The sequence below is a fragment of the Carcharodon carcharias genome, chromosome 15 (genome assembly GCF_017639515.1).
Source record: "Carcharodon carcharias isolate sCarCar2 chromosome 15, sCarCar2.pri, whole genome shotgun sequence".
Taxonomy (NCBI): Eukaryota; Metazoa; Chordata; class Chondrichthyes; order Lamniformes; family Lamnidae; genus Carcharodon; species Carcharodon carcharias.
The window spans coordinates 12,685,313-12,757,401 of record NC_054481.1 but is presented as its reverse complement, the minus strand read 5'-3'; positions in this window follow the sequence as shown (position 1 = coordinate 12,757,401).

Below are 72,089 nucleotides of genomic sequence, written 5' to 3'. Positions count from 1 at the left end.
ACCTGCTGACTTCAATAATACCCACTAACTTCAATAATACCTGCTGACTTCAATAATTCCCGTTGACTTCAATAATACCTGCTGACTCAATAATACCTGCTGACTTCTATAATACCGGCTGACTTCAATAATACATGCTCTCTTCAATAATACCCACTGACTTCAATAATACCCGCTGATTTCAATAATACCTGCTGACTACAATATTACATTCTGACTACAATAATTTCTGCTGACTTCAATAATACCCACTGACTTCAATAATACCTGCTGACTTCAATAATACCTGCTGACTACAATAATACATGGCGACTACAATAATACCTGCGGACTTCATTAATTCCCGCTGACGTCAATAATAACTGCTGTCTTCAATAATAAATGCTGACTACAATAATACATGCTGACTACAATAATACGTGCTGTCTACAATAATACCTGCTGACTACAATAATACCTGCTGACTACAATAATACCTGCTGACTTCAATAATACTCGCGGACTACAATAATACCTGCTGACTACAATACTACATGCTGACTTCGAAAATACCTGCTGACTACAATAATACATGCTGACTTCAATAATACCTGCTGAATTCAATAATACATGCTGACTTCAATAATACCTGCTGACTTCAATAATACCTGCTGACTACAATAGTACATTCTGACTTCAATAATACCTGCTGACTTCAATAATACATGCTGACTACAATAATACCCGCTGACTTCAATAATACCCGCTGACGTCAATAATCCCTGCTGACTTCAATAATCCCTGCTGACTGCAATAATACCTGCTGACTACAATAACACATGCTGACTTCAATAATACCTGCTGACTTCAATAATACCTGCTGACTACAATAATACATGCTGACTACAATAATACCCGTCGACTTCAATAATAGCCGCTGACTTCAATAATACCCGCTGACTACAATAATACCCGCTGACTTCAATAATACAGGCTGACTACAATAATACCCGCTGACTTCAATAATTCCCGCTGACTTCAATAATACCTGCTGACTTTAATAACTCCTGCTGACTTCAATAATACCTGCTGACTTCAACAATAACCACTGACTTCAATAATTCCCGCTGATTTCAATAATACCTCCTGACTGCTATAATACATGCTGACTGCAATAATACCTGCTGACTTCAATAATACCTGCTGACTACAATAATACATGCTGTTTGCAATAATACCTGCTGACTTCAATAAATCCCGCTGACTGCAAAAATACCCACTGACTTCAATAATTCCCGCTGACTGCAATAATACCCGCTGACTTCATATAATACCTGCTGACTTCAATAATACCTGCTGACTACAATAATACATGCTGACTACAATAATACCCGCTGACTTCAATAATACCCGCTGACGTCAATAATCCCAGCTGACTTCAATAATACTTGCAGACTGCAATAATACCTGCTGACTACAATAACACATGCTGACTTCAATAATACCAGCTGACTTCAATAATACCTGCGGACTACAATAATAAATGCTGACTATAATGATAACCGTTGACTTCACTAATACCCGGTGACATCAATAATACATGCTGACTTCAATAATACCTGCTGACTTCAATAATACAGGCTGACTACAATAATTCCCGCTGACTTCAATAATTCCCGCTGACTTCAATAATACCTGCTGACTTCAATAACACCTGCTGACTTCAATAATACCTGCTGATTTCAACAATACCCACTGACTTCAATAATTCCCGCTGATTTCAATAAAACCTCCTGACTGCTATATTACATGCTGACTGCAATAATACCTGCTGACTTCAATAATACCTGCTGACTAAAATAATACATGCTGTCTACAATAATACCTGCTGACTTCAATAATTCCCGCTGACTGCAATAATACCCACTGACTTCAATAATTCCCGCTGACTGCAATAACACCCGCTGACTTCAATAATACATGCTGACTACAATAATACCTGCTGACTTCAATAATTCCCGCTGACTTCAATAATACCCACTGACTTCAATAATACCCACTGACTTCAATAATACCTGCTGACTTCAATAATACCTGCTGACTTCAATAATTTCCGCTGACTTCAATAATACCCTCTGACTTCAATAATACCTGCTGACTTCAATAATACCTGCTGACTGCAATAATATCTGCTGACTTCAATAATATCTGCTGACTTCAATAATACCCGCTGACTACAATAATAACCACTGACTGCAATAACACCCTCTGATTGCAATAGTACCCACTGACTACAATAATACCTGCTGACTACAATAATACCTGCTTACTGCAATAATACCTGCTGACTTCAATAATACCTGCTGACTTCAATAATACCTGCTGACTTCAATAATATCTGCTGACTTCAATAATACCCACTGACTACAATAATACCCACTGACTGCAATAACACCCTCTGATTGCAATAGTACCCAGTGACCACAATAATACCTGCTGACTACAATAATACCCGCTGCCTTCAATAGTACCCACTGATCACAATAATACCCGCTGATTTCAATAATAACCACAGACTGCAATAATACTCGTTGACTACAATAATACCTGATGACTACAATAATAACTGCTGACTACAATAATACCCACTGCCTGCAAGAACACCCACTGATTGCAATAGTACCCACTGACTCTAGTAATACCTGCTGACTACAATAATACGTGCTGACCTCAATAATATCTGCTGACTTCAATAATACCCACTGACTACAATAATACCTGCTGACTACTATAATACCCACTGACTGCAATAACACCCACTGATTGCAATAGTACCCACTGACTACAATAATACCTGCTGACTACAATAATACCTGTTGACTTCAATTATACCCACTGACTTCAATAATAACTGCTGACTACAATAATACCCACTGACTTCAATAATATGTGCTGACTACAATAATACCTGCTGACTTCAATAATACCCACTGACATCAATAATACCCACTGACTTCAATAATACCCACTGACTTCAATAATACCTGCTGACTTCAATAATACCTGCTGACTTCAATAATACCCACTAACTTCAATAATACATGCTGACTTCAATAATACCTGCTGACTACAATAATACATGCTGACTACAATAATACCTGCTGTCTACAATAATACCTGCTGTCTACAATAATACCCACTGACGTCAATAATACCAGCTGACTACAATAATACCTGCTGACTTCAATAATACCCGCTGACTTCAATAATACCCACTGACTTCAATAATACCTGCTGACTACAATAATACCCACTGACTTTAATAATACCTGCGGACTACAATAATACCTGCGGACTACAATAATACCTGCTGACTTCAATAATACCTCCTGACTACAATAATACATGCTGACTACTATAATACCTGCTGACTTCAATTATACCTGCTGACTTCAATAATACCTGCTGTCTACAATAATACATGCTGACTACAATAATTCCTGCTCACTACAATAATACCTGCTGACTTCAATAGTACCCGCGGACAACAATAATACATGCTGACTACAATACTACCTGCTGACTTCGATAATAGCTGCTGACTACAATAATACATGCTGACTTCAATAATACCTGCTGACTTCAATAATACCTGCTGACTTCAATAATACCCACTAACTTCAATAATACCTGCTGACTTCAATAATTCCCGTTGACTTCAATAATACCTGCTGACTCAATAATACCTGCTGACTTCTATAATACCGGCTGACTTCAATAATACATGCTCTCTTCAATAATACCCACTGACTTCAATAATACCCGCTGATTTCAATAATACCTGCTGACTACAATATTACATTCTGACTACAATAATTTCTGCTGACTTCAATAATACCCACTGACTTCAATAATACCTGCTGACTTCAATAATACCTGCTGACTACAATAATACATGGCGACTACAATAATACCTGCGGACTTCATTAATTCCCGCTGACGTCAATAATAACTGCTGTCTTCAATAATAAATGCTGACTACAATAATACATGCTGACTACAATAATACGTGCTGTCTATAATAATACCTGCTGACTACAATAATACCTGCTGACTTCAATAATACCTGCTGACTTCAACAATACTCGCGGACTACAATAATACCTGCTGACTACAATACTACATGCTGACTTCGAAAATACCTGCTGACTACAATAATACATGCTGACTTCAATAATACCTGCTGAATTCAATAATACATGCTGACTTCAATAATACCTGCTGACTTCAATAATACCTGCTGACTACAATAATACATTCTGACTTCAATAATACCTGCTGACTTCAATAATACATGCTGACTTCAATAATACCCACTGACTTCAATTATACCCACTGACTTCAATAATACCTGCTGACTTCAATAATACCCACTAACATCAATAATACCTGCTGACTTCAATAATTCCCGTTGACTTCAATAATACCTGCTGACTCAATAATACCTGCTGACTTCTATAATACCGGCTGACTTCAATAATACATGCTCTCTTCAATAATACCCACTGACTTCAATAATACCCGCTGATTTCAATAATACCTGCTGACTACAATATTACATTCTGACTACAATAATTTCTGCTGACTTCAATAATACCCACTGACTTCAATAATACCTGCTGACTTCAATAATACCTGCTGACTACAATAATACATGGCGACTACAATAATACCTGCGGACTTCATTAATTCCCGCTGACGTCAATAATAACTGCTGTCTTCAATAATAAATGCTGACTACAATAATACCTGCTGACTACAATAATACCTGCTGACTACAATAATACCTGCTGACTTCAATAATACCTGCTGACTTCAATAATACTCGCGGACTACAATAATACCTGCTGACTACAATACTACATGCTGACTTCGAAAATACCTGCTGACTACAATAATACATGCTGACTTCAATAATACCTGCTGAATTCAATAATACATGCTGACTTCAATAATACCTGCTGACTTCAATAATACCTGCTGACTACAATAATACATTCTGACTTCAATAATACCTGCTGACTTCAATAATACATGCTGACTACAATAATACCCGCTGACTTCAATAATACCCGCTGACGTCAATAATCCCTGCTGACGTCAATAATCCCTGCTGACTGCAATAATACCTGCTGACTACAATAACACATGCTGACTTCAATAATACCTGCTGACTTCAATAATACCTGCTGACTACAATAATACATGCTGACTACAATAATACCCGTCGACTTCAATAATAGCCGCTGACTTCAATAATAGCCGCTGACTTCAATAATACCCGCTGACTTCAATAATACAGGCTGACTACAATAATACCCGCTGACTTCAATAATTCCCGCTGACTTCAATAATACCTGCTGACTTTAATAACTCCTGCTGACTTCAATAATACCTGCTGACTTCAACAATACCCACTGACTTCAATAATTCCCGCTGATTTCAATAATACCTCCTGACTGCTATAATACATGCTGACTGCAATAATACCGGCTGACTTCAATAATACCTGCTGACTACAATAATACATGCTGTTTGCAATAATACCTGCTGACTTCAATAAATCCCGCTGACTGCAAAAATACCCACTGACTTCAATAATTCCCGCTGACTGCAATAATACCCGCCTACTTCATATAATACCTGCTGACTTCAATAATACCTGCTGACTACAATAATACATGCTGACTACAATAATACCCGCTGACTTCAATAATACCCGCTGACGTCAATAATCCCAGCTGACTTCAATAATACTTGCAGACTGCAATAATACCTGCTGACTACAATAACACATGCTGACTTCAATAATACCAGCTGACTTCAATAATACCTGCGGACTACAATAATAAATGCTAACTATAATGATAACCGTTGACTTCACTAATACCCGCTGACATCAATAATACATGCTGACTTCAATAATACCTGCTGACTTCAATAATACAGGCTGACTACAATAATTCCCGCTGACTTCAATAATTCCCGCTGACTTCAATAATACCTGCTGACTTCAATAACACCTGCTAACTTCAATAATACCTGCTGATTTCAACAATACCCACTGACTTCAATAATTCCCGCTGATTTCAATAATACCTCCTGACTGCTATATTACATGCTGACTGCAATAATACCTGCTGACTTCAATAATACCTGCTGACTAAAATAATACATGCTGTCTACAATAATACCTGCTGACTTCAATAATTCCCGCTGACTGCAATAATACCCACTGACTTCAATAATTCCCGCTGACTGCAATAACACCCGCTGACTTCAATAATACATGCTGACTACAATAATACCTGCTGACTTCAATAATTCCCGCTGACTTCAATAATACCCACTGACTTCAATAATACCCACTGACTTCAATAATACCTGCTGACTTCAATAATACCTGCTGACTTCAATAATACCTGCTGACTTCAATAATAACTGCTGACTTCAATAATTCCCGCTGACTTCAATAATACCCTCTGACTTCAATAATACCTGCTGACTTCAATAATACTTGCTGTCTTCAATGATACCTTCCTCCTTCAATAATTCCCGCTGACTTCAATAATACCTGCTGACTTCAATAATTCCCGCTGACTTCAATAATACCTGATGACTTCAATAATACCTGCTGTCTTCAATAATACTTGCTGCCTTCAATAATACCTGCTGACTTCAATAATACCTGCTGACTTCAATAATACCTTCTGCCTTCAATAATACCTGCCGACTTCAAGAATACATGCTGTGTTCAATAATACCTGCTGACTTCAATAATACCTGCTGACTACAATAATACCTGCTGACTTCAATAATACCCACTGAATACAATAATACCTGCTGACTACAATAATACCTGCTGACTGCAATAATACCTGCTGACTGCAATAATTCCTGCTGACTTCAATAATACCCAATGACTGCAATAATACCTGCTGACTGCAATAATACCTGCTGACTTCAATAATGCCCACTGACTACAATAATACCTGCTGAGTTCAATAATACCTGCTGACTACAATAATACCTGCTGACTACTATAATTCCCACTGACTGCAATCATACTTGCTGACTACAATAATACGTGCTGACTTCAATAATATCTGCTAACTTCAATAATACCACTGACTACAATAATACCTGCTGACTACTATAATACCCACTGACTGCAATAATACCTGCTGACTACAATAATACATGCTGACTTCAATAATACCACTGACTGCAATAATACCCACTGACTACAATAATACCTGCTGACTGCAATAATTCCTGCTGACTGCAATAATACCTGCTGACTTCAATAATATCTGCTGACTTCAATAATACCCACTGACTACAATAATAACCACTGACTGCAATAACACCCTCTGATTGCAATAGTACCCACTGACTACAATAATACCTGCTGACTGCAATAATACCTGCTTACTGCAATAATACCTGCTGACTTCAATAATACCTGCTGACTTCAATAATACCTGCTTACTGCAATAATACCTGCTGACTTCAATAATACCTCCTGACTTCAATAATATCTGCTGACTTCAATAATACCCGCTGACTACAATAATACCCACTGACTGCAATAACACCCTCTGATTGCAATAGTACCCAGTGACCACAATAATACCTGCTGACTACAATAATACCCGCTGCCTTCAATAGTACTCGCTGATTACAATAATACCTGCTGATTTCAATAATACCCACAGACTGCAATAATACTTGTTGACTACAATAATACCTGATGACTACAATAATAACTGCAGACTACGATAATTCCCGCTGACGACAATAATACCTGCTGACTACAATAATACCCACTGACTGCAATAACACCCACTGATTGCAATAGTACCCACTGATTGCAATAATACCTGCTGACTACAATAATACCCGCTGACTTCAATGATACCCGCTGACTACAATAATACCCGCTGATTTCGATAATACGCACAGATTGCAATAATACTCGCTGACCACAATAATACCTGCTGACTTCAATAATACCTGCTGACTACAATAATACCCACTGACTACATTAATACCTGCTGACTACATTAATACCTGTTGACTTCAATAATTCCTGCTGACTGCAATAATACCCCCTGACTGCAATAATACCTCCTGACTTCAATAATACCCGCTGACAACAAAAATATCTGCTGACTTCAATAATACCCACTGACTTCAATAATACCCACTGACTTCAATAATACCTGCTGACTTCAATAATACCCACAGACTTCAATAATACCCACTGACTTCAATAATACCCACTGACTTCAATATTACCCACTGACTTCAATATTACCCACTGACTTCAATAATACTGCTGACTACAATAATACCTACTGACTTCAATAATACCCACTGACTTCAATAATATCTGCTGACTTCAGTAATACCCACTGACTTCAATAATACCTGCTGACTTCAATAATACCCAAATACTTCAATAATAACTGCTGACTTCAATAATACCCAATCACTTCAATAATACCTGCTGACTTCAATAATACCCAATGACTTCAATAATACCTGCTGACTTCAATAATACCCACTCACTTCAATAATACCTGCTGACTTCAATAATACCCACTAACTTCAAAAATACCTGCTGACTACAATAATACCTGCTGACTTCAATAATACCCACTGACTTCAATAATACCTGCTGACTACAATAATACCCGCTGACTTCAATAATACAGGCTGAATACAATAATACCCGCTGACTTCAATAATTCCCGCTGACTTCAATAATACCTGCTGACTTCAATAACTCCTGCTGACTTCAATAACTCCTGCTGACTTCAATAATACCTGCTGACTTCAACAATACCCACTGACTTCAATAATTCCCGCTGATTTCAATAATACCTCCTGACTGCTATAATACTTGCTGACTGCAATAATACCTGCTGAGTTCAATAATTCCAGCTGACTTCAATAATACCTGCTGACTTCAATAATGCCTGCTGACTTCAATAATACCGGCTGACTTCAATAATACATGCTCTCTTCAATAATACCCACTGACTTCAATAATACCAGCTGATTTCAATAATGCCTGCTGACTACAATATTACATTCTGACTACAATAATTTCTGCTGACTTCAATAAAACCCACTGACTTCAATAATACCTGCTGACTTCAATAATACCTGCTGACTACAATAATACATGCTGACTACAATAATACCTGCTGACTTCATTAATTCCCGCTGACGTCAATAATAACTGCTGTCTTCAATAATAAATGCTGACTACAATAATACATGCTGACTTCAATAATACCTGCTGACTTCAATAATACCTGCTGACTTCAATAATTCCTGCTGTCTACAATAATACCTGCTGACTACAATAATACCTGCTGACTACAATAATACCTCCTGACTTCAATAATACCCGCGGACTACAATAATACATGCTGACTACAATACTACCTGCTGACTTCGATAATACCTGCTGACTACAATAATACATGCTGACTTCAATAATACCTGCTGACTTCAATTTTACCTGCTGACTTCAATTTTACCTGCTGACTTCAATAATACCTGCTGACTACAATAATACATTCTGACTTCAATAATACCTACTGGCTTCAATAATACCTGCTGACTACAATAATACATGCTGTCTATAATAATACCCGCTGACTTCAATAATACCCGCTGACGTCAAAAATCCCTGCTGAGTTCAATAATACTTGTAGACTGCAATAATACCTGCTGACTACAATAACACATGCTGACTTCAATAATACCTGCTGACTTCAATAATACCTGCTGACTACAATAATACATGCTGACTACAATAATACCCGTTGACTTCAATAATACCCGCTGACTTCAAAAATACATGCTGACTACAATAATACCCGCTGACTTCAATAATACAGGCTCACTACAATAATACCCGCTGACTTCAATAATTCCCGCTGACTTCAATAACTCCTGCTGACTTCAAGAATACCTGCTGACTTCAACAATACCCACTGACTTCAATAATTCCCGCTGATTTCAATAATACCTCCTGACTGCTATAATACATGCTGACTGCAATAATACCTGCTGACTTCAATAATACCTGCTGACAACAATAATACATGCTGTCTACAATAATACCTGCTGACTTCAATAATTCCCGCTGACTGCAAAAATACCCACTGACTTCAATAATTCCCGCTGACTGCAATAATACCCACTGACTTCAATAATACATGCTGACTACAATAATACCTGCTGACTTCAATAATTCCCGCTGACTTCAATAATACCCACTGACTTCAATAATACCTGCTGACTTCAATAATACCTGCTGACTTCAATAATTCCCGCTGACTTCAATAATACCCACTGACTTCAATAATACCCACTGACTTCAATAATTCCCGCTGACTTCAATAATACCCTCTGACTTCAATAATACCTGCTGACTTCAATAATACTTGCTGACTTCAATGATACCTTCCTCCTTCAATAATTCCCGCTGACTTCAATAGTACCTGCTGACTGCAATAATAACTGCTGTCTTCAATAATACATGCTGACTTCCATAATTCCCGCTGACTTCAATAATACCTGATGACTTCAATAATACCTGCTGTCTTCAATAATACCTGCTGGCTTCAATTATACCTGCTGACTTCAATAATACCTGCTGTCTTCAATAATACCTGATGACTTCAATAATACCTGCTGACTACAATAATACCTGCTGACTTAAATAATACCCACTGACTACAATAATACCTGCTGACTACAATAATACCTGCTGACTGCAATCATACCTGCTGACTTCAATAATACCCACTGACTACAATAATACCTGCTGACTTCAATAATACCTGCTGACTTCAACAATTCCCGCTGACTGCAATAATACCTGCTGACTTCAATAATACCCACTGACTACAATAATACCTGCTGACTTCAATAATACATGCTCTCTTCAATAATACCCACTGACTTCAAAAATACCCGCTGACGTCAATAATCCCTGCTGACTTCAATAATACTTGCAGACTGCAATAATACCTGCTGACTACAATAACACATGCTGACTTCAATAATACCCGTTGACTTCAATAATACATGCTGACTACAATAATACCCGCTGACTTCAATAATACAGGCTGACTACAATAATACACACTGACTTCAATAATTCCCGCTGACTTCAATAATACCTGCTGACTTCAATAACTCCTGCTGACTTCAATAATACCTGCTGACTTCAACAATACCCACTGACTTCAATAATTCCCGCTGATTTCAATAATACCTCCTGACTGCTATAATACTTGCTGACTGAAATAATACCTGCTGACTTCAATAATTCCCGCTGACTTCAATAATACCTGCTGACTTCAATAATGCCTGCTGACTTCAATAATACCGGCTGACTTCAATAATACATGCTCTCTTCAATAATGCCCACTGACTTCAATAATACCAGCTGATTTCAATAATGCCTGCTGACTACAATATTACATTCTGACTACAATAATTTCTGCTGACTTCAATAATACCCACTGACTTCAATAATACCTGCTGACTTCAATAATACCTGCTGACTACAATAATACATGCTGACTACAATAATACCTGCTGACTTCATTAATTCCCGCTGACGTCAATAATAACTGATGTCTTCAATAATAAATGCTGACTACAATAATACATGCTGACTACAATAATACGTGCTGACTCCTATAACACCTGCTGACTTCAATAATACTTGCTGACTTCAATGATACCTTCCTCCTTCAATAATTCCCGCTGACTTCAGTAATACCTGCTGACTGCAATAATAACTGCTGTCTTCAATAATACATGCTGACTTCCATAATTCCCGCTGACTTCAATAATACCTGATGACTTCAATAATACCTGCTGTCTTCAATAATACCTGCTGTCTTCAATAATACCTGCTGGCTTCAATTATACCTGCTGACATCAATAATACCTGCTGTCTTCTATAATACCTGCTGACTTCAATAATACATGCTGTCTTCAATAATACCTGATGACTTCAATAATACCTGCTGACTTCAATAATACATTCTGAGTTCAATAATACCTACTGGCTTCAATAATACCTGCTGACTACAATAATACATGCTGTCTATAATAATTCCCGCTGACTTCAATAATAACTGCTGACTTCAATAATACCCACTGATTACAATAATACCTGCTGACTTCAATAATACCTGCTGACTTCAACAATTCCCGCTGACTGCAATAATACCTGCTGACTGCAATAATACCTGCTGACTTCAATAATACCTGCTGACTACAATAATACCTGCTGACTTCAACAATACCTGCTGACTACAATAATACCTGCTGACTACTATAATTCCCACTGACTGCAATAATACTTGCTGACTACAATAATACCTGCTAACTTCAAGAATATCTGCTAACTTCAATAATACCCACTGACTACAATAATACCTGCTGACTACTATAATACCCACTGACTGCAATAATACCTGCTGACTACAATAATACATGCTGACTTCAATAATACCCACTGACTACAATAATACCTGCTGACTGCAATAATACCTGCTGACTGCAATAATACCTGCTGACTTCAATAATATCTGCTGACTTCAATAATATCTGCTGACTTCAATAATATCTGCTGACTTCAATAATATCTGCTGACTTCAATAATACCCACTGACTACAATAATAACCACTGATTGCAATAGTACCCACTGACTACAATAATACCTGCTTACTGCAATAATACCTGCTGACTTCAATAATACCTGCTTACTGCAATAATACCTGCTGATTTCAATAATACCTGCTGACTTCAATAATACCTGCTGACTTCAACAATACCTGCTGACTTCAACAATATCTGCTGTCTTCAATAATACTCACTGACTACAATAATACCCACTGACTGCAATAACACCCTCTGATTGCAATAGTACCCAGTGACCACAATAATACCTGCTGACTACAATAATACCCGCTGCCTTCAATAGTACCCGCTGATTACAATAATACCCGCTGATTTCAATAATACCCACAGACTGCAATAATACTCGTTGACTACAATAATACCTGATGACTACAATAATAACTGCTGACTACGATAATTCCCGCTGACGACAATAATACCCACTGACTGGAATAACACCCACTGATTACAATAGTACCCACTGACTACAATAATACCTGCTGACTACAATAATACCCGCTGACTTCAATGGTACCCGCTGACTACAATAATACTCGCTGACTACAATAATACCCACTGACTGCAATAGCACCCACTGATTGCAATAGTACCCACTGACTACTATAATACACGCTGACTACAATAATACCCGCTGATTTCAATAATACGCACAGACTGCAATAATACTCGCTGACTACAATAATACCTGCTGACTTCAATAATACCTGCTGACTACAATAATACCCTCTGACTACATTAATACCTGCTGACGACAATAATACCTGTTGACTTCAATTATTCCTGCTGACTGCAATAATACCCACTGACTGCAATAATACCTCCTGACTTCAATAATACCCGCTGACTACAAAAATATCTGCTGACTTCAATAATACCCACTGACTTCAATAATACCTGCTTACTTCAATAATACCCACAGACTTCAAAAATACCCACTGACTTCAATAATACCCACTGACTTCACTAATACCTGCTGACTACAATAATACCTGCTGACTTCAATAATACCCACTGACTTCAATAATACCTGCTGACTTCAATAATACCCACTGACTTCAATAATACCTGCTGACTTCAATAATACCCAATGACTTCAATAATACCTGCTGACTTCAATAATACCCACTCACTTCAATAATACCTGCTGACTTCAGTAATACCCACTGACTTCAAAAATACCTGCTGACTACAATAATATCTGCTGACTTCAATAATACCAACTGACTTCAATAATACCTGCTGACTACAATAATACCTGCTGACTACAATAATACCCACTGACTTCAATAATACCTGCTGACTTCAATAATACCCACTGACTTCAATAATACCTGCTGACTTCAATAACTCCTGCTGACTTCAATAATATCTGCTGACTTCAACAATACCCACTGACTTCAATAATACCCACTGACTACAATAATACCTCCTGACTGCTATAATACATGCTGACTGCAATAATACCTGCTGACTTCAATAATACCTGCTGACTACAATAATACATGCTGTCTACAATAATACCTGCTGAATTCAATAATTCTCGCTGACTGCAATAATACCCGCTGACTTCATATAATACCTGCTGACTTCAATAATACCTGCTGACTACAATAATACATGCTGACTACAATAATACCCGCTGACTTCAATAATACCCGCTGACGTCAATATTCCCTGCTGACTTCAATAATACTTGCAGACTGCAATGATACCTGCTGGCTACAATAACACATGCTGAATTCAATAATACCTGCTGACTTCAATAATACCTGCTGACTACAATAATAAATGCTGACTATAATAATACCCGTTGACTTCAATAATACCCGCTGACTTCAATAACTCCTGCTGACTTCAATAATACCTGCTGAATTCAACAATACCCACTGACTTCAATAATTCCCGCTGATTTCAATAATACCTCCTGACTGCTATAATACATGCTGACTGCAATAATACCTGCTGACTTCAATAATACCTGCTGACTGCAATAATATCCACTGACTTCAATAATTCCCGCTGACTGCAATAACACCCGCTGACTTCAATAATACATGCTGACTACAATAATACCTGCTGACTTCAATAATTCCCGCTGACTTCAATAATACCCACTGACTTCAATAATACCTGCTGACTTCAATAATACCTGCTGACTTCAATAATAACTGCTGACTTCAATAATTCACGCTGACTTCAATAATACCCACTGACTTCAATAATTCCCGCTGACTTCAATAATACCCGCTCACTTCAATAATACCTGCTGACTTCAATAATACCTGCTGTCTTCAATGATACCTTCCTCCTTCAATAATTCCCGCTGACTTCAATAATACCTGCTGACTTCAATAATTCCCGATGACTTCAATAATACCTGATGACTTCAAAAATACCTGCTGTCTTCAATAATACCTGCTGTCTTCAATAATACCTGCTGGCTTCAATAATACTTGCTGTCTTCAATAATACCTGCTGACTTCAATAATACCTGCTGACTTCAATAATACCTGCTGTCTTCAATAATACCTGCTGACTTCAAGAATACATGCTGTCTGTCTTCAATAATACCTGCTGACTTCAATAATACCTGCTGACTACAATAATACCTGCTGACTACAATAATACCTGCTGACTTCAATAATACCCACTGAATACAATAATACCTGCTGACTACAATAATACCTGCTGACTGCAATAATACCTGCTGACTTCAATAATACCCACTGACTACAATAATACCTGCTGACTTCAATAATACCCAATGACTGCAATAATACCTGCTGACTGCAATAATACCTGCTGATTTCAAAAATACCCGCTGACTTCAATAATACCTGCTGACTTCAATGGTACCCGCTGACTACAATAATACCCTCTGATTTCAATAATACCCAAAGACTGCAATAATAATCGCAGACTACAATAATACCTGCTGACTTCAATAATACCTGCTGACTACAATAATACCCACTGACTACATTAATACCTGCTGACGACAATAATACCTGTTGACTTCAATTATTCCTGCTGACTGCAATAATACCCACTGACTGCAATAATACCTCCTGACTTCAATAATACCCGCTGACTACAAAAATATCTGCTGACTTCAATAATACCCACTGACTTCAATAATACCTGCTGACTTCAATAATACCCACAGACTTCAATAATACCCACAGACTTCAATAATACCCACAGACTTCAATAATACCCACTGACTTCAATAATACCCACTGACTTCAATAATACTGCTGACTACAATAATACCTGCTGACTTCAATAATACCCACTGACTTCAATAATACCTGCTGACTTCAATAATACCCACTGACTTCAATAATACCTGCTGACTTCAATAATACCCAATGACTTCAATAATACCCAATGACTTCAATAATACCCACTCACTTCAATAATACCCACTCACTTCAATAATACTTGCTGACTTCAGTAATACCCACTGACTTCAAAAATACCTGCTGACTTCAATAATACCTGCTGACTTCAATAATACCTGCTGACTTCAATAATACCCGCTGACTTCAATAATACCTGCTGACTACAATAATACCTGCTGACTACAATAATACCTGTTGACTACAATAATACCTGCTGATTACAATAATACCCACTGACTTCAATAATACCTGCTGACTTCAACAATACCCACTGACTTCAATAATACCCACTGACTACAATAATACCTCCTGACTGCTATAATACATGCTGACTGCAATAATACCTGCTGACTTCAATAATACCTGCTGACTACAATAATACATGCTGTCTACAATAATACCTGCTGAATTCAATAATTCTCGCTGACTGCAATAATACCCGCTGACTTCATATAATACCTGCTGACTTCAATAATACCTGCTGACTACAATAATACATGCTGACTACAATAATACCCGCTGACTTCAATAATACCCGCTGACGTCAATATTCCCTGCTGACTTCAATAATACTTGCAGACTGCAATGATACCTGCTGGCTACAATAACACATGCTGAATTCAATAATACCTGCTGACTTCAATAATACCTGCTGACTACAATAATAAATGCTGACTATAATAATACCCGTTGACTTCAATAATACCCGCTGACTTCAATAACTCCTGCTGACTTCAATAATACCTGCTGAATTCAACAATACCCACTGACTTCAATAATTCCCGCTGATTTCAATAATACCTCCTGACTGCTATAATACATGCTGACTGCAATAATACCTGCTGACTTCAATAATACCTGCTGACTGCAATAATATCCACTGACTTCAATAATTCCCGCTGACTGCAATAACACCCGCTGACTTCAATAATACATGCTGACTACAATAATACCTGCTGACTTCAATAATTCCCGCTGACTTCAATAATACCCACTGACTTCAATAATACCTGCTGACTTCAATAATACCTGCTGACTTCAATAATTACTGCTGACTTCAATAATTCTCGCTGACTTCAATAATACCCACTGACTTCAATAATTCCCGCTGACTTCAATAATACCCTCTCACTTCAATAATACCTGCTGACTTCAATAATACCTGCTGTCTTCAATGATACCTTCCTCCTTCAATAATTCCCGCTGACTTCAATAATACCTGCTGACTTCAATAATTCCCGATGACTTCAATAATACCTGATGACTTCAAAAATACCTGCTGTCTTCAATAATACCTGCTGTCTTCAATAATACCTGCTGGCTTCAATAATACTTGCTGTCTTCAATAATACCTGCTGACTTCAATAATACCTGCTGACTTCAATAATACCTGCTGACTTCAATAATACCTGCTGTCTTCAATAATACCTGCTGACTTCAAGAATACATGCTGTCTGTCTTCAATAATACCTGCTGACTTCAATAATACCTGCTGACTACAATAATACCTGCTGACTACAATAATACCTGCTGACTTCAATAATACCCACTGAATACAATAATACCTGCTGACTACAATAATACCTGCTGACTGCAATAATACCTGCTGACTTCAATAATACCCACTGACTACAATAATACCTGCTGACTTCAATAATACCCAATGACTGCAATAATACCTGCTGACTGCAATAATACCTGCTGATTTCAAAAATACCCGCTGACTTCAATAATACCTGCTGACTTCAATGGTACCCGCTGACTACAATAATACCCTCTGATTTCAATAATACCCAAAGACTGCAATAATAATCGCAGACTACAATAATACCTGCTGACTTCAATAATACCTGCTGACTACAATAATACCCACTGACTACATTAATACCTGCTGACGACAATAATACCTGTTGACTTCAATTATTCCTGCTGACTGCAATAATACCCACTGACTGCAATAATACCTCCTGACTTCAATAATACCCGCTGAGTACAAAAATATCTGCTGACTTCAATAATACCCACTGACTTCAATAATACCTGCTGACTTCAATAATACCCACAGACTTCAATAATACCCACAGACTTCAATAATACCCACTGACTTCAATAATACCCACTGACTTCAATAATACTGCTGACTACAATAATACCTGCTGACTTCAATAATACCCACTGACTTCAATAATACCTGCTGACTTCAATAATACCCACTGACTTCAATAATACCTGCTGACTTCAATAATACCCAATGACTTCAATAATACCCAATGACTTCAATAATACCCACTCACTTCAATAATACCCACTCACTTCAATAATACTTGCTGACTTCAGTAATACCCACTGACTTCAAAAATACCTGCTGACTTCAATAATACCTGCTGACTTCAATAATACCTGCTGACTTCAATAATACCCGCTGACTTCAATAATACCTGCTGACTACAATAATACCTGCTGACTACAATAATACATGCTGACTACAATAATACCCGCTGACGTCAATATTCCCTGCTGACTTCAATAATACTTGCAGACTGCAATGATACCTGCTGGCTACAATAACACATGCTGAATTCAATAATACCTGCTGACTTCAATAATACCTGCTGACTACAATAATAAATGCTGACTATAATAATACCCGTTGACTTCAATAATACCCGCTGACTTCAATAACTCCTGCTGACTTCAATAATACCTGCTGAATTCAACAATACCCACTGACTTCAATAATTCCCGCTGATTTCAATAATACCTCCTGACTGCTATAATACATGCTGACTGCAATAATACCTGCTGACTTCAATAATACCTGCTGACTGCAATAATACCCACTGACTTCAATAATTCCCGCTGACTGCAATAACACCCGCTGACTTCAATAATACATGCTGACTACAATAATACCTGCTGACTTCAATAATTCCCGCTGACTTCAATAATTCCCGCTGACTTCAATAATACCCACTGACTTCAATAATACCTGCTGACTTCAATAATACCTGCTGACTTCAATAATACCTGCTGACTTCAATAATTACTGCTGACTTCAATAATTCTCGCTGACTTCAATAATACCCACTGACTTCAATAATTCCCGCTGACTTCAATAATACCCTCTCACTTCAATAATACCTGCTGACTTCAATAATACCTGCTGTCTTCAATGATACCTTCCTCCTTCAATAATTCCCGCTGACTTCAATAATACCTGCTGACTTCAATAATTCCCGATGACTTCAATAATACCTGATGACTTCAAAAATACCTGCTGTCTTCAATAATACCTGCTGTCTTCAATAATACCTGCTGGCTTCAATAATACTTGCTGTCTTCAATAATACCTGCTGACTTCAATAATACCTGCTGACTTCAATAATACCTGCTGACTTCAATAATACCTGCTGTCTTCAATAATACCTGCTGACTTCAAGAATACATGCTGTCTGTCTTCAATAATACCTGCTGACTTCAATAATACCTGCTGACTACAATAATACCTGCTGACTACAATAATACCTGCTGACTTCAATAATACCCACTGAATACAATAATACCTGCTGACTACAATAATACCTGCTGACTGCAATAATACCTGCTGACTTCAATAATACCCACTGACTACAATAATACCTGCTGACTTCAATAATACCCAATGACTGCAATAATACCTGCTGACTGCAATAATACCTGCTGATTTCAAAAATACCCGCTGACTTCAATAATACCTGCTGACTTCAATGGTACCCGCTGACTACAATAATACCCTCTGATTTCAATAATACCCAAAGACTGCAATAATAATCGCAGACTACAATAATACCTGCTGACTTCAATAATACCTGCTGACTACAATAATACCCACTGACTACATTAATACCTGCTGACGACAATAATACCTGTTGACTTCAATTATTCCTGCTGACTGCAATAATACCCACTGACTGCAATAATACCTCCTGACTTCAATAATACCCGCTGAGTACAAAAATATCTGCTGACTTCAATAATACCCACTGACTTCAATAATACCTGCTGACTTCAATAATACCCACAGACTTCAATAATACCCACAGACTTCAATAATACCCACTGACTTCAATAATACCCACTGACTTCAATAATACTGCTGACTACAATAATACCTGCTGACTTCAATAATACCCACTGACTTCAATAATACCTGCTGACTTCAATAATACCCACTGACTTCAATAATACCTGCTGACTTCAATAATACCCAATGACTTCAATAATACCCAATGACTTCAATAATACCCACTCACTTCAATAATACCCACTCACTTCAATAATACTTGCTGACTTCAGTAATACCCACTGACTTCAAAAATACCTGCTGACTTCAATAATACCTGCTGACTTCAATAATACCTGCTGACTTCAATAATACCCGCTGACTTCAATAATACCTGCTGACTACAATAATACCTGCTGACTACAATAATACCTGCTGATTACAATAATACCCACTGACTTCAATAATACCTGCTGACTTCAATAATACCCACTGACTTCAATAATATCTGCTGACTACAATAATACCTGCTGACTTCAATAATACCCACTGACTTCATTAATACCCAATGACTTCAATAATACCTGCTGACTTCAATAATACCGACTGACTTCAATAATACCTGCTGACTACAATAATACCTGCTGACTTCAATAATACCCACTGACTTCAATAATACCCACTGACTTTAATAATACGTGCTGACTACAATAATACATGCTGACTACAATAATACGTGCTGACTACAATAATACCTGCTGACTTCAACAATTCCCGCTGACTACAATAATACCTGCTGACTTCAATAATACCCAATGACTACAATAATACCTGCTGACTGCAATAATACCTGCTGACTTCAATAATACCCACTGACTACAATAATACCTGCTGACTTCAATAATACCTGCTGATTACAATAATACCTGCTGACTACTATAATTCCCACTGACTGCAATAATACTTGCTGACTACAATAATACCTGCTGACTTCAATAATATCTGCTAACTTCAATAATACCACTGACTACAATGATACCTGCTGACTACTATAATACCCACTGACTGCAATAATACCTGCTGACTACAATAATACATGCTGACTTCAATAATACCCACTGACTACAATAATACCTGCTGACTGCAATAATACCTGCTGACTTCAATAATATCTGCTGACTTCAATAATACCCACTGACTATAATAATAACCACTGACGGCAATAACACCCTCTGATTGCAATAGTACCCACTGGCTACAATAATACCTGCTGACTGCAATAATACCTGCTTACTGCAATAATACCTGCTGACTTCAATAATACCTGCTGACTTCAATAATACCTGCTGACTTCAATAATACCTGCTGACTTCAATAATATCTGCTGACTTCAATAATACCCACTGACTTCAATAATACCTGCTGACTACAATAATACCCACTGACTTTAATAATACCTGCTGACTACAATAATACATGCTGACTACAATAATACCCGTTGACTTCAATAATACCCGCTGACTTCAATAATACATGCTGACTTCAATAATACCCGCTGACTTCAATAATACAGGCTGACTACAATAATTCCCGCTGACTTCAATAATTCCCGCTGACTTCAATAATTCCCGCTGACTTCAATAATACCTGCTGACTTCAATAACTCCTGCTGACTTCAATAATACCTGCTGACTTCAACAATACCCACTGACTTCAATAATTCCCGCTGATTTCAATAATACCTCCTGACTGCTATAATACATGCTGACTGCAATAATACCTGCTGACTTCAATAATACCTGCTGACTACAATAATACATGCTGTCTACAATAATACCTGCTGACTTCAATAATTCCCACTGACTGCAATGATACCCACTGACTTCAATAATTCCCGCTGACTGCAATAACACCAGCTGACTTCAATAATACATGCTGACTACAATAATATCTGCTGACTTCAATAATTCCCGCTGACTTCAATAATACCCACTGACTTCATTAATACCTGCTGACTTCAATAATACCTGCTGACTTCAATAATAACTGCTGACTTCAATAATTCCCGCTGACTTCAATAATACCCACTGACTTCAATAATTCCCGCTGACTTCAATAATACCCTCTGACTTCAATAATACCTGCTGACTTCAATAATACCTGATGACTTCAATGATCCCTTCCTCCTTCAATAATTCCCACTGACTTCAATAATACCTGCTGACTGCAATAACAACTGCTGTCTTCAATAATACCTGCTGACTTCAATAATTCCCGCTGACTTCAATAATACCTGATGACTTCAATAATAACTGCTGGCTTCAATAATACCTGCTGACTTCAATAATACCTGCTGTCTTCAATAATACCTGCTGAATTCAAGATTACATGCTGTCTTCAATAATACCTGCTGTCTTCAATAATACCTGCTGACTACAATAATACCTGCTGACTTCAATAATACCCACTGACTACAATAATACCTGCTGACTACAATAACACCTGCTGACTGCAATAATACCTGCTGACTTCAATAATACCCACTGACTACAATAATACCTGCTGACTTCAATAATACCTGCTGACTTCAACAATTCCCGCTGACTACAATAATACCTGCAGACTTCAATAATACCCACTGACTACAATAATACCTGCTGTCTGCAATAATACCTGCTTACTGCAATAATACCTGCTGACTTCAATAATACCTGCTGACTTCAATAATACCTGCTGACTTCAATAATACCTGCTGACTTCAATAATACCTGCTGACTTCAATAATATCTGCTGACTTCAATAATACCCACTGACTACAATAATACCCACTGACTGCAATAACACCCTCTGATTGCAATAGTACCCAGTGACCACAATAATACCTGCTGACTACAATAATACCCGCTGCCTTCAATAGTACCCGCTGATTACAATAATACCCGCTGATTTCAATAATACCCACAGACTGCAATAATACTCGCTGACTACAATAATACCTGATGACTACAATAATAACTGCTGACTACGACAATTCCCGCTGACGACAATAATACCTGCTGACTACAATAATACCGACTGACTTCAATAATACCTGCTGACTTCAATAATACCTGCTGACTTCAATAATTACTGCTGACTTCAATAATTCTCGCTGACTTCAATAATACCCACTGACTTCAATAATTCCCGCTGACTTCAATAATACCCTCTCACTTCAATAATACCTGCTGACTTCAATAATACCTGCTGTCTTCAATGATACCTTCCTCCTTCAATAATTCCCGCTGACTTCAATAATACCTGCTGACTTCAATAATTCCCGATGACTTCAATAATACCTGATGACTTCAAAAATACCTGCTGTCTTCAATAATACCTGCTGTCTTCAATAATACCTGCTGGCTTCAATAATACTTGCTGTCTTCAATAATACCTGCTGACTTCAATAATACCTGCTGACTTCAATAATACCTGCTGTCTTCAATAATACCTGCTGACTTCAAGAATACATGCTGTCTTCAATAATACCTGCTGACTTCAATAATACCTGCTGACTACAATAATACCTGCTGACTTCAATAATACCCACTGAATACAATAATACCTGCTGACTACAATAATACCTGCTGACTGCAATAATACCTGCTGACTTCAATAATACCCACTGACTACAATAATACCTGCTGACTTCAATAATACCTCTTGACTTCAACAATTCCCGCTGACTACAATAATACCTGCTGACTTCAATAATACCCAATGACTGCAATAATACCTGCTGACTGCAATAATACCTGCTGATTTCAAAAATACCCGCTGACTTCAATAATACCTGCTGACTTCAATGGTACCCGCTGACTACAATAATACCCTCTGATTTCAATAATACCCAAAGACTGCAATAATAATCGCAGACTACAATAATAACTGCTGACTTCAATAATACCTGCTGACTACAATAATACCCACTGACTACATTAATACCTGCTGACGACAATAATACCTGTTGACTTCAATTATTCCTGCTGACTGCAATCATACCCACTGACTGCAATAATACCTCCTGACTTCAATATACCCGCTGACTACAAAAATATCTGCTGACTTCAATAATACCCACTGACTTCAATAATACCTGCTGACTTCAATAATACCCACAGACTTCAATAATACCCACAGACTTCAATAATACCCACTGACTTCAATAATACTGCTGACTACAATAATACCTGCTGACTTCAATAATACCCACTGACTTCAATAATACCTGCTGACTTCAATAATACCCACTGACTTCAATAATACCTGCTGACTTCAATAATACCCAATGACTTCAATAATACCCATTGACTTCAATAATACCCACTCACTTCAATAATACCTGCTGACTTCAGTAATACCCACTGACTTCAAAAATACCTGCTGACTTCAATAATACCTGCTGACTTCAATAATACCTGCTGACTTCAATAATACCCGCTGACTTCAATAATACCTGCTGACTACAATAATACCTGCTGACTACAATAATACCTGCTGATTACAATAATACCCACTGACTTCAATAATACCTGCTGACTTCAATAATATCTGCTGACTACAATAATACCTGCTGACTTCAATAATACCCACTGACTTCATTAATACTCAATGACTTCAATAATACCTGCTGACTTCAATAATACCCACTGACTTCAATAATACCTGCTGACTACAATAATACCTGCTGACTTCAATAATACCCACTGACTTCAATAATACCCACTGACTTTAATAATACGTGCTGACTACAATAATACATGCTGACTACAATAATACGTGCTGACTACAATAATACCTGCTGACTTCAATAATACCCAATGACTACAATAATACCTGCTGACTGCAATAATACCTGCTGACTTCAATAATACCCACTGACTACAATAATACCTGCTGACTTCAATAATACCTGCTGATTACAATAATACCTGCTGACTACTATAATTCCCACTGACTGCAATAATACTTGCTGACTACAATAATACCTGCTGACTTCAATAATATCTGCGAACTTCAATAATACCACTGACTACAATGATACCTGCTGACTACTATAATACCCACTGACTGCAATAATACCTGCTGACTACAATAATACATGCTGACTTCAATAATACCCACTGACTACAATAATACCTGCTGACTGCAATAATACCTGCTGACTTCAATAATATCTGCTGACTTCAATAATACCCACTGACTATAATAATAACCACTGATGGCAATAACACCCTCTGATTGCAATAGTACCCACTGGCTACAATAATACCTGCTGACTGCAATAATACCTGCTTACTGCAATAATACCTGCTGACTTCAATAATACCTGCTGACTTCAATAATACCTGCTGACTTCAATAATACCTGCTTACTGCAATAATACCTGCTGACTTCAATAATACCTGCTGACTTCAATAATACCTGCTGACTTCAATAATATCTGCTGACTTCAATAATACCCACTGACTTCAATAATACCTGCTGACTACAATAATACCCACTGACTTTAATAATACCTGCTGACTACAATAATACATGCTGACTACAATAATACCCGTTGACTTCAATAATACCCGCTGACTTCAATAATACATGCTGACTTCAATAATACCCGCTGACTTCAATAATACAGGCTGACTACAATAATACCCGCTGACTTCAATAATTCCCGCTGACTTCAATAATACCTGCTGACTTCAATAACTCCTGCTGACTTCAATAATACCTGCTGACTTCAACAATACCCACTGACTTCAATAATTCCCGCTGATTTCAATAATACCTCCTGACTGCTATAATACATGCTGACTGCAATAATACCTGCTGACTTCAATAATACCTGCTGACTTCAATAATACCTGCTGTCTACAATAATACCTGCTGACTTCAATAATTCCCACTGACTGCAATGTTACCCACTGACTTCAATAATTCCCGCTGACTGCAATAACACCCGCTGACTTCAATAATACATGCTGACTACAATAATATCTGCTGACTTCAATAATTCCCGCTGACTTCAATAATACCCACTGACTTCATTAATACCTGCTGACTTCAATAATACCTGCTGACTTCAACAATAACTGCTGACTTCAATAATTCCCGCTGACTTCAATAATACCCACTGACTTCAATAATTCCCGCTGACTTCAATAATACCCTCTGACTTCAATAATACCTGCTGACTTCAATAATACCTGATGACTTCAATGATCCCTTCCTCCTTCAATAATTCCCGCTGACTTCAATAATACCTGCTGACTGCAATAACAACTGCTGTCTTCAATAATACCTGCTGACTTCAATAATTCCCGCTGACTTCAATAATACCTGATGACTTCAATAATACCTGCTGGCTTCAATAATACCTGCTGACTTCAATAATACCTGCTGTCTTCAATAATACCTGCTGAATTCAAGATTACATGCTGTCTTCAATAATACCTGCTGTCTTCAATAATACCTGCTGACTACAATAATACCTGCTGACTTCAATAATACCCACTGACTACAATAATACCTGCTGACTACAATAACACCTGCTGACTGCAATAATACCTGCTGACTTCAATAATACCCACTGACTACAATAATACCTGCTGACTTCAATAATACCTGCTGACTTCAACAATTCCCGCTGACTACAATAATACCTGCAGACTTCAATAATACCCACTGACTACAATAATACCTGCTGTCTGCAATAATACCTGCTTACTGCAATAATACCTGCTGACTTCAATAATACCTGCTGACTTCAATAATACCTGCTGACTTCAATAATACCTGCTTACTGCAATAATACCTGCTGACTTCAAAAATACCTGCTGACTTCAATAATACCTGCTGACTTCAATAATATCTGCTGACTTCAATAATACCCACTGACTACAATAATACCCACTGACTGCAATAACACCCTCTGATTGCAATAGTACCCAGTGACCACAATAATACCTGCTGTCTTCAATAATACCTGCAGTCTTCAATAATACCTGCTGGCTTCAATTATACCTGCTGACTTCAATTATACCTGCTGTCTTCAATAATACCTGCTGACTTCAATAATACCTGCTGTCTTCAATAATACCTGCTGACTTCAATAATACATGCTGTCTTCAATAATACCTGCTGACTTCAATAATACCTGCTGACTACAATAATACCTGCTGACTACTATAATACCCACTGACTGCAATAACACCCACTGATTGCTTTAGTACCCACTGACTACAATAATACCTGCTGTCTACAATAATACCCGCTGACTTCAATGGTACCCGCTGACCACAACAATACCCGCTGATTTCAATAATACCCAAAGACTGCAATAATACTCGCAGACTACAATAATACCTGATGACTACAATAATAACTGTTGACTACTATAATACCCGCTGACTACAATAATACCTGCTTATTTCAATAATACGCACAGACTGCAATAATACTCGCTGACTACAATAATACCTGCTGACTTCAATAATACCTGCTGACTGCAATAATACCCACTGACTACGTTAATACCTGCTGACGACAATAATACCTGTTGACTTCAATTATTCCTGCTGACTGCAATAATACCCACTGACTGTAATAATACCTCCTGACTTCAATAATACCCGCTGACTACAAAAATATCTGCTGACTTCAATAATACCCACTGACTTCAATAATACCTGCTGACTTCAATAATACATGCTGACTTCAATAATACCCACAGACTTCAATAATACCCACTGACATCAATAATACCTGCTGACTAAAATAATACCTGCTGACTTCAATAATACCCACTGACTTCAATAATACCTGCTGACTTCAATAATACCCACTGACTTCAATAATACCTGCTGACTTCAATAATACCCAATGACTTCAATTATACCTGCTGACTTCAATAATACCCACTCACTTCAATAATACCTGCTGACTTAATTATACCCACTGACTTCAAAAATACCTGCTGACTACAATAATACATGCTGACTTCAATAATATCCACTGACTTCTATAATACCTGCTTTCTACAATAATACCTGCTGACTACAATAATACCTGCTGACTTTAATAAAACCTGCTGAGTTTAATAATACCTGCTGACTACAATAATACCTGCTGACTACAATAATACCCACTGACTTCAATAATACCTGCTGACTTCAATAATACCCACTGACTTCAATAATATCTGCTGACTACAATAATACCTGCTGACTTCAATAATACCCACTGACTTCATTAATACCCAATGACTTCAATAATATCTGCTGACTTCAATAATACCCACTGACTTCAATAATACCTGCTGACTACAATAATACCTGCTGACTTCAATAACACCCACTGACTTCAATAATACCCACTGACTTTAATAATACGTGCTGACTACAATAATATATGCTGACTACAATAATACCTGCTGACTACAATAATACCTGCTGACTTTAATAATACCTGCTGACAACAATATTACCTGCTGAGTACTATAATACCCACTGACTTCAATAATACGTGCTGACTTCAATAATACCCACTGACTTCAATAATATCTGCTGACTACAATAATACCTGCTGACTTCAATAATACCCACTGACTTCAATAATACCCACTGACCTCAATAATACCTGCTGACTTCAATAATACCCACTAACTTCAATAATACCTGCTGACTTCAATAATACCTGCTGACTACAATAATACCTGCTGACGACAATAATACCTGCTGACTTCAATTATACCCACTGACTTCAATAATACCAGCTGACTACAATAATACCTGCTGACTTCAATAATACCCACTGACTTCAATAATACCTGCTGACTACAATAATACCCACTGACTTTAATAATACCTGCGGTCTACAATAATACCTGCGGACTACAATAATACCTGCTGACTTCAATCATACCTGCTGACTTCAGTAATACCTGCTGACTTCAGTAATACCTGCTGACTTCAATAATACCTGCTGTCTACAATAATACATGCTGACTACAATAATATCTGCTGACTACTATAATACCTGCTGACTTCAATAATACCTGCTGACTTCAATTATACCCACTGACTTCAATAATACCCGCGGACTACAATAATACATGCTGACTACAATACTACCTGCTGACTTCGATAATACCTGTTGACTTCAATAATACATGCTGACTTCAATAATAACCACTGACTTCAATAATACCTACTGACTTCAATAATACCTGCTGTCTACAATAATACATGCTGACTACAATAATATCTGCTGACTACTATAATACCTGCTGACTTCAATAATACCTGCTGACTTCAATTATACCCACTGACTTCAATAATACCCGCGGACTACAATAATACATGCTGACTACAATACTACCTGCTGACTTCGATAATACCTGCTGACTTCAATAATACATGCTGACTTCAATAATAACCACTGACTTCAATAATACCTACTGACTTCAATAATACCTGCTGACTTCAATAATACCCACTAACTTCAATAATACCTGCTGACTTCAATAATTCCCGCTGACTTCAATAATACCTGCTGACTTCAATAATACCTGCTGACTTCTATAATACCGGCTGACTTCAATAATACATGCTGTCTTCAATAATACCCACTGACTTCAATAATACCCGCTGATTTCAATAATACCTGCTGACTACAATATTACATTCTGACTACAATAATTTCTGCTGACTTCAATAATACTCACTGACTTCAATAATACCTGCTGACTTCAATAATACCTGCTGACTACAATAATACATGCTGACTACAATAATACCTGCTGACTTCATTAATTCCCGCTGACGTCAATAATAACTGCTGTCTTCAATAATAAGTGCTGACTACAATAATACATGCTGACTACAATAATACGTGCTGACTTCAATAATTCCCGCTGACTGCAATAATATCCAACGACTTCAATAATTCCCGCTGACTGCAATAATACACGCTGACTTCAATAATACATGCTGACTACAATAATACCTGCTGACTTCAATAATTCCCACTGACTTCAATAATACCCACTCACTTCAATAATTCCTGCTGTCTTCAATAATACCTGCCGACTTCAATAATACCTGCTGACTTCAACAATTCCTGCTGACTTCAATAATACCAACTGACTTCAATAATTCCCACTGACTTCAATAATACCTGCTGACTACAATAATACATGCTGACTACAATAATACCTGCTGACTTCAATAATTCCCGCTGACTCCAATAATACCTGCTGACTTCAATAATACCTGCTGACTTCAATAATAAATGCCGACTTCAATAATACATGCTGACTACAATAATACCCACTGACTTCAACAATACCCGCTGACTTCAATAATACATGTTGACTACATTAATACCTGCTGACTTCAATGATTCCCGCTGACTTCAATAATACCCACTGACTTCAATAATTCCCGCTGACTTCAATAATACCCACTGACTTCAATAATACCTGCTGACTTCAATTATTCCCGCTGAGTCCAATAATACCTGCTGACTTCCATAATTCCCGCTGACTCCAATAATACCTGCTGACTTCAATAATACCTGCTGACTTCAATAATAAATGCCGACTTCAATAATACATGCTGACTACAATAATACCCGCTGACTTCAACAATACCCACTGACTTCAATAATACCTGCTGACTTCAATAATACCTGCTGACTACAATAATACATGCTGACTACAATAATACCTGCTGACTTCATTAATTCCCGCTGACGTCAATAATAACTGCTGTCTTCAATAATAAGTGCTGACTACAATAATACATGCTGACTACAATAATACATGCTGACTTCAATAATTCCCGCTGACTGCAATAATATCCAACGACTTCAATAATTCCCGCTGACTGCAATAATACACGCTGACTTCAATAATACATGCTGACTACAATAATACCTGCTGACTTCAATAATTCCCACTGACTTCAATAATACCCACTCACTTCAATAATTCCTGCTGTCTTCAATAATACCTGCCGACTTCAATAATACCTGCTGACTTCAATAATTCCTGCTGACTTCAATAATACCAACTGACTTCAATAATACCCACTCACTTCAATAATACCTGCTGACTTAATTATACCCACTGACTTCAAAAATACCTGCTGACTACAATAATACCTGCTGACTTCAAAAATATCCACTGACTTCTATAATACCTGCTTTCTACAATAATACCTGCTGACTAAAATAATACCTGCTGAATTTAATAATACCTGCTGAGTTTAATAATACCTGCTGACTACAATAATACCTGCTGACTACAATAATACCCACTGACTTCAATAATACCTGCTGACTTCAATAATACCTGCTGACTTTAATAATACCTGCTGACAACAATATTACCTGCTGACTACAATAATACCCACTGACTTCAATAATACGTGCTGACTTCAATAATACCCACTGACTTCAATAATATCTGCTGACTACAATAATACCTGCTGACTTCAATAATACCCACTGACTTCAATAATACCCAATGACCTCAATAATACCTGCTGACTTCAATAATACCCACTAACTTCAATAATACCCGCTGACTTCAATAATACCCGCTGACGTCAATAATCCCTGCTGACTTCAATAATACTTGCAGACTGCAAAAATACCTGCTGACTACAATAACACATGCTGACTTCTATAATACCTGCTGACTTCAATAATACCTGCTGACTACAATAATACATGCTGACTACAATAATACCCGTTGACTTCAATAATACCCGCTGACTTCAATAATACATGCTGACTACAATAATACCTGCTGACTTCAATAATACAGGCTGACTACAATAATACCCGCTGACTTCAATAATTCCCGCTGACTTCAATAATACCTGCTGACTTCAATAACTCCTGCAGACTTCAATAATACCTGCTGACTTCAACAATACCCACTGACTTCAATAATTCCCGCTGATTTCAATAATACCTCCTGACTGCTATAATACATGCTGACAGCAATAATACCTGCTGACTTCAATAATACCTGCTGACTACAATAATATATGCTGTCTACAATAATACCTGCTGACTTCAATAATTCCCGCTGACTGCAATAATACCCTCTGACTTCAATAATTCCCGCTGACTGCAATAATACCCTCTGACTTCAATAATTCCCGCTGACTGCAATAATACCCGCTGACTTCAATAATACATGCTGACTACAATAATACCTGCTGACTTCAATAATTCCCGCTGACTTCAATAATACCCACTGACTTCAATAATACCTGCTGACTTCAATAGTACCTGCTGACTTCAATAATACCTGCTGACTTCAATAATTCCCGCTGACTTCAATAATACCCACTGACTTCAATAATTCCCGCTGACTTCAATAATACCCTCTGACTTCAATAATACCTGCTGAATTCAATAATACCTGCTGACTTCAATGATACCTTCCTCCTTCAATAATTCCCGCTGACTTCAATAATACCTGCTGACTGCAATAATACCTGCTGTCTTCAATAATACCTGCTGACTTCAATAATTCCCGCTGACTTCAATAATGCCTGTTGACTTCAATAATACCTGCTGTCTTCAATAATACCTGCTGGCTTCAATTATACCTGCTGGCTTCAATAATACCTGCTGTCTTCAATAATACCTGCTGACTTCAATAATACCTGCTGTCTTCAATAATACCTGCTGTCTTCAATAATACCTGCTGACTTCAATAATACATGCTGTCTTCAATAATACCTGCTGACTTCAATAATACCTGCTGACTACAATAATACCTGCTGACTACTATAATACCCACTGACTGCAATAACACCCACTGATTGCTTTACTACCCACTGACTACAATAATACCTGCTGTCTACAATAATACCCGCTGACTTCAATGGTACCCGCTGACCACAACAATACCCGCTGATTTCAATAATACCCAAAGACTGCAATAATACTCGCAGACTACAATAATACCTGATGACTACAATAATAACTGTTGACTACTATAATACCCGCTGACTACAATAATACCCGCTGATTTCAATAATACGCACAGACTGCAATAATACTCGCTGACTACAATAATACCTGCTGACTTCAATAATACCTGCTGACTACAATAATACCCACTGACTACGTTAATACCTGCTGACGACAATAATACCTGTTGACTTCAATTATTCCTGCTGACTGCAATAATACCCACTGACTGTAATAATACCTCCTGACTTCAATAATACCCGCTGACTACAAAAATATCTGCTGACTTCAATAATACCCACTGACTTCAATAATACCTGCTGACTTCAATAATACATGCTGACTTCAATAATACCCACAGACTTCAATAATACCCGCTGACTAAAATAATACCTGCTGACTAAAATAATACCTGCTGACTTCAATAATACCCACTGACTTCAATAATACCCGCTGACTTCAATAATACCCACTGACTTCAATAATACCTGCTGACTTCAATAATACCCAATGACTTCAATTATACCTGCTGACTTCAATAATACCCACTCACTTCAATAATACCTGCTGACTTAATTATACCCACTGACTTCAAAAATACCTGCTGACTACAATAATACATGCTGACTTCAATAATATCCACTGACTTCTATAATACCTGCTTTCTACAATAATACCTGCTGACTACAATAATACCTGCTGACTTTAATAAAACCTGCTGAGTTTAATAATACCTGCTGACTACAATAATACCTGCTGACTACAATAATACCCACTGACTTCAATAATACCTGCTGACTTCAATAATACCCACTGACTTCAATAATATCTGCTGACTACAATAATACCTGCTGACTTCAATAATACCCACTGACTTCATTAATACCCAATGACTTCAATAATATCTGCTGACTTCAATAATACCCACTGACTTCAATAATACCTGCTGACTACAATAATACCTGCTGACTTCAATAATACCCACTGACTTCAATAATACCCACTGACTTTAATAATACGTGCTGACTACAATAATACATGCTGACTACAATAATACCTGCTGACTACAATAATACCTGCTGACTTTAATAATACCTGCTGACAACAATATTACCTGCTAAGTACTATAATACCCACTGACTTCAATAATACGTGCTGACTTCAATAATACCCACTGACTTCAATAATATCTGCTGACTACAATAATACCTGCTGACTTCAATAATACCCACTGACTTCAATAATACCCACTGACCTCAATAATACCTGCTGACTTCAATAATACCCACTAACTTCAATAATACCCACTGACTTCAATAATACCTGCTGACTACAATAATACCTGCTGACTACAATAATACCTGCTGACTTCAATAATACCAGGTGACTTCAATAATACCTGCTGACTTCAATAATACCCACTGACTTCAATAATACCTGCTGACTACAATAATACCCACTGACTTTAATAATACTTGCGGTCTACAATAATACCTGCGGACTACAATAATACCTGCTGACTTCAATCATACCTGCTGACTTCAGTAATACCTGCTGACTTCAGTAATACCTGCTGACTTCAATAATACCTGCTGTCTACAATAATACATGCTGACTACAATAATATCTGCTGACTACTATAATACCTGCTGACTTCAATAATACCTGCTGACTTCAATTATACCCACTGACTTCAATAATACCCGCGGACTACAATAATACATGCTGACTACAATACTACCTGCTGACTTCGATAATACCTGCTGACTTCAATAATACATGCTGACTTCAATAATAACCAATGACTTCAATAATACCTACTGACTTCAATAATACCTGCTGACTTCAATAATACCCACTAACTTCAATAATACCTGCTGACTTCAATAATTCCCGCTGACTTCAATAATACCTGCTGACTTCAATAATACCTGCTGACTTCTATAATACCGGCTGACTTCAATAATACATGCTGTCTTCAATAATACCCTCTGACTTCAATAATACCCACTGATTTCAATAATACCTGCTGACTACAATAATACATGCTGACTACAATAATACCTGCTGACTTCATTAATTCCCGCTGACGTCAATAATAACTGCTGTCTTCAATAATAAGTGCTGACTACAATAATACATGCTGACTACAATAATACGTGCTGACTTCAATAATTCCCGCTGACTGCAATAATATCCAACGACTTCAATAATTCCCGCTGACTGCAATAATACACGCTGACTTCAATAATACATGCTGACTACAATAATACCTGCTGACTTCAATAATTCCCACTGACTTCAATAATACCCACTCACTTCAATAATTCCTGCTGTCTTCAATAATACCTGCCAACTTCAATAATACCTGCTGACTTCAATAATTCCTGCTGACTTCAATAATACCAACTGACTTCAATAATTCCCACTGACTTCAATAATACCTGCTGACTACAATAATACATGCTGACTACAATAATACCTGCTGACTTCAATAATTCCCGCTGACTCCAATAATACCTGCTGACTTCAATAATACCTGCTGACTTCAATAATAAATGCCGACTTCAATAATACATGCTGACTACAATAATACCCGCTGACTTCAACAATACCCGCTGACTTCAATAATACATGTTGACTACATTAATACCTGCTGACTTCAATGATTCCCGCTGACTTCAATAATACCCACTGACTTCAATAATTCCCGCTGACTTCAATAATACCCATTGACTTCAATAATACCTGCTGACTTCAATTATTCCCGCTGAGTCCAATAATACCTGCTGACTTCCATAATTCCCGCTGACTCCAATAATACCTGCTGACTTCAATAATACCTGCTGACTTCAATAATAAATGCCGACTTCAATAATACATGCTGACTACAATAATACCCGCTGACTTCAACAATACCCACTGACTTCAATAATACCTGCTGACTTCAATAATACCTGCTGACTACAATAATACATGCTGACTACAATAATACCTGCTGACTTCATTAATTCCCGCTGACGTCAATAATAACTGCTGTCTTCAATAATAAGTGCTGACTTAATAATACATGCTGACTACAATAATACGTGCTGACTTCAATAATTCCCGCTGACTGCAATAATATCCAACGACTTCAATAATTCCCGCTGACTGCAATAATACACGCTGACTTCAATAATACATGCTGACTCCAATAATACCTGCTGACTTCAATAATACCTGCTGACTTCAATAATAAATGCCGACTTCAATAATACATGCTGACTACAATAATACCCGCTGACTTCAACAATACCCACTGACTTCAATAATACCTGCTGACTTTAATAATACCTGCTGACTACAATAATACATGCTGACTACAATAATACCTGCTGACTTCATTAATTCCCGCTGACGTCAATAATAACTGCTGTCTTCAATAATAAGTGCTGACTACAATAATACATGCTGACTACAATAATACGTGCTGACTTCAATAATTCCCGCTGACTGCAATAATATCCAACGACTTCAATAATTCCCGCTGACTGCAATAATACACGCTGACTTCAATAATACATGCTGACTACAATAATACCTGCTGACTTCAATAATTCCCACTGACTTCAATAATACCCACTCACTTCAATAATTCCTGCTGTCTTCAATAATACCTGCCGACTTCAATAATACCTGCTGACTTCAATAATTCCTGCTGACTTCAATAATACCAACTGACTTCAATAATACCCACTCACTTCAATAAAACCTGCTGACTTAATTATACCCACTGACTTCAAAAATACCTGCTGACTACAATAATACATGCTGACTTCAATAATATCCACTGACTTCTATAATACCTGCTTTCTACAATAATACCTGCTGACTAAAATAATACCTGCTGAATTTAATAATACCTGCTGAGTTTAATAATACCTGCTGACTACAATAATACCTGCTGACTACAATAATACCCACTGACTTCAATAATACCTGCTGACTTTAATAATACCTGCTGACAACAATATTACCTGCTGACTACAATAATACCCACTGACTTCAATAATACATGCTGACTTCAATAATACCCACTGACTTCAATAATATCTGCTGACTACAATAATACCTGCTGACTTCAATAATACCCACTGACTTCAATAATACCCAATGACCTCAATAATACCTGCTGACTTCAATAATACCCACTAACTTCAATAATACCCGCTGACTTCAATAATACCCGCTGACGTCAATAATCCCTGCTGACTTCAATAATACTTGCAGAGTGCAAAAATACCTGCTGACTACAATAACACATGCTGACTTCTATAATACCTGCTGACTTCAATAATACCTGCTGACTACAATAATACATGCTGACTACAATAATACCCGTTGACTTCAATAATACCCGCTGACTTCAATAATACATGCTAACTACAATAATACCTGCTGACTTCAATAATACAGGCTGACTACAATAATACCCGCTGACTTCAATAATTCCCGCTGACTTCAATAATAACTGCTGACTTCAATAATACCCACTGACTACAATAATACCTGCTGACTGCAATAATACCTGCTGACTTCAATTATATCCACTGACTACAATAATACCTGCTGACTTCAATAATACCTGCTGACTACAATAATACCTGCTGACTACTATAATACCCACTGACTGCAATAATACCTGCTGACTACAATAATACCTGCTGACTTCTATAATACCGGCTGACTTCAATAATACATGCTGTCTTCAATAATACCCTCTGACTTCAATAATACCCACTGATTTCAATAATACCTGCTGACTACAATAATACATGCTGACTACAATAATACCTGCTGACTTCATTAATTCCCGCTGACGTCAATAATAACTGCTGTCTTCAATAATAAGTGCTGACTACAATAATACATGCTGACTACAATAATACGTGCTGACTTCAATAATTCCCGCTGACTGCAATAATATCCAACGACTTCAATAATTCCCGCTGACTGCAATAATACACGCTGACTTCAATAATACATGCTGACTACAATAATACCTGCTGACTTCAATAATTCCCACTGACTTCAATAATACCCACTCACTTCAATAATTCCTGCTGTCTTCAATAATACCTGCCAACTTCAATAATACCTGCTGACTTCAATAATTCCTGCTGACTTCAATAATACCAACTGACTTCAATAATTCCCACTGACTTCAATAATACCTGCTGACTACAATAATACATGCTGACTACAATAATACCTGCTGACTTCAATAATTCCCGCTGACTCCAATAATACCTGCTGACTTCAATAATACCTGCTGACTTCAATAATAAATGCCGACTTCAATAATACATGCTGACTACAATAATACCCGCTGACTTCAACAATACCCGCTGACTTCAATAATACATGTTGACTACATTAATACCTGCTGACTTCAATGATTCCCGCTGACTTCAATAATACCCACTGACTTCAATAATTCCCGCTGACTTCAATAATACCCATTGACTTCAATAATACCTGCTGACTTCAATTATTCCCGCTGAGTCCAATAATACCTGCTGACTTCCATAATTCCCGCTGACTCCAATAATACCTGCTGACTTCAATAATACCTGCTGACTTCAATAATAAATGCCGACTTCAATAATACATGCTGACTACAATAATACCCGCTGACTTCAACAATACCCACTGACTTCAATAATACCTGCTGACTTCAATAATACCTGCTGACTACAATAATACATGCTGACTACAATAATACCTGCTGACTTCATTAATTCCCGCTGACGTCAATAATAACTGCTGTCTTCAATAATAACTGCTGACTTAATAATACATGCTGACTACAATAATACGTGCTGACTTCAATAATTCCCGCTGACTGCAATAATATCCAACGACTTCAATAATTCCCGCTGACTGCAATAATACACGCTGACTTCAATAATACATGCTGACTCCAATAATACCTGCTGACTTCAATAATACCTGCTGACTTCAATAATAAATGCCGACTTCAATAATACATGCTGACTACAATAATACCCGCTGACTTCAACAATACCCACTGACTTCAATAATACCTGCTGACTTTAATAATACCTGCTGACTACAATAATACATGCTGACTACAATAATACCTGCTGACTTCATTAATTCCCGCTGACGTCAATAATAACTGCTGTCTTCAATAATAAGTGCTGACTACAATAATACATGCTGACTACAATAATACGTGCTGACTTCAATAATTCCCGCTGACTGCAATAATATCCAACGACTTCAATAATTCCCGCTGACTGCAATAATACACGCTGACTTCAATAATACATGCTGACTACAATAATACCTGCTGACTTCAATAATTCCCACTGACTTCAATAATACCCACTCACTTCAATAATTCCTGCTGTCTTCAATAATACCTGCCGACTTCAATAATACCTGCTGACTTCAATAATTCCTGCTGACTTCAATAATACCAACTGACTTCAATAATACCCACTCACTTCAATAAAACCTGCTGACTTAATTATACCCACTGACTTCAAAAATACCTGCTGACTACAATAATACATGCTGACTTCAATAATATCCACTGACTTCTATAATACCTGCTTTCTACAATAATACCTGCTGACTAAAATAATACCTGCTGAATTTAATAATACCTGCTGAGTTTAATAATACCTGCTGACTACAATAATACCTGCTGACTACAATAATACCCACTGACTTCAATAATACCTGCTGACTTTAATAATACCTGCTGACAACAATATTACCTGCTGACTACAATAATACCCACTGACTTCAATAATACATGCTGACTTCAATAATACCCACTGACTTCAATATTATCTGCTGACTACAATAATACCTGCTGACTTCAATAATACCCACTGACTTCAATAATACCCAATGACCTCAATAATACCTGCTGACTTCAATAATACCCACTAACTTCAATAATACCCGCTGACTTCAATAATACCCGCTGACGTCAATAATCCCTGCTGACTTCAATAATACTTGCAGACTGCAAAAATACCTGCTGACTACAATAACACATGCTGACTTCTATAATACCTGCTGACTTCAATAATACCTGCTGACTACAATAATACATGCTGACTACAATAATACCCGTTGACTTCAATAATACCCGCTGACTTCAATAATACATGCTAACTACAATAATACCTGCTGACTTCAATAATACAGGCTGATTACAATAATACCCGCTGACTTCAATAATTCCCGCTGACTTCAATAATAACTGCTGACTTCAATAATACCCACTGACTACAATAATACCTGCTGACTGCAATAATACCTGCTGACTTCAATTATATCCACTGACTACAATAATACCTGCTGACTTCAATAATACCTGCTGACTACAATAATACCTGCTGACTACTATAATACCCACTGACTGCAATAATACCTGCTGACTACAATAATACCTGCTGACTTCAATAATATCTGCTGACTTCATTAGTACCCACTGACTACAATAATACCTGCTGACTACTATAATACCCACTGACTGCAATAATACCCACTGATTGCAATAGTACCCACTGACTACAATAATACCTGCTGACTACAATAATAACTGATTACTGCAATAATTCCTGCTGACTTCAATAATACCTGCTGACTTCAATAATATCTGCTGACTTCAATAATACCCACTTACTGCAATAACACCCACTGATTGCAATAGTACCCACTGACCACAATAATACATGCTGACTGCAGTAATACCCGCTGACTTCAATAGTACCCGCTGACTACAATAATACCCGCTGATTTCAATAATACGCAAGACTGCAATAATACTCGCTGAGTACAATAATACGTGCAGACTTCAATAATAGCTGCTGACTACAATAATACCCGCTGACTACGATAATACCGGCTGACGACAGTAATACCTGCTGACTTCAATAATACCTGCTGACTTCAATAATACCTGCTGTCTTCAATAATACCTGCTGACTTCAATAATACCTGCTGTCTTCAATAATACCTGCTGACTTCAATAATACCTGTTGACTTCAATAATACCTGCTGTCTTCAATAATACCTGCTGTCTTCAATAATACCTTCTGGCTTCAATAATAGCTGTTGACTTCAATAATACCTGCTGTCTTCAATAATACCTGCTGACTTCAATAATACCTGCTGACTTCAATAATACATGCTGTCTTCAATAATACCTGCTGACTTCAATAATACCTGCTGTCTTCAATAATACCTGCTGACTTCAATAATACCTGCTGATTACAATAATACCTGCTGACTTCAATAATACCCACTGACTACAATAATACCTGTTGACTGCAATAATACCTGCTGTCTTCAATAAGACCCACTGACTACAATAATACCTGCTGACTTCAATAATACCTGCTGACTTCAACAATTCCCGCTGACTACAATAATAACTGCTGACTTCAATAATACCCACTGACTACAATAATACCTGCTGACTGCAATAATACCTGCTGACTTCAATTATATCCACTGACTACAATAATACCTGCTGACTTCAATAATACCTGCTGACTACAATAATACCTGCTGACTACTTTAATACCCACTGACTGCAATAATACCTGCTGACTACAATAATACCTGCTGACTTCAATAATATCTGCTGACTTCATTAGTACCCACTGACTACAATAATACCTGCTGACTACTATAATACCCACTGACTGCAATAATACCCACTGATTGCAATAGTACCCACTGACTACAATAATACCTGCTGACTACAATAATAACTGATTACTGCAATAATTCCTGCTGACTTCAATAATACCAACTGACTTCAATAATATCTGCTGACTTCAATAATACCCACTTACTGCAATAACACCCACTGATTGCAATAATACCCACTGACCACAATAATACATGCTGACTGCAGTAATACCCGCTGACTTCAATAGTACCCGCTGACTACAATAATACCCGCTGATTTCAATAATACGCAAGACTGCAATAATACTCGCTGAGTACAATAATACGTGCAGACTTCAATAATAGCTGCTGACTACAATAATACCCGCTGGCTACGATAATACCGGCTGACGACAGTAATACCTGCTGACTTCAATAATACCTGCTGACTTCAATAATACCTGCTGTCTTCAATAATACCTGCTGACTTCAATAATACCTGCTGTCTTCAATAATACCTGCTGACTTCAATAATACCTGCTGACTACAATAATACCTGCTGACTTCAATAATACCCACTGACTTCAATAATACCTGCTGACTTCAATAATACCCACTGACTTCAATAATACCTGCTGACTTCAATAATAACCACTGACTTCAATAATACCTGCTGACTTCAATAATAGCCACTGACTTCAATAATATCCACTGACTTCAATAATACCCACTGACTTCAAAAATACCTGCTGACTAAAATAATACCTGCTGACTTCAATAATACCCACTGACTTCAATAATGCCCACTGACTCCAATAATACCTGCTGACTACAATAATACCTGCTGACTACAATAATACCCACTGACTTCAATAATACCTGCTGACTTCAATTATACCCACTGACTTCAATAATACCTGCTGACTGCAATAATACCTGCTGACTTCAATAATACCCACTGACTTCAATAATACCTGCTGACTTCAATAATACATGCTGACTACAATAATACCCACTGAATTCAATAATACCCACTGACTTCAATAATACCTGTTGACTACAATAATACCCGCTGACTACGATAATACGTGCTGACTACAGTAATACCTGTTGACTTCAATTATTCCTGCTGACTGCAATAATACCCACTGACTGCAATAATAGCCGCAAACTACCATAATACCCACTGACTTCAATAATACCTGCTGACTGCAATAATACCTGCTGACTTCAATAATACCCACTGACTTCAATAATACCTGCTGACTTCAATAATACATGCTGACTACAATAATACCCACTGAATTCAATAATACCCACTGACTTCAATAATACCTGCTGACTACAATAATACCCGCTGACTACGATAATACGTGCTGACTACAGTAATACCTGTTGACTTCAATTATTCCTGCTGACTGCAATAATACCCACTGACTGCAATAATAGCCGCAAACTACCATAATACCCACTGACTTCAATAATACCTGCTGACTTCAATAATACCCGCTGACTACTAAAATATCTGCTGACTTCCATAATACCCACTGACTTCAATAATACCCACCGACTTCAATAATACCTGCTGACTACAATAATACCTGCTGACTTCAATAATACCCACTGACTTCAATAATACCTGCTGTCTTCAATAATACCCACTGTCTTCAATAATACCTGCTGACTTCAATAATACCCACTGACTACAATAATTCCTCCTGACTTCAATAATACCCACTGACTTCAATAATACCCACTGACTCCAATAATACCTGCTGACTACAATAATACCTGCTGACTACAATAATACCCGCTGACTTCAATAATACCTGCTGACTACAATAATACCTGCTGACTACAATAATACTCACTGACTTCAATAGTACCTGCTGACTTCAATAATACCCACTGACTTCAATAATACCTGCTGACTACAATAATACCTGCTGACTTCAATAATACCTGCTGACTTCAATAATACCCTCTGACTTCAATAATACCTGCTCACTACAATAATACCTGCTGACTTCAATAATACCCACGGACTTCAATAATACCTGCTGACTTCAATAATACATGCTGACTACAATAATACGTGCTGACTACAGTAATACCTGTTGACTTCAATTATTCCTGCTGACTGCAATAATACCCACTGACTGCAATAATAGCAGCTAACTACCATAATACCCACTGACTTCAATAATAAATGCTGACTTCAATAATACTCGCTGACTACAAAAATATCTGCTGACTTCAATAATACCCACTGACTTCAATAATACCTGCTGACTTGAATAATACATGCTGACTTCAGTAATACCCACTGACTTCAATAATACCCACTGACTTCAATAATACCCACTGACTTCAATAATACCTGCTGACTACAATAATACCTGCTGACTTCAATAATATCTGCTGACTACAATATTATCCACTGACTTCAATAATACCTGCTAACTCCAATAATACCCGCTGACTACAATAATACCCACTGACTTCAATAATACCCGCTGACTTCAATAATACCCACTGACTTCAATAATACCCACTGACTTCAATAATGCCTTCTGACTACAATAATACCTGCTGACTACAATAATACCCGCTGACTTCAATAATACCTGCTGACTTCAATAATACCCACTGACTTCAATAATACCTGCTGACTTCAAAAATACCTGCTGACTACAATAATACCCACTGACTTCAATAATACCTGCTGACTTCAATAATACCCGCTCACTTCAATAATACCTGCTGACTACAATAACACCCACTGACTACAATAATACCTGTTGTCTACAATAATACCTGCTGACTTCAATCATACCCGCTGACTACAATAATAGCTGCTGACTACAATCATATCTGCTGACTACATAATACCAACTAACTACAATAATACCTGCTGGCTACAACACTACCAACTGACTTCAACAATACCTGCTGACAACAGTAATACCTGCTGACTTCAATAATACCTGCTGACTACAATAATACCCACTGACTGCAATAATACTCGCTGACTACACGAATAACTGCTGACTTCAATAATACCTGCCGACTTCAATAATACCTGCTCTCTACAATAATACCTGCTCTCTACAATAATACCTGTTGACTTCAATTATACCTGCTGACTGCAATAATACTCACTGACTGCAATAATATCCGCTGACTACAATAAATCCCGCTGACTGTGATAAAAGCTGCTGCCTACCATAATACCCACTGACTGTAATAATACTTGCTGGCTACAGTAATACCCACTGACTACAATAATACCCACTGACTACAATAATACCTTTTGTCTACAATAATACCTGCTGACTGCAATAATAACCATTAAGTGCAATAATACCTGCTGACTACAATAATATCTGCTGACTACAATAATACCCACTGACTACAATAGTACCCACTGACTGCAAAAATACACACAGTCTGTGATAAAAGCTGCTGACTACTATAATACCCACTGACTGCAATAATACACGCTGACTACAATAATACCTGCTGACTACAGTAATACCCATTGACTGTAAAAATACTTGCTGACTACAGTAATACCCACTGACTACAATAATACCCACTGACTACAATAATACCTATTGTCTACAATAATACCTGCTGACTGCAATAATAACCATTAACTGCAATAATACCTGCTGACTACAATAATACCTGCTGACTACAATAATACCCACTGACTACAATAGTACCCACTGACTGCAATAATACACAGTCTGTGATAAAAGCTGCTGACTACTATAATACCCACTGACTGCAATAATACATGCTGACTACAATAATACCTGCTGACTACAATAACACTCACTGACTGCAATAATTCCTACTGACTGCAATAATGCCCACTGACTGCAATAGTACCCGCTGACTACAATAATACCCACTGACTGCAAAAATACACACAGTCTGTGATTAAAGCTGCTGACTACTATAATACCCACTGACTGCAATAATACACGCTGACTGTAATAATACTTGCTGACTACAGTAATACCCACTGACTACCATAATACCCACTGACTGTAATAATACTTGCTGACTACAGTAATACCCACTGACTACCATAATACCCACTGACTACAAGAATACCTGTTGTCTACAATAATACCCGCTAACTGCAATAATACCCAATGACTACAATAATACCTGCTGACTACAATAATACCCGCTGACTTCAATAATACTGGCTGACTACAATACCCAGTTACTACAATAATACCAACGGACTTTAATAATACCTTCTGACTTCAATAATACCCGCTGACTACAAAAATATCTGCTAACTACAATAATACCTGCTGACTTCAATAATTCCCACTGACTACAATAATACCCACTGACTGCAATAATACCTGCTGACAACAATAATACCCGCTGACTTCAATAATACCCACTGACTGCAATAATACCCACTGACTTCAATAATACCCCCTGACTGCAATAATACCCGCTGACTAAAATAATAACTGCTGACTACAATAATACCCGCTGACTTCAGTAATACCCACAGACTGCAAAAATACTTGCTGACTACAATAATACTTGATGACTACAATAATAACTGCTGGCTACGATAATACCCGCTGACTACAATCATACCCACTGACTGCAATAATACCTGATGACTGCAATAATAACTGCTGACTACGATAATACCCGCTGGCCACAATCATACCCACTGACTTCAATAATACATGCTGACGACAATAATACCTGTTGACTACAATAATACCTGCTGACTTCAATCATACCCGCTGACTACAATAATACCTGCTGAGTTCTGTCGAAGGGTCATGAGGACTTGAAACGTCAACTCTTTTCTTCTCCGCCGATGCTGCCAGACCTGCTGAGTTTTTCCAGGCAATTTTGTTTTTGTTTACGATAATACCTGTTGACTTCAATTATACCTGCTGACTGCAATAATACCCACTGACTGCAATAATAGCCGCTAACCACAATAAAACTCAATGACTGTGATAATACCTGCTGACTACAATAATACCCACTGACTGTAATAATACTTGCTGACTACAGAAATACCCACTGACTACAATAATACCCACTGACTACAATAATACCTGTTGTCTACAATAATACCTGCTGACTTCAATCATACCCGCTGACTACAATAATAGCTGCTGACTACAATCATATCTGCTGACTACATAATACCAACTAACTACAATCATACCTGTTGGCTACAATATTGCCCACTGACTACAATAATACCTGCTGACTGCAATAATACCTGCTGACTGCTATAATACCCACTGACTACAATAATACCCACTGACTACAATAATACCCACTGACTTCAATAATACCTGCTGACTTCAATAATACCCACTGACTACAATAATACCCACTGACTTCAATAATACCTGCTGACTTCAATAATACCTGCTGACTTCAATAATACCTGCTGACTGAAATAATACCTGCTGACTTCAATAATACCTGCTGACTTCAAAAATACATACTGACTCTAATAATACCTGCTGACCACAATAATACCTGCTGACTGCAATAATACCTGCTGACTTCAATAATACCCACTGACTACAAAAATACCCACTGACTTCAATAATACCTGCTGACTTGAATAATACCCACTGAATACAATAATACCTACTGACTACAATAATACCCACTGACTTCAATAATACCCACTTTTTTCAATAATACCTGCTGACTACAATATTACCCACTGACTTCAATAATACCTGCTGACTTCAATAATACCTGCTGACTGCAATAATACCCACTGACTGCAATAATACCCACTGACTGCAATAATACCCACTGACTTCAATAACACCTGCTGACTTCAATAATACCCACTGACTACAATAATACCCACTGACTACAATAATACCCACTGACTTCAATAATACCTGCTGACTTCAATAATACCCACTGACTTCAATAATACCCACTTTTTTCAATAATACCTGCTGACTACAATAATACCTGCTGACTTCAATAATACCTGCTGACTACAATATTACCCACTGACTTCAATAATACCCGCTGACGTCAATAATTCCCGCTGACTTCAATAATACCTGCTGACTTCAATAACACCTGCTGACTTCAATAATACCTGCTGACTTCAATAGTACACACTGACTTCAATAATTCCCGCTGATTTAAATAATACCTCCTGACTGCAATAATACATGCTGACTGCAATAATACCTGCCGACTTCAATAATACCTGCTCTCTACAATAATACCTGCTCTCTACAATAATACCTGTTGACTTCAATTATACCTGCTGACTGCAATAATACTCACTGACTGCAATAATATCCGCTGACTACAATAAATCCCGCTGACTGTGATAAAAGCTGCTGCCTACCATAATACCCACTGACTGTAATAATACTTGCTGGCTACAGTAATACCCACTGACTACAATAATACCCACTGACTACAATAATACCTTTTGTCTACAATAATACCTGCTGACTGCAATAATAACCATTAAGTGCAATAATACCTGCTGACTACAATAATATCTGCTGACTACAATAATACCCACTGACTACAATAGTACCCACTGACTGCAAAAATACACACAGTCTGTGATAAAAGCTGCTGACTACTATAATACCCACTGACTGCAATAATACACGCTGACTACAATAATACCTGCTGACTACAGTAATACCCATTGACTGTAAAAATACTTGCTGACTACAGTAATACCCACTGACTACAATAATACCCACTGACTACAATAATACCTATTGTCTACAATAATACCTGCTGACTGCAATAATAACCATTAACTGCAATAATACCTGCTGACTACAATAATACCTGCTGACTACAATAATACCCACTGACTACAATAGTACCCACTGACTGCAATAATACACAGTCTGTGATAAAAGCTGCTGACTACTATAATACCCACTGACTGCAATAATACATGCTGACTACAATAATACCTGCTGACTACAATAACACTCACTGACTGCAATAATTCCTACTGACTGCAATAATGCCCACTGACTGCAATAGTACCCGCTGACTACAATAATACCCACTGACTGCAAAAATACACACAGTCTGTGATTAAAGCTGCTGACTACTATAATACCCACTGACTGCAATAATACACGCTGACTGTAATAATACTTGCTGACTACAGTAATACCCACTGACTACCATAATACCCACTGACTGTAATAATACTTGCTGACTACAGTAATACCCACTGACTACCATAATACCCACTGACTACAAGAATACCTGTTGTCTACAATAATACCCGCTAACTGCAATAATACCCAATGACTACAATAATACCTGCTGACTACAATAATACCCGCTGACTTCAATAATACTGGCTGACTACAATACCCAGTTACTACAATAATACCAACGGACTTTAATAATACCTTCTGACTTCAATAATACCCGCTGACTACAAAAATATCTGCTAACTACAATAATACCTGCTGACTTCAATAATTCCCACTGACTACAATAATACCCACTGACTGCAATAATACCTGCTGACAACAATAATACCCGCTGACTTCAATAATACCCACTGACTGCAATAATACCCACTGACTTCAATAATACCCCCTGACTGCAATAATACCCGCTGACTAAAATAATAACTGCTGACTACAATAATACCCGCTGACTTCAGTAATACCCACAGACTGCAAAAATACTTGCTGACTACAATAATACTTGATGACTACAATAATAACTGCTGGCTACGATAATACCCGCTGACTACAATCATACCCACTGACTGCAATAATACCTGATGACTGCAATAATAACTGCTGACTACGATAATACCCGCTGGCCACAATCATACCCACTGACTTCAATAATACATGCTGACGACAATAATACCTGTTGACTACAATAATACCTGCTGACTTCAATCATACCCGCTGACTACAATAATACCTGCTGAGTTCTGTCGAAGGGTCATGAGGACTTGAAACGTCAACTCTTTTCTTCTCCGCCGATGCTGCCAGACCTGCTGAGTTTTTCCAGGCAATTTTGTTTTTGTTTACGATAATACCTGTTGACTTCAATTATACCTGCTGACTGCAATAATACCCACTGACTGCAATAATAGCCGCTAACCACAATAAAACTCAATGACTGTGATAATACCTGCTGACTACAATAATACCCACTGACTGTAATAATACTTGCTGACTACAGAAATACCCACTGACTACAATAATACCCACTGACTACAATAATACCTGTTGTCTACAATAATACCTGCTGACTTCAATCATACCCGCTGACTACAATAATAGCTGCTGACTACAATCATATCTGCTGACTACATAATACCAACTAACTACAATCATACCTGTTGGCTACAATATTGCCCACTGACTACAATAATACCTGCTGACTGCAATAATACCTGCTGACTGCTATAATACCCACTGACTACAATAATACCCACTGACTACAATAATACCCACTGACTTCAATAATACCTGCTGACTTCAATAATACCCACTGACTACAATAATACCCACTGACTTCAATAATACCTGCTGACTTCAATAATACCTGCTGACTTCAATAATACCTGCTGACTGAAATAATACCTGCTGACTTCAATAATACCTGCTGACTTCAAAAATACATACTGACTCTAATAATACCTGCTGACCACAATAATACCTGCTGACTGCAATAATACCTGCTGACTTCAATAATACCCACTGACTACAAAAATACCCACTGACTTCAATAATACCTGCTGACTTGAATAATACCCACTGAATACAATAATACCTACTGACTACAATAATACCCACTGACTTCAATAATACCCACTTTTTTCAATAATACCTGCTGACTACAATATTACCCACTGACTTCAATAATACCTGCTGACTTCAATAATACCTGCTGACTGCAATAATACCCACTGACTGCAATAATACCCACTGACTGCAATAATACCCACTGACTTCAATAACACCTGCTGACTTCAATAATACCCACTGACTACAATAATACCCACTGACTACAATAATACCCACTGACTTCAATAATACCTGCTGACTTCAATAATACCCACTGACTTCAATAATACCCACTTTTTTCAATAATACCTGCTGACTACAATAATACCTGCTGACTTCAATAATACCTGCTGACTACAATATTACCCACTGACTTCAATAATACCCGCTGACGTCAATAATTCCCGCTGACTTCAATAATACCTGCTGACTTCAATAACACCTGCTGACTTCAATAATACCTGCTGACTTCAATAGTACACACTGACTTCAATAATTCCCGCTGATTTAAATAATACCTCCTGACTGCAATAATACATGCTGACTGCAATAATACCTGCTGACTTCAATAATTCCCGCTGACTTCCATAATACCTGCTGACTGCAATAATACCTGCTGACTACAATAATACCTGCTGACTTGAATAATACCCACTGACTTCAATAATACCCTTTGACTTCAATAATACCCGCTGACTACAATAATACATTCTGGCTACAATAATTTCTGCTGACTTCAATAATACCCAGTGAGTTCAATAATACCTGCTGACTTCAATAATACCTGCTGAATTCAATAATACCTGGTGACTTCAATAATACCCACTGACTTCAATAATACCTGCTGACTTCAATAATTCCCGCTGACTTCAATAATACCTGCTGACTTCAGTACTACCTACTGACTTCAATAATTCCCACTGACTTCAATAATATCTGCTGACTTCAATATTACCCACTGACTACAATAATATCTGCTGACTACTATAATACCCACTGACTGCAATAACACCCACTGATTGCAATAGTACCCACTGACTACAATAATACCTGCTGACTACAATAATACCGACTGACTACAATAGTACCCACTGACTGTAAAAATACACACAGTCAGTGATAAAAGCTGCTGACTACTATAATACCCACTGACTGCAATAATACACGCTGACTACAATAATACCTGCTGACTACAGTAATACCCATTGACTGTAAAAATACTTGCTGACTACAGTAATACCCACTGACTACAATAATACCCACTGACTACAATAATACCTATTGTCTACAATAATACCTGCTGATTGCAAATAATAACCATTAACTGCAATAATACCTGCTGACTACAATAATACCTGCTGACTACAATAATACCCACTGACTACAATAGTACCCACTGACGGCAATAATACACACAGTCTGTGATAAAAGCTGCTGACTACTATAATACCCACTGACTGCAATAATACATGCTGACTACAATAATACCTGCTGACTACAATAACACTCACTGACTGCAATAATTCCTGCTGACTGCAATAATGCCCACTGACTGCAATAGTACCTGCTGACTTCAATAATACCCACTGACTACAAAAATACCCACTGACTTCAATAATACCTGCTGACTTGAATAATACCCACTGACTACAATAATACCTACTGACTACAATAATACCTGCTGACTTCAATAATACCCACTGACTACAATAGTACCCACTGACTTCAATAATACCCACTGACTACAATAATACCCACTGACTTCAATAATACCTGCTGACTTCAATAATACCCGCTAACTACAATAATACCCACTGACTTCAATAATACCCGCTGACTACAATAATACCCACTGACTTCAATAATACCCACTTTTTTCAATAATACCTGCCGACTACAATATTACCCACTGACTTCAATAATACCTGCTGACTTCAATAATACCTGCTGACTGCAATAATACCCACTGACTGCAATAATACCCACTGACTGCAATAATACCCACTGACTTCAATAACACCTGCTGACTTCAATAATACCCACTGACTACAATAATACCCACTGACTACAATAATACCCACTGACTTCAATAATACCTGCTGACTTCAATAATACCCACTGACTGCAATAGTACCCGCTGACTACAATAATACCCACTGACTGCAAAAATACACACAGTCTGTGATTAAAGCTGCTGACTACTATAATACCCACTGACTGCAATAATACACGCTGACTGTAATAATACTTGCTGACTACAGTAATACCCACTGACTACCATAATACCCACTGACTGTAATAATACTTGCTGACTACAGTAATACCCACTGACTACCATAATACCCACTGACTACAAGAATACCTGTTGTCTACAATAATACCCGCTAACTGCAATAATACCCAATGACTACAATAATACCTGCTGACTACAATAATACCCGCTGACTTCAATAATACTGGCTGACTACAATACCCAGTTACTACAATAATACCAACGGACTTTAATAATACCTTCTGACTTCAATAATACCCGCTGACTACAAAAATATCTGCTAACTACAATAATACCTGCTGACTTCAATAATTCCCACTGACTACAATAATACCCACTGACTGCAATAATACCTGCTGACAACAATAATACCCGCTGACTTCAATAATACCCACTGACTGCAATAATACCCACTGACTTCAATAATACCCCCTGACTGCAATAATACCCGCTGACTAAAATAATAACTGCTGACTACAATAATACCCGCTGACTTCAGTAATACCCACAGACTGCAAAAATACTTGCTGACTACAATAATACTTGATGACTACAATAATAACTGCTGGCTACGATAATACCCGCTGACTACAATCATACCCACTGACTGCAATAATACCTGATGACTGCAATAATAACTGCTGACTACGATAATACCCGCTGGCCACAATCATACCCACTGACTTCAATAATACATGCTGACGACAATAATACCTGTTGACTACAATAATACCTGCTGACTTCAATCATACCCGCTGACTACAATAATACCTGCTGAGTTCTGTCGAAGGGTCATGAGGACTTGAAACGTCAACTCTTTTCTTCTCCGCCGATGCTGCCAGACCTGCTGAGTTTTTCCAGGCAATTTTGTTTTTGTTTACGATAATACCTGTTGACTTCAATTATACCTGCTGACTGCAATAATACCCACTGACTGCAATAATAGCCGCTAACCACAATAAAACTCAATGACTGTGATAATACCTGCTGACTACAATAATACCCACTGACTGTAATAATACTTGCTGACTACAGAAATACCCACTGACTACAATAATACCCACTGACTACAATAATACCTGTTGTCTACAATAATACCTGCTGACTTCAATCATACCCGCTGACTACAATAATAGCTGCTGACTACAATCATATCTGCTGACTACATAATACCAACTAACTACAATCATACCTGTTGGCTACAATATTGCCCACTGACTACAATAATACCTGCTGACTGCAATAATACCTGCTGACTGCTATAATACCCACTGACTACAATAATACCCACTGACTACAATAATACCCACTGACTTCAATAATACCTGCTGACTTCAATAATACCCACTGACTACAATAATACCCACTGACTTCAATAATACCTGCTGACTTCAATAATACCTGCTGACTTCAATAATACCTGCTGACTGAAATAATACCTGCTGACTTCAATAATACCTGCTGACTTCAAAAATACATACTGACTCTAATAATACCTGCTGACCACAATAATACCTGCTGACTGCAATAATACCTGCTGACTTCAATAATACCCACTGACTACAAAAATACCCACTGACTTCAATAATACCTGCTGACTTGAATAATACCCACTGAATACAATAATACCTACTGACTACAATAATACCCACTGACTTCAATAATACCCACTTTTTTCAATAATACCTGCTGACTACAATATTACCCACTGACTTCAATAATACCTGCTGACTTCAATAATACCTGCTGACTGCAATAATACCCACTGACTGCAATAATACCCACTGACTGCAATAATACCCACTGACTTCAATAACACCTGCTGACTTCAATAATACCCACTGACTACAATAATACCCACTGACTACAATAATACCCACTGACTTCAATAATACCTGCTGACTTCAATAATACCCACTGACTTCAATAATACCCACTTTTTTCAATAATACCTGCTGACTACAATAATACCTGCTGACTTCAATAATACCTGCTGACTACAATATTACCCACTGACTTCAATAATACCCGCTGACGTCAATAATTCCCGCTGACTTCAATAATACCTGCTGACTTCAATAACACCTGCTGACTTCAATAATACCTGCTGACTTCAATAGTACACACTGACTTCAATAATTCCCGCTGATTTAAATAATACCTCCTGACTGCAATAATACATGCTGACTGCAATAATACCTGCTGACTTCAATAATTCCCGCTGACTTCCATAATACCTGCTGACTGCAATAATACCTGCTGACTACAATAATACCTGCTGACTTGAATAATACCCACTGACTTCAATAATACCCTTTGACTTCAATAATACCCGCTGACTACAATAATACATTCTGGCTACAATAATTTCTGCTGACTTCAATAATACCCAGTGAGTTCAATAATACCTGCTGACTTCAATAATACCTGCTGAATTCAATAATACCTGGTGACTTCAATAATACCCACTGACTTCAATAATACCTGCTGACTTCAATAATTCCCGCTGACTTCAATAATACCTGCTGACTTCAGTACTACCTACTGACTTCAATAATTCCCACTGACTTCAATAATATCTGCTGACTTCAATATTACCCACTGACTACAATAATATCTGCTGACTACTATAATACCCACTGACTGCAATAACACCCACTGATTGCAATAGTACCCACTGACTACAATAATACCTGCTGACTACAATAATACCGACTGACTACAATAGTACCCACTGACTGTAAAAATACACACAGTCAGTGATAAAAGCTGCTGACTACTATAATACCCACTGACTGCAATAATACACGCTGACTACAATAATACCTGCTGACTACAGTAATACCCATTGACTGTAAAAATACTTGCTGACTACAGTAATACCCACTGACTACAATAATACCCACTGACTACAATAATACCTATTGTCTACAATAATACCTGCTGATTGCAAATAATAACCATTAACTGCAATAATACCTGCTGACTACAATAATACCTGCTGACTACAATAATACCCACTGACTACAATAGTACCCACTGACGGCAATAATACACACAGTCTGTGATAAAAGCTGCTGACTACTATAATACCCACTGACTGCAATAATACATGCTGACTACAATAATACCTGCTGACTACAATAACACTCACTGACTGCAATAATTCCTGCTGACTGCAATAATGCCCACTGACTGCAATAGTACCTGCTGACTTCAATAATACCCACTGACTACAAAAATACCCACTGACTTCAATAATACCTGCTGACTTGAATAATACCCACTGACTACAATAATACCTACTGACTACAATAATACCTGCTGACTTCAATAATACCCACTGACTACAATAGTACCCACTGACATCAATAATACCCACTGACTACAATAATACCCACTGACTTCAATAATACCTGCTGACTTCAATAATACCCGCTAACTACAATAATACCCACTGACTTCAATAATACCCGCTGACTACAATAATACCCACTGACTTCAATAATACCCACTTTTTTCAATAATACCTGCCGACTACAATATTACCCACTGACTTCAATAATACCTGCTGACTTCAATAATACCTGCTGACTGCAATAATACCCACTGACTGCAATAATACCCACTGACTGCAATAATACCCACTGACTTCAATAACACCTGCTGACTTCAATAATACCCACTGACTACAATAATACCCACTGACTACAATAATACCCACTGACTTCAATAATACCTGCTGACTTCAATAATACCCACTGACTTCAATAATACCCACTTTTTTCAATAATACCTGCTGACTACAATAATACCTGCTGACTTCAATAATACCTGCTGACTACAATATTACCCACTGACTTCAATAATACCTGCTGACGCCAATAATACCCGCTGACTACAATAATACTCACTGACTTCAATAATACCCGCTGACTTCAATAATACACACTGATTTCAATAATACCCACTGACTTCAATAATACCAACTGACTTCAATAATACCCACTGACTTCATTAATACCCGCTGACTTCAATAATACCTGCTGACTGCAATAATACCCACTGACTGCAATAATACCCACTGACTGCAATAATACCCACTGACTTCAATAATACCTGCTGACTTCAATAATACCTGCTGACTTCAATAATACCTGCTGACTGCAATAATACCTGCTGACTACAATAATACCCACTGACTTCAATAATGCCTGCTGACTACAATAAAACCCACTGACTACAATAATACTCGCTGACTTCAATAATACCTGCTGACTTCAATAATACCCACTGACTTCAATAATACCTGCTGACTTCAAAAATACCTGCTGAGTACAATAATACCCACTAACTTCAATAATACCTGCTGACTTCAATAATACCTGCTGACTACAATAATACCCACTGACTTCAATAATACCCACTGACTTCAATAATACCTGCTGACTTCAATAATACCCGCTCACTTCAATAATACCTGCTGACTACAATAATACCCGCTGACTACAATAATACCTGTTGTTTACAATAATACCTGCTGACTTCAATCATACCCGCTGACTACAATAATAGCTGCTGAGTACAATCATATCTGCTGACTACATAATACCAACTAACTACAATAATACCTGCTGGCTACAACACTACCCACTGTCTACCTGCTGACAACAGTAATACCTGCTGACTTCAATAATACCTGCTGACTACAGTATTACCCACTGACTGCAATAATACTCGCTGACTACACGAATAACTGCTGACTTCAATAATACCTGCTGACTTCAATAATACCTGCTCTCTACAATAATACCTGCTCTCTACAATAATACCTGTTGACTTCAATTATACCTGCTGACTGCAATAATACTCACTGACTGCAATAATAGCCGCTGACTACAATAAATCCCGCTTACTGTGATAAAAGCTGCTGCCTACCATAATACCCACTGACTGTAATAATACTTGCTGGCTACAGTAATACCTATTGACTACAATAATACCCACTGACTACAATAATACCTATTGTCTACAATAATACCTGCTGACTGCAATAATAACCATTAAGTGCAATAATACCTGCTGACTACAATAATACCTGCTGACTACAATAATACCCACTGACTACAATAGTACCCACTGACTGCAAAAATACACACAGTCTGTGATAAAAGCTGCTGACTACTATAATACCCATTGACTGCAATAATACATGCTGACTACAATAATACCTGCTGACTACAGTAATACCCATTGACTGTAATAATACTTGCTGACTACAGTAATACCCACTGACTACAATGATACCCACTGACTACAATAATACCTATTGTCTACAATAATACCTGCTGACTGCAATAATAACCATTAACTGCAATAATACCTGCTGACTACAATAATACCTGCTGACTACAATAATACCCACTGACTACAATAGTACCCTCTGACTGCAATAATACACACAGTCTGTGATAAAAGCTGCTGACTACTATAATACCCACTGACTGCAATAATACATGCTGACTACAATAATACCTGCTGACTACAATAACACTCACTGACTGCAATAATTCCTGCTGACTGCAATAATGCCCACTGACTGCAATAGGACCCGCTGACTACAATAATACCCACTGACTGTAATAATACTTGCTGACTACAGTAATACCCACTGACTACCATAATACCCACTGACTGTAATAATACTTGCTGACTACAGTAATACCCACTGACTACCATAATACCCACTGACTACAAGAATACCTGTTGTCTACAATAATACCCGCTGACTGAAATAATATCCAATAACTACAATAATACCTGCTGACTACAATAATACCCGCTGACTTCAATAATACTGGCTGACTACAATACCCAGTTACTACAATAATACCCACTGGCTTTAATAATACCTTCTGACTTCAATAATACCCGCTGACTACAAAAATATCTGCTGACTACAATAATACCTGCTGACTTCAATAATTCCCACTGACTACAATAATACCCACTGACTGCAATAATACCCACTGACTGTAATAATACCTTCTGACTACAACAATACCCACTGACTACAATAATACCTGCTGACTACAATAATCACTGCTGACTACAATAATAACTGCTGACTTCAATAATACCCACTGACTACAATAGTACCCACTGACTGCAATAATACCCATTGACTGCATAATACCTGCTGACTACAATAATACGCACTGACCGCAATAATACCTGTTGACTATAATAACATCTGCTGACTTCAATAATTCCCACTGACTGCAATAATACTCACTGACTGCAATAATACCTGCTGACTTCAAAAATTCCCACTGACTGCAATAATACCCACTGACTGTAATAATACCTTCTGACTACAACAATACCCACTCACTGCAATAATACCCACTGACTACAGTAGTATCCACTGACTGCAATAATACACACATAAAGTGATAAAAGCTGCTGACTATTATAATACCCACTGACTGCAATAACACGTGCTGACTACAATAATACCTGCTGACTACAATAATACCTGCTGACTACAATAATACCCACTGACTGCAATAATTCCTGCTGACTGCAATAATACCCACTGACTGCAATAATACTCCCTGACTGCAATAATACTCACTGACTACAATAATACCTGCTGACTACAATAATACCCGCTGACTTCAATAATACCCACAGACTGCAATAATACTCGCTGACCAAAATAATACCTGATGACTACAATAATACCTGTTGTCTACAATAATACCTGCTGACTGCAAAAATACCCAATGACTAAAATAATACCTGCTGACTACAATAATACCCACTGACTACAATAATACCAGCTGGCTACAATCATATCTGCTGACTACATAATACCGACTAACTACAATAATAACTGCTGGCTACAATAATACCCACTGACTGCAATAATACCTGCTGACTACAATAATTCCTGCTGACTACAATAATACCCACTGACTGCAATAATACTCGCTGACTACAATAATACCTGATGACTACAATCATATCTGCTGACTACATAATACCGACTAACTACAATAATACCTGCTGGCTACAATAATACCCACTGACTACAATAATACCTGCTGACAACAATAATACCTGCTGACTGCTATAAACCCTGCTGACTACAATAATACCTGCTGACTGCAATAATACCCACTGACTGCAATAATAGCCGCTGACTACAATAAAACCCGTTGACTGTCATAATACCTGCTGCCTACAATAATACCCACTGACTGTAATAATACTTGCTGACTACAGTAATACCAACTGACTACAATAATACCCACTGACTACAATAATACCTGTTGTGTACAATAATACCTGCTCACTGCAATAATACCCAATGACTACAATAATACCTGTTGTGGACAATAATACCTGCTGACTACAATAATACCCGCTGACTTCAATAATACTGGCTGACTACAGTAATATCAACTGACTACAATAATACCCACTGACTACAATAATACCTGTTGTGTACAATAATACCTGCTGACTACAATAATGCCCGCTGACTTCAATAATACTGGCTGACTGCAATACCCACTTACTACAATTATACCCACTGACTTCAATAATACCTGCTGACTTCAAAAATACCCGCTGACTTCAATAATACCTGCTGACTACAATAATACCTGCTGACTTCAATAATACATGCTGACTACAATAATACCTGCTGACTTCAATAATTCCCACTGACTGCAATAATACCCACTGACTGCAATAATACCCACTGACTGTAATAATATCTGCTGACTACAATAATACCCACTGAATGCAATAATACCTGCTGACTACAATAATAACTGCTGACTTCAATAATACCCACTGACTACAATAGTACCCACTGAATGCAATAATACCCATTGACTGCAATAATACCTGCTGACTACAATAATACTCACTGACTGCAATAATACCTTCTGACTATAGTAATACCTGCTGACTTCAATAATTCCCACTGACTGCAATAATACCCACTTACTGCAATAATACCCACTGACTGTAATAATACCTGCTGACTACAATTATACCCACTGACTGCAATAATACCTGCTGAATACAATAATACCTGTTGACTACAATAATAACGGCTGACTTCAATACTTGCCACTGACTACAATCGTACCCACTGACTGCAATAATAACCACTGACTGCAATAATACCTGCTGATTTCAAAAATACCTGCTGACTACAATAATACCTGCTGACTTCAAAAATACCTACTGACTACTGTAATACCTGCTGACTACAATAATACCTGCTGACTTCAATAATACCCTCTGATTTCAATGATATCTGCTGACTATAATAATACCTGCTGACTTCAATAATTCCCACTGACTACAATAATACCCATTGACTGCAATAATACCCACTGACTGTAATAATACCTACTGACTACAATAATACCCACTGACTGCAATAATACCCACGGACTGTAATTATGCCAGCTGACTACAGTAATACCCGCTGACTTCAATAATACCTGCTGACTTCAATAATTCTCACTGACTTCAATAATACCTGCTGACTTCAATAATACCTGCTGACTACAATAATACCCACTGACTTCAATAATACCCACTGACTTCAATAATACCTGCTGACTTCAATAATACCCACTGACTTCAATAATACCTGCTGACTACAATAATACCCGTTGACCTCAATAATACCTGCTGACTTCAATATTAGCCGCTGACGTCAATAATACCTGCTGACTACAAAATACCCGCTGACTTCAATAATACCTGCTGACTTCAATAATACCCGCTGAGTACAATAATACCCACCGACTTCAATAATATCCACTGACTTCAATAATACCTGCTGACTTCAATAATACCCGCTGACTACAATAATACCTGCTGACTACAATAATACCCACTGACTTCAATAATACCCACTAACTTCAATAATACCTGCTGACTTCAATAATACGTGCTGACTACAATAATACCCACTGACTTCAATAATACCCACTGACTTCAATAATACCTGCTGACTTCAAAAATACTTGCTGACTACAATAATACCTGCTGACATCAAAAATACCTACTGACTACTGTAATACCTGATGACTACAATAATACCTGCTGACTTCAATAATAACCTCTGATTTCAATGATACCTGCTGACTATAATAATACCTGCTGACTTCAATAATTCCCACTGACTACAATAATACCCACTGACTGCAATAATACCCTCTGACTGTAATAATACCTGCTGACTACAATAATACCCACTGACTGCAATAATACCCACGGACTGTAATTATGCTAGCTGACTGCAATAATACCCACTGACTGTAATAATATCTGCTGACTACAACAATATCCACTGACTGCAATAATACCCACTGACTGTAATAATACCTGCTGACTACAATAATGCCCACAGACTGCAATAATACCCACTGACTGTAATAATACCCGCTGACTTCAATAATACCCACTGACTGCAATAATACCTGCTGACTACAATAATTCCCACTGACTACAATAATACCAACTGACTGCAATAATACCCACTGACTGAAATAATAACTGCTGACTACAATAATACCCACTGACTTCAATAATAACTGCTGCCTACAATAATACCCACTGACTACAATAATTCCCACTGACTGCAATAATAGCCAAACACTGCAATAATACCTGCTGACTACAATAATACCCACTGACTGCAATAATACCTTGTGACTATAGTAATACCTGCAGACTTCAATAATTACCACTGACTACAATAATACCCGCTGACTTCAATAATACCTGCTGACTGCTATAATACCCACTGACTGCAATAATACCCACTGAATTCAATAATACCTGCTGACTTCAATAATACCTGCTGACTGCAATAATACCTGCTGAGTACAATAATACCCACTGACATCAATAGTACCTGCTGACTTCAATAATACATGCCGACTTCAATAATACCCACTGACTTCAATAATACCTGCTGACTAGAATAATACCCGCTGACTTCAATAATACCCACTGACTGCAATAATACCTGCTGACTTCAATAATACCTGCTGACTTCAATAATACCCACTGACTACGATAATACCCACTGACTACAATAATACCCACTGACTTCAATAATACCTGCTGACTTCAATAATTCCCACTGACTACAATAATACCCACTGACTTCAATAATACCTGCTGACTTCAATAATACCTGCTGACGGCAATAATACCAACTGACGTCAATAATACCTGCTGACTACAATAATACCTGCTGACTTCAATAATACCTGCTGACTGCAATAATACCTGCTGACTTCAATAATACCTACTGACTTCTAGAATACCTGCTGACTACAATAATACCTGCTGACTGCAATAATACCTGCTGACTTCAATAATACCCTCTGACTACAATAATACACACTGACTTCAATAATACCTGCTGACGTCAATAATACCCACTGACTACAATAACACCTGCTGACCACAATAATACCTGCTGACTTCAATAATACCCACTGGCTACAATAGTACCCACTGACTTCAATAATACCCACTGACTACAATAATACCCACTGACTTCAATAATACCTTCTGACTTCAATAATACACGCTGACTACAATAATACCCACTGTCTTCAATAATACCTGCTGACTGCAATCATACCTGCTGACAACAATAATACCCACTGACTTCAATAATACCCGCTGACGACAGTAATACCCACTGACTTCAATAACACCCACTTTTTTCAATAATACCTGCTGACTACAATAATACCTGCTGACTACAATAATACATGCTGAATACAATAATACCTGCTGACTTCAATAATACCTGCTGATTACAATAATACCCACTGACTTCAATAATTCCTGCTGACTACAATAAGACCCGCTGACTACATTAATACCCACTGACTTCAATAATACCCGCTGACTTCAATAATACCCACTGACTTCAATAATACCCACTGATTTCAATAATTCCCGCTGACTACAATAATACCCGCTGACTTCAATAATACCTGCTGACTGCAATAATACCCACTGACTGCAATAATACCCTCTGACTTCAATAATACCTGCTGACTTCAATAATACCTGCTGACTGCAATAATACCTGCTGACTACAATAATTCCCACTGACTACAATAATACCAACTGACTGCAATAATACCCACTGACTGAAATAATAACTGCTGACTACAATAATACCCACTGACTTCAATAATAACTGCTGCCTACAATAATACCCACTGACTACAATAATTCCCACTGACTGCAATAATACCCAAACACTGCAATAATACCTGCTGACTACAGTAATACCCACTGACTGCAATAATACCTTGTGACTATAGTAATACCTGCAGACGTCAATAATTACCACTGACTACAATAATACCCGCTGACTTCAATAATACCTGCTGACTGCTATAATACCCACTGACTGCAATAATACCCACTGAATTCAATAATACCTGCTGACTTCAATAATACCTGCTGACTGCAATAATACCTGCTGAGTACAATAATACCCACTGACATCAATAGTACCTGCTGACTTCAATAATACATGCCGACTTCAATAATACCCACTGACTTCAATAATACCTGCTGACTAGAATAATACCCACTGACTGCAATAATACCCACGGACTGTAATTATGCCAGCTGACTGCAATAATACCCACTGACTGTAATAATATCTGCTGACTACAACAATACCCACTGACTGCAATAATACCCACTGACTGTAATAATACCTTGTGACTATAGTAATATCTGCAGACTTCAATAATTACCACTGACTACAATAATACCCGCTGACTTCAATAATACCTGCTGACTGCTATAATACCCACTGGCTGCAATAATACCCACTGAATTCAATAATACCTGCTGACTTCAATAATACCTGCTGACTGCAATAATACCTGCTGAGTACAATAATACCCACTGACATCAATAGTACCTGCTGACTTCAATAATACATGCCGACTTCAATAATACCCACTGACTGTAATAATACCTGCTGACTACAATAATACCCACTGACTGCAATAATACCCACGGACTGTAATTATGCCAGCTGACTGCAATAATACCCACTGACTGTAATAATATCTGCTGACTACAACAATACCCACTGACTGCAATAATACCCACTGACTGTAATAATACCTGCTGACTACAATAATGCCCACAGACTGCAATAATACCCACTGACTGTAATAATACCCGCTGACTTCAATAATACCCACTGACTGCAATAATACCTGCTGACTACAATAATTCCCACTGACTACAATAATACCAACTGACTGCAATAATACCCACTGACTGAAATAATAACTGCTGACTACAATAATACCCACTGACTTCAATAATAACTGCTGCCTACAATAATACCTACTGACTACAATAATTCCCACTGACTGCAATAATACCCAAACACTGCAATAATACCTGCTGACTACAATAATACCCACTGACTGCAATAATACCTTGTGACTATAGTAATACCTGCAGACTTCAATAATTACCACTGACTACAATAATACCCGCTGACTTCAATAATACCTGCTGACTGCTATAATACCCACTGACTGCAATAATACCCACTGACTTCAATAATACCAGCTGACTTCAATAATACCTGCTGACTGCAATAATACCTGCTGAGTACAATAATACCCACTGACATCAATAGTACCTGCTGACTTCAATAATACATGCCGACTTCAATAATACCCACTGACTTCAATAATACCTGCTGACTAGAATAATACCCGCTGACTTCAATAATACCCACTGACTTCAATAATAACTGCTGACTTCAATAATACCCACTGACTGCAATAATACCTGCTGACTTCAATAATACCTGCTGACTTCAATAATACCCACTGACTACGATAATACCCACTGACTACAATAATACCCACTGACTTCAATAATACCTGCTGACTTCAATAATTCCCACTGACTACAATAATACCCACTGACTTCAATAATACCTGCTGACTTCAATAATACCTGCTGACGGCAATAATACCAACTGACTTCAATAATACCTGCTGACTACAATAATACCTGCTGACTTCAATAATACCCGCTAACTTCAATAATACCTGCTGACTTCAATAATACCTGCTGTCTTCAATAATACCCAATGACTACAATAATACCTGCTGACTAGAAAAATTCCCAAGAACTCCAATAATACCCGCTGACTACAATAATATCTGTTAACTACAATAATACCTGCTGACTACAATAATACCTGCTGACGTTAATAATACTGACTGCCGACATTAATAGCTGCTGACTAAAATAATAACTGCTGACTACAATAATACCCGCTGACTTCAATAATACCCGCTGACTTCAATAATACCTCCTGACTTCAATAATACCCGCTGAATACAATAATACCCACTGCCTTCAATAATACCCACTGACTTCAATAATACCAGCTGACTACAATAATACCTTCTGAATACAAAAATAACCGTTGACTACAATAATACCTGCTGACTACAATAATACCCGCTGACTACAATAATACCTGCTCACTACAATAATACCAACTGACTACAATAATATCTGCTGACTGTAATGATACTCGCTGGCGATAATAATGTCCGCTGACTACAATAATAACCTCTGACTGCAATAATACCGGCTGACTACAATAATACCTGTTGACTACATTAATACCCGCTGACTACAATAATACCTGTTGACTACAATAATACCCGCTGACTACAATAATACATGCTGACAACAATAATACCTGCTGACTTCAATAATATCTGTTGACTACAATAATACCCGCTGACTACAATAATACATGCTGACAACAATAATGCCTGCTGACTTCAATAATACCCGCTGTCTTCAATAATACCTGCTGACTGCAATAATACCCACTGATTACAATATTACATGCTGACTACAATAATACCTGCTGACTACAATAGTATCTGGTGACTACAATAATACCCGCTGACTTCAATAATACATGCTGACTTCAATAATACCTGCTGACTACAATAATACCAGCTGACTACAATAGTATCTGGTGACTACAATAATACCCGCTGACTTCAATAATACCCAATGACTACAATAATACCTGCTGACTAGAAAAATTCCCAAGAACTCCAATAATACCCGCTGACTACAATAATATCTGTTAACTACAATAATACCTGCTGACTACAATAATACCTGCTGACGTTAATAATACTGACTGCCGACATTAATACCTGCTGACTAAAATAATAACTGCTGACTACAATAATACCCGCTGACTTCAATAATACCCGCTGACTTCAATAATACCTCCTGACTTCAATAATACCTGCTGAATACAATAATACCCACTGCCTTCAATAATACCCACTGACTTCAATAATACCTGCTGACTTCAATAATACCCGCTAACTACAATAATACCTGCTGACTACAATAATACCCACTGACTTCAATAATACCCACTAACTTCAATAATACCTGCTGATTTCAATAATACCTGCTGACTACAATAATACCCACTGACTTCCATAATACCCACTGACTTCAAAAATACCTGCTGACTTCAAAAATACCTGCTGACTACAATAATAGCTGCTGACTTCAAAAATACCTGCTTACTACAATAATACCTGCACAGTTCAAAAATACCTGCTGACTACAATAATACCCACTGACTTCAATAATACCCACTGACTTCAATAATACCTGCTGACTTCAGGAATACCTGCTGACTACAATAATACCTGCTGACTTCAAAAATACCTGCTGACTACTATAATACCTGCTGACTACTATAATACCGGCTGACTTCAATAATACCCACTGACTTTAATAATAACTGCTGACTACAATAATACCTGCTGACTTCAATAATTCCCACTGACTACAATAATACCCACTGACTGCAATAATACCCACTGACTGTAATAAAACCTGCTGACTACAATAATACCCACTGACTGCAATAATACCCACTGAATGTAATTATGCCTGCTGACTACAATAATACCCCCTGACTGTAATAATATCTGCTGACTACAATAATACCCACTGACTGCAATAACACCTCCTGACTGTAATAGTACCTGCTGACTGCAATAATACCTACACACAGCAATAATACCGACTGACTGTAATAATACCCGCTGACTTCAATAATACCCACTGACTGCAATAATACCTGCTGACTACAATAATTCCCACTGACTACAATAACACCAACTGATTGCAATAATACCCACTGACTGTAATAATACCTGCTGACTACAATAATACCCACTGACTTCAATAATAACTGCTGACTACAATAATACCCACTGACTACAATAATTCCCACTGACTGCAATAATACCCATTGACTGCAATAATACCTGCTGACTTCAATAATATCCACTGACTGCAATAATACCCGCTGACTATAGTAATACCTGCTGACTGTAATAATACTCACTGACGATAAAAATACCCGCTGTCTGCAATAATACCAGCTGACTACAATAATACCGGCTGACTACAATAATACACGCTGACTACAATAATACCGGCTGACTACAATAATACCTGCTGACTGTATTAATACTCTCTGGCGACAAAAATACCTGCTGTCTAAAATAATACCAGCTGACTACAATAATACCTCCCGACTACAATAATACACACTGACTACAATAATACCTGCTGACTACAATAATATCTGCTGACTGTAATAATACTCACTGATGACAATAATACCCACTGACAACAATAATACCCTCTGCCTGAAATAATACCTGCTGACTACAATAATACCTGCTGACTGTAATAATACGAACTGACTACAATAATACCCGCTGACTACAATAATACCTGCTGACCTCAATAAAACACGCTGACCACAATAATACCCGCTGACTAACAATAATACCTGCTGACTGAAATAAAACTCAGTGACGACAATAATACCTGCTGACTACAATCATACCAGCTGACTACAATAATACCTGCTGAATACAATAATAACCGTTGACTACAATAATACCTGCCGACTACAATAATACCCGCTGACAACAATAATACCCACTGCCTACAATAAAACCAACTGACTACAATAATATCTGTTGACTGTAATAATACTCGCTGGTGACAATGATATCCGCTGACTACAATAATAACCTCTGACTGAAATAATACCTGCTGACTACAATAATACCTGCTGACTACAATAATACCCGTTGACTACAATAATACCTGTTGATTACAATAATACCCGCTGACTACACTAATACATGCTGACAACAATAATACCTGCTGACAACAATAATACCTGCTGACTTCAATAATATCTGTTGACTACAATAATACCCGCTGACTACAATAATACATGCTGACAACAATAATGCCTGCTGACTTCAATAATACCCGCTGTCTTCAATAATACCTGCTGACTGCAATAATACCCACTGATTACAATATTACATGCTGACTACAATAATACCTGCTGACTACAATAGTATCTGGTGACTACAATAATACCCGCTGACTTCAATAATACATGCTGACTTCAATAATACCTGCTGACTACAATAATACCAGCTGACTACAATAGTATCTGGTGACTACAATAATACCCGCTGACTTCAATAATACCCAATGACTACAATAATACCTGCTGACTAGAAAAATTCCCAAGAACTCCAATAATACCCGCTGACTACAATAATATCTGTTAACTACAATAATACCTGCTGACTACAATAATACCTGCTGACGTTAATAATACTGACTGCCGACATTAATACCTGCTGACTAAAATAATAACTGCTGACTACAATAATACCCGCTGACTTCAATAATACCCGCTGACTTCAATAATACCTCCTGACTTCAATAATACCTGCTGAATACAATAATACCCACTGCCTTCAATAATACCCACTGACTTCAATAATACCTGCTGACTTCAATAATACCCGCTAACTACAATAATACCTGCTGACTACAATAATACCCACTGACTTCAATAATACCCACTAACTTCAATAATACCTGCTGATTTCAATAATACCTGCTGACTACAATAATACCCACTGACTTCCATAATACCCACTGACTTCAAAAATACCTGCTGACTTCAAAAATACCTGCTGACTACAATAATAGCTGCTGACTTCAAAAATACCTGCTTACTACAATAATACCTGCACAGTTCAAAAATACCTGCTGACTACAATAATACCCACTGACTTCAATAATACCCACTGACTTCAATAATACCTGCTGACTTCAGGAATACCTGCTGACTACAATAATACCTGCTGACTTCAAAAATACCTGCTGACTACTATAATACCTGCTGACTACTATAATACCGGCTGACTTCAATAATACCCACTGACTTTAATAATAACTGCTGACTACAATAATACCTGCTGACTTCAATAATTCCCACTGACTACAATAATACCCACTGACTGCAATAATACCCACTGACTGTAATAAAACCTGCTGACTACAATAATACCCACTGACTGCAATAATACCCACTGAATGTAATTATGCCTGCTGACTACAATAATACCCCCTGACTGTAATAATATCTGCTGACTACAATAATACCCACTGACTGCAATAACACCTCCTGACTGTAATAGTACCTGCTGACTGCAATAATACCTACACACAGCAATAATACCGACTGACTGTAATAATACCCGCTGACTTCAATAATACCCACTGACTGCAATAATACCTGCTGACTACAATAATTCCCACTGACTACAATAACACCAACTGATTGCAATAATACCCACTGACTGTAATAATACCTGCTGACTACAATAATACCCACTGACTTCAATAATAACTGCTGACTACAATAATACCCACTGACTACAATAATTCCCACTGACTGCAATAATACCCATTGACTGCAATAATACCTGCTGACTTCAATAATATCCACTGACTGCAATAATACCCGCTGACTATAGTAATACCTGCTGACTGTAATAATACTCACTGACGATAAAAATACCCGCTGTCTGCAATAATACCAGCTGACTACAATAATACCGGCTGACTACAATAATACACGCTGACTACAATAATACCGGCTGACTACAATAATACCTGCTGACTGTATTAATACTCTCTGGCGACAAAAATACCTGCTGTCTAAAATAATACCAGCTGACTACAATAATACCTCCCGACTACAATAATACACACTGACTACAATAATACCTGCTGACTACAATAATATCTGCTGACTGTAATAATACTCACTGATGACAATAATACCCACTGACAACAATAATACCCTCTGCCTGAAATAATACCTGCTGACTACAATAATACCTGCTGACTGTAATAATACGAACTGACTACAATAATACCCGCTGACTACAATAATACCTGCTGACCTCAATAAAACACGCTGACCACAATAATACCCGCTGACTAACAATAATACCTGCTGACTGAAATAAAACTCAGTGACGACAATAATACCTGCTGACTACAATCATACCAGCTGACTACAATAATACCTGCTGAATACAATAATAACCGTTGACTACAATAATACCTGCCGACTACAATAATACCCGCTGACAACAATAATACCCACTGCCTACAATAAAACCAACTGACTACAATAATATCTGTTGACTGTAATAATACTCGCTGGTGACAATGATATCCGCTGACTACAATAATAACCTCTGACTGAAATAATACCTGCTGACTACAATAATACCTGCTGACTACAATAATACCCGTTGACTACAATAATACCTGTTGATTACAATAATACCCGCTGACTACACTAATACATGCTGACAACAATAATACCTGCTGACAACAATAATACCTGCTGACTTCAATAATATCTGTTGACTACAATAATACCCGCTGACTACAATAATACATGCTGACAACAATAATGCCTGCTGAC